Here is a 60948-nt window from a genome sequence, read left to right as displayed (position 1 = left end):
TGTACAATCTAGGAAATATACTGATGTTTCCTTTTGTTGCTCATTTTAATTTGTTGGGTTTTGTTTTGTTTTTTGCTTCAGAATTGCCATCTTGCACATAATTTTGCTTGGGTTATATTTGTAAATGTACATATTTGAAAGTCAAGATCCGCTGGAATAAATGGGACTATTTACAAGCATTTTATTTCAGTCAAAGGAACTAATGTTTCTATATCGCTGTTTATTATGAGAGTAGGTATTTAACAAGGGCTATGTTCTAGACTCAAATTTGACATTGAATTATTTTAATTGCAAATTTGATTCAGTTTTGCAGTTGGTTAATTGGAGCTCTCTAACTTGGAACATTTCCTGCTCTTTTAGTGACCGTAAAATGGAAACCATGGAGAACAGAATCATTCTAGAAGAGCTGCTGATGAAGAAGTCTCAGCAAAAGAAAAAAATATCTCCAAATAATTACAAAGAACGACTTTTTGTTCTTACGAAAACAAGCCTTTCCTACTATGAATATGACAAAGAGGTGAGAAATAGATTTCTTAGAATGCAGTGTAAACGGATAAGAGATCCTTGAGTATTTGACCTCTGGCTAACGCCTTTTCATGTTATGTATTCCTTCTTATGGGGGTTGGAAACTTTTCCCCTACTTTCTTTTATGATCTTAGAAAAAAGGAACCAGAAAAGGATCAATTGACATTAAGAAAATTCGATGTGCGGAGGAAGTGAATCTAGATGAACCAGCCCCGCCAGAGAGGCAGTATCCCTTCCAGGTAAAACTGTACACAATAAAATATTTTCGGTAGCAAATTCATATTTTGCTGGATTGTGCCTGCAGGTATAGTTTGAATGCCCCTTCAAAAAGAGAAAGCCCTGCCTCAGCATGTTGATGAATATGTACTGGTGGCCCAAGACGTTTCAGCCAAAAGACCTCCTTCAGTGGCTTGGTATACTGTACTTGTTCAGATATCTTGGGGAAAAGGTCTCCTCCAATAACTCAAATGCAGCAGCGCTGAAAGGAGGCCTTTACCATATCTTTTTGCAAGGGTATTGTTATGAGTTTAGGGAGGGTAGACTGTATGCCTGAGCCCCCTTTAATTCCTGGATCCAGCACGGATTCAATTCCTGGAATAGTCAGGCTAGCTTCCTAGTGAAGTAATGGCCCCCTAAGTATGTTCCAATGAGGTAACAAAAGAGGTGGCTCTGTGCCGGATGACAATTAGGTGGGCCATCCTCCGTCAACTCACTGGTAGGCAAAGGTCAGTGTTGGGAGCTGGAAAAGAGAGAGCTAGAAAGGAGAAGCGGCACGCAGGCAGCAGGCTGGGCAGTTGGGAGAGACAGAGTCATGCCTGATTCCTGTTTGAATCCGAGGAAGAAGAAAGACCTTCTTGGGGTGTTAATGCTGTTAGCCCTTCCATCGTAGGCTCAGGTTGTATATATGTGTAAATAAACCATAGATCCTAAAAACACCACAGTCTCCGTTTTCCCTCAGTCCAGGAAAACTGAACCGAAGGCAAGCACCTGGAACCTTGCACTGCTTGGAAATTGGGATGGCATGCAACAATATAAAGCCACTGCAGAAAGATCTCTCTTTTTTTGAGATTTGCTTGGTGGATGCTTCCTAGTGTGTTTTACGGTTTGAATGCCACCAAATGACTTGTGATTTGGAGGAAATGACCAAAAACATCAGCTAGGAGATACTTGGTTTCCACATGACTTCTATATTTGGAACTCCCTTTCTAGGGCGGTGGCCTGTCTTGTTCCTACCCAGATAACACTTTGCTGCAAAGTATGCTTTGAAAGAGCTTTTGAGGCATAGGGAGCTGTTTTAAACTCACTTCTGCTGCTTTTTGATGACATGTTTTTTGTTTTATTTGAATTTTTGGGCTAATAATATTTTTAATATTGTGTCTTATCTTTTTTATGTTGTTGTTGCTGCTGCTGCTGATATTGATTCTGGATTCAGATCTAAACCCAGCTCAGACTGATTTCCCAAATATACACATTCAAATCTGTTGTATGCACAGCTTGAATTAATTCATTTACCTCCCCCACCATGCACTGTAATTTATAACTCTCTGCACATGGCAGTGTCTAAAATTATACTGCTTTCACCCATATCACACATGAAATACACCAGCATCTGGCAGGCCAGCAGTGCATTATTTATTTTAGTGCTCGGTAACTACAAAACCTTTTCTTCCTATGCATAGATTGTGTACAAAGGTGGCCTCCTGTATGTTTTCTCTGCAAACGAAGAGAGCCGGAGCCGATGGCTGGAAGCTTTGCATAAAGGTAACAAGCTGTTTCATCAGACTCTGAGGACCCTTTACAGGGGTCAGCAAACTTTTTCAGCAGAGGGCCAGTCCACTGTCCCTCAGACCTCGTGGGGGGCCAGACTACATTTTGAAAAAAATTAATGAACGAATTCCTATGCCCCACAAATCACCCAGAGATGCATTTTAAATAAAAGCACACATTCTACTCCCGGACTGTCTGCAGGCTGGATTTAGAAGGTGATTGGGCCAGATCCGGGCCCCGGGCCTTAGTTTGCCTACCCATGCTTTAACAGCTAACCTGAAAGGATTTCCATTCCAAATAGCATAATGAAACTTGGCTGACATAGGGAAATTGAAAGCGCCTTGGTGAGAAAGCTCTTTTCAGAACAGCTTGATGAAGAAAACAGGACAGGAGGCTTTCAGAGTTCAGTCAACCAATTGAACTATTTTTTTTAGCAGATTAGCTGCTTTGAAATTGAAAACTAATTTTTGCAACGATCTAAATGGCATGTGTGTTTTATGGTGGCTGCCTAGTAGTTAGTGGGTGGTGAGGTGGGCCCCTGCCGAGACCCTCCAGCCTGCCTACTCTGGAGTCACTTCTCTCTCTCTCTCTCTCCTCTCGCACACACTCCTTCAAGGTGAAGGTATTCATTACAAGGTGAAGTACGTGAGAAATTGAATGGGGGGGGGCAGGGGACGCGGGTGGTGCTGTGGTCTAAACCACTGATCCTAGGGCTTTGAAATATACCCGGAGTCAAGTGTGAAACAGCCTACGTAATACCCGGATGGCTGCGGTCGTAGAAGTGGATGGTACCAGTGCGACCTCCAGCCATTTGGTGTAGGAGTCCACCACTATGAAGAATGTTTTTCCCTGGAAGGGGCCAGCAAAGTCCACGTGCAGGCATGACCGTGGTGCTCTGGTGGACTCCCAGGACTGGACTGGGGCCCTTGGGGGATTCAGGCAGGATTCTTGGCAGGTCAGTCCCCGGCCACCACACATAACTCCTTGCGAGGGCCTTCATTCTCACTCATGTATCTCGTGTAGGGCTGTAAAGACCCTTTTGCGGAGGGGCTGGGGAACGACGACCCTGCTTCCCCATAACAGGCATCCCTTGTGGGCCGACAGTTCATGTTTGCGGGTTGTGTAGCCAGCAAATTCTGGCCCAGGGTTGCTGCTGGGCCATCCCCTCCATACCCAGTGGAATGGTGCGCAACTTCTTGTGTCTGAATGGGGCGGTCAGGAAGCAGCTCCAGGCTCATAACCTGGACGGTTCTGCCAGGGGCGCAAGATCACCTAGCTACGGCTCTGGTCTTTAGCACAACGTCAGTACTTCTTTGAAATTTTGGGGGCTGATGGACGCACACAGAGCTCCCCTGTTCATTCCAGTGGAAGCAGAAAGCTTCATAAGGAAGGGCCGGAGCATCTGCTTTGCATTCAGACAGCCCCAGGATTTTCTGGTAGGGCTGGGGGGGGGGGTCCCCTGCCTAAGCCCTTGCAGAGCTACTTTGAGTGTAGGTAGCACTAAGCCTGATGGATCAATGCTCTGACTTGGGATTTATTCCTTTAATTTATACCCTGCTCTTCCTCCTAAAGGGGCACCTGGGGGGCACCAACAACAAATGATGAACTGTCTTTACAAATACCTTTGAAACAATTCAAATACAGATGCAGGCTGGGAAAGATCTCGATTTAAAAGGCTTGTTGGAAGGCGCACGCACGCGCGCACACACACGTAAATAAGGCATCTCCCTATGTGTGCAAAACTGCCCCCTCCATAAAAGAGAATGAGGAAAGCCAGCTCAGGTTGAAGTTCAGTATGAGCAATTAAAAAAAAAAAGTCGGATTTTATCTGTTGCTTTTGCATTTGCTTTAGTGTCTTATTTTATGTTTATGCTGTACATTACCTTGAAATTTAAGGTGATGTAAAGTGGTATATAAATGCTTTAAAGTAACAGAGGACTTGAGAGCTCTGAACCAGAGGCTAAAGCTACAATCCTGTATCTGCTGACCTGGGAATAAGTCCAACTGAGGCTTACTTTTGAGCAGAGCGTGTATAGAAGCTCAGCGTCAACCATTTCTAAAATGTTAGTAGGCCAACAGTTATCACTTGCACTGATATACTCAGGGCTGGTCCACAATATTGTGCAGCTTGAACTGAAAACCAAAATGGAGTCCCTCCTGTTCCATGAGTAAAACTTGACCGGACCCCCGGATGAATCTTACTTCAAGACTTGCAGCAGGACAACATCTTCCACTGTTTCTGACTGTAGCAACCTAGGAGGTGCAGGCTAGGCCCTGGGGCAACCACAGCCCTATCCACCATGACCTCACCACTGGTTTCCATCCCTGAACATTTGCTTGCTGGGGCTGTTGCCTCATCTGCCTAATGGTAGGGCCAGCCCTGACCTCAGTCCATATTCTCAGCATTCGCACCTTGTCCGTGTGAATTGGCCCTACATCTGAGCTATTAGTCTGTATGAGGTTATTGTTTTATAGCAGAAAACATTTTCAGTCTCTTCCTCTCTCTCCCCTGCCACCCCCACCTCCTCTGTTTTCTATGCTTTCCAGAGATTCTGGGCAATGCAGATTTACTAAACAAGTACCACAGCAGATTCTATTCCAACGGGAAGTTCCTGTGCTGCAATCAAACCTGCAAAGCGGCTCCCGGATGCATAATCTGGGGAAAGTGTAATGTGTTGTTTCATCTCTGTCTATTGTTCGTACAATGGAAATTCGAGGCTTTTGTGTCTTTTCCAATATTATTTATTTTATTTTTATTTCCTTGGGCATTTGCATTTCTTTCTTTCTGTTTACAAACTGCCCTTTCATATAAAATATCACAAGGCAGTATACAGACCAAAACCACATTCAGCTCAGTTTTACTCATAGCTGACCCACTGAAATTATTATTATCTATTATTTATTCAATTTATATACCGCCTTTTATCCAGAGATCCCAGGGTGGTGTACAATGTTAAAAACATAATTGACATAACATAATAATAAGAAACAATAAAACAATCACAGGGGGAAAAATTGTAACAGTCTCAGTGGTGCCAAGGAGCCACCACAGGAAAGATCCTTTCTCATGTTGCCACTCTCTGAACCTCTCAGGGATGACAAGTGTAGGGTCTAGGTCAGTTTGTGTGGGGAGAGGTGGTCTTTAAGGTATTGAGGTCCTGAGCCTTTCAGCATTACTAAGTTAGCGCCATTAATTTCAGTAGGTCTGTTCTGAATATAACTTGCTTCAATACTGCACATCATTTATCTGGGATAGATATATCATTTCAGATTGCAGGTGGGGGTTTATTTGATTGGATGCCCCTACTCCATACATACATACATACATACAATCAATCAAATCCTTCCATATAAAAAGCTGGCATATCAGAGGAAAGCGTTGCAGCCTAGCTTTTCCCCTACCATATGTGCTTATTTGAAGAAGAGCAACCCACTTACAGATGGAAGTAGTACTGCTTAGACTGAGTCTTCCCCAACAGTGAGGGGGAACCACAGCAAATTTGCTGGAAGAGAAATAACCAATGCCCTGTTGTTTTTACAAAGCTGCAAATGTCAGTGAGCTGAAGTATTTCCAAAACAAACTATCTACATGCAAATATTGCTCTCCATCCGAGTTCTTGGCACAAAACATCACTGTTTTGTTTGCCAGTTAATTTGTACAGTTAGATGAGGAGGAAGAAACTCTCTTCCCAACCACCCTTTAGACTCTGATGTTTTCAGCACAATGCAGTTAAGTACTGCCTTTTTCAAACAGTTTAGGCTTTTAAAGAAGTGTTTTTATACCATGCTTGCTTAGAATGTAGGAATATAAATGGATTAGACCAAGGTCCACATTGTAACTCCACAGTCTATTTTCATCCAGATTCTCTCTAGACGCTTTCAAAAGGTAATGAGGGACCAATGCAGCTCACTTTGGGTAGTTCAGTATTCCTATGGTAATAAACAAGGGTTTTCCAAAGTTTGCTTGTCAGTGGAGAGTCAGGGCATTAATTTCACCCATCTCCCCCACCCCTTAATTCTTTATATAGATTACAGTCTTCACAGTGCAAGCAGTGCAGTGAAACCGCTTCCTCCGGTACCAGGAGCACAGGTGAATAAGAAGCTTTACCACAGTGAATACGGATTGTTTATACTGTACTCTACATATGCTTTGAGGGACCCAGGTGGCGCTGTGGGTTAAACCACAGTGTCTAGGGCTTGCTGATCAGAAGGTCGGCGGTTCGAATCCCTGCCACGGGGTGAGCTCCCGTTGCTCGGTCCCAGCTCCTGCCCACCTAGCAGTTCGAAAGCACATCAAAGTGCAAATAGATAAATAGGGACCGCTCCAGCGGGAAGGCAAACGGCGTTTCCGTGTGCTGCTCTGGTTCGCCAGAAGCGGCTTTGTCATGCTGGCCACATGACCCGGAAGCTGTCTGCGGACAAACGCCGGCTCCCTTGGCCTATAAAGCGAGATGAGCGCCGCAACCCCAGAGTCGGACACGACTGGACCTGATGGTCAGGGGTCCCTTTACCTTACTACATATGCTACTTCCATTAGGAGGAACAATTTGGGACTGTTTGAAAGAAGAGGGGCCCTTGCCTCATCTTTCTCTTAGAACGAGTAGGCTTTTTTAATCACGTAAACAATGAAAGATATTAATGTAGGGTCGTCTTCTCAAAACTTGTAAGAGATTGGACCAAGCTATTCAGACACCAGAACACACCAGGAATAGGTACTAGAGAATTTTATTCCAGAATTATTACAGTAAAGAAGATTGAAGGTTATAGCAGAAAGTTAACATGCTTACGCATACAAAGACATTTCCCAAAAGGGGACTCCTCACAAGAATCAGATTATTAAGAGATGGCCATGAACACGTGATTTTATAACCCCGCAGCTATCTATGCCAAGCCCCACAAAGGGTCATTTGTGATATCAAGCTATTTAGCATCTCTATTGTCCAAGCACAGATGAGACCACCAGACCCACCCCCATTAAGTGAGTTTAGCTGGCATACACACTGACTCTGCTAATAATCTTGAAACTGAGTCAATTTACTCAGTTTTCATGAGCCAGCATCCTAGTTTAAATGTCTGCTGAGACCCCACTTCTACTCTGGGCATCTAAAATAGTTCCCCCGCCCCCATGCCCAGACCAAAACATACAATCTTAGATTATATCTGTGCCAACTCTATACATAGACAAGATTTTCACTGGGTTTGACCAATTCAAGGCTAATTCTGTACTTTGAGGATTTAATATCAGCTCAGTAGTTTTCCACTGAAAATACCCACGTCCTTTCAATTTCACACACATTGTCAAGCATTCCAACTTTCACTAGCACTAGACCTAAGGGCTTTTCGGGAAACATCTGGTAGCACTTCCCTTTTTCCAGCTTTCACCAGCACTTGATCTTAGGGCTTTTCAGGACCTTTCCTCTTTCAGTTCCCCAACCTCCTCCTGGTCATTTGATCCAACTCTCATGTTATCTCATTGGCAGCTTGTGATTTAGCACTTTTTGCAAGGAGATTTTTAAGCAGCTAAAAGCAATTCTCTGATCTATGGTATATAATGTATAGCCTTTTTATATTCAATCAGTAGCCTCACAACAACCATAGGTTTGTTGTTTCTGATGGGATTTCCATAAAGAATGCAGTGAACTCTCAATAACCTACACGGAAGGGTGTACCTTTCGCACTGGATCCCCCTTTTCGTACGGACAATGGTAGTCATTCATAGGTCATCTCTTCTGCAAACCCAAGTGGTAGCTTGTTTGCTTAGGGTTGGTTGAGCAAGCACAGGATGATTCACTTCTGCTGTAGACTGTACAGGCAAATCAGCAAACAGGATGACCCACGATACAATTTTTAATAGTTGTTTGTGACTCTCGACCCCTAGCACTCTCTTTGCATATACATGGAACGTTCATGATAACTTTGTCCCAATTTGTTCAGAAGTGGGCAACATTTTTACTCCCAATGGCCACATGCAGCTGTGGGCAGTCACAGGAGTGGGGTGTGTGTGTGCTGTAGGTCAATGATTAGTTCATAGTTCGTTGGCATCTTATAATTGTACAAATTACAGATACTGATTTTTCTGTTCATGTGGATGAAGGACCTTAACCACAGTTGTTTTAAGAATTAATGAGGTTACGCTTGTAAAGTACACTGGACACTTGAAAAGTGCTGTGTAATTAGTTGTTGTTGTTGAAACGGCAATGATTTCTTTCTCTAAATTCTCTGTGTGGCATATCTTATGTTACCGGCTTTCAGAACAACGAGTACGACCATCAACCTCCAGGTCGAACACTTAACAAGTCATTTCTGAAAGAAGCAGTAGCTATTTATAATTATGAGCCAAAAGGAAACTCTGATGTTCCTCTTGTGAGAAACAATAAATATTATGTTATGAACGATGAGGCTCCTGATTGGTGGCTAGTGAAGGATTTGGACGGGTAAGTTTCCTCTGCGTTGTTTAGAGAGATTTCCTTATTCCTGAGGTATAGTCTTCATATTCTGTTAGCCAATGTACTCAGAAGAATTCTAATGAAGAATTATGCCAGTTTAACAAACAAACCCACTGTGTTATTTTCTTTAAAGGTTGTCTAATGATCAATTCAGATGGTGCATGAACTGAGTATGTTTACATGGATGGTTGGTGGTCTTCGATTAGGTTCAAATCTCAGCCTAGAAGCTCCATGAGACTTTGGTCCATTCAAAGTCCTTCTCAGCTAATCCACCTCACAGGGTTTCTGTGAGGATAAAATGGGGGAGAAACCATATGTATGCTGTCATACAAACAGCAAAGGTGGGACGTAAATGTTATTTATGAATAACCGTTATGATTACTTGTGCATATGATCTACCCACATTTACAACATGGGAAGTGCTTGTATGCTTGTATAAGAATTGGAGTTCTCTGAGATTAGAAAAATTGCAAGAGCCAGGGAGGTTAGCTGGCTGTATACCACAGTCCTATCAGCTAGAAGAGTAATATGCTGTTATGCCAGAGTTTACATTGATGTTGTCCTAGCAGCAATGTGAAAAGCCCAATCATAATAAAGAGGTAATAAACCAATTATGATACCCACTTCCACAGAGACACTAGCAACACCATGACTATCCACCAACCAAATTGCTGCTCCTGATTCCACATGGATGGAAGGCACCAGTTATCATGCAGTACCATCAGAAACACCATTGGCAACTTCGTGTCACCTGGTCCCTATTTGTTTCATTTTATTGCGCATTGTCTTCCTTCCAAGTGCTTCATGTAGGTTTTAAAAAATAACTTTTTTGTATTTTTCATTTGCAGAAATGAAGGCTTTGCACCCCGCGCCTATTTGAAGGAGGTATCCCAGGCCACTGAAAAACCAGGGTAAATCACAATCCATCCATTTTGACTTCTGTATTCTATACTGAATATACCAAAGAGAGAATCCATATATTTATTCTGCGAAATAAGGAGTGGCTAGGCTGTGCTCCTGCAGGTGTTGTTCAACTCCTTCAGTTTCAGTGAGGAACATAGAAAACAGCCTTATTCTGAGTCAGATCATGGTCTTTCTAGGTCACTGTTGCCTAGGTGTAGATTAATATCAGTGTTGCAGTTCCCCTGATGACCGGGGGAGTAAATGGAGAACTCATTGTGCCTTTTTTGCATTTGCAGAAGAAGCGTCGAAACAGCTAAAGCGTCATCAACTGAAGAGGAGGAAGGCATTGCTAATAATGAGTGAGGCGGATATTGGGTGTGGTTGATCACTGGGATGGCGGTGCACAATGCATTAGTTTAAGTCAGGCTTCCTCAAACTCGGCCCTCCAGATGTTTTTTTGGCCTACAACTCCCATGATCCCTAGCTAGCAGGACCAGTGGTCAGGGATGATGGGAATTGTAGTCTCAAAACATCTGGAGGGCCGAGGTTGAGGAAGCCTGGTTTAAGTATTCAGTGCAGGAAGACCTTTACTACAGGATAGGCAAGCAGAGATATAAATTCCCTGTCCTGCCGGCATTGATATACACAGCACTACTACTACTGCCAGCTTCCCCATGCTTCTGTCTGCAGAGGCTACAACGTGGGTGGCACTGTGGTCTAAACCACTGAGCCTCTTGGGCTTGCCGGTCGGAAGGTTGGCGGTTTGAATCCCCGCAGTGGAGTGAGCTCCCGTTGCTCTGCCCCAGCTCCTGCCAACCTAGCAGATCGAAAGCACACCAGTGCAAGTAGATAAATAGGTACCACTATGGCAGGAAGGTAAACGGTGTTTCCATGTGCTCTGGTTTCCGTCACGGTGTTCCATTGCACCAGAAGCAGTTTAGTCATGCTGGCCACATGACCCGGAAAGCTGTCTGTGGACAAACGTCAGCTCCCTCGGCCTGAAAGCGAGATGAGCACTGCACCCCATAGTCACCTTTGACTGGACTTAACTGTCCAGGGTTCCTTTACCTTTACCTTTACCTTTACATAACACAGCACTACTGCTACTGCCAGCTTCCCAAGCTTCTCTCTGTGCAGAGACTATAACACACTGTCATTATTACTGTTTGTTGTATTTGCATCCCACTCTTCCTCCTCCATCTAAAGGGTGTTCCAAATCTCCCTTTACACACACACACACACACACACACACCATGATCTTTTTGGGTGGTGCTAGACAAGCTGTCATTTTTCCATCTCATCTGAACATTTGCAACATGTAGATAGCATGACTCATATGCCTTATATTCTGTTGTAAGGACTGCTGAGGCACTTTTCAGCAATTAGGAAAAAGTCTATTGTAAGGATTGATGAGATAATGTTCTTGAAGCATTTGGGGTGGGAGGAAGTGATGCATACATACATTCTCTGGGTTGTGTGTGTGTTGTGCTACCAACATTAAATACTGCAAACGTGGCAGCAATCATCCATTGCTATAGTGGTAAATGAAAATTCCCTTTCAGGTGAGTTCAAGCCTTTAAAGGTTTTGCAGAAATATTTACTTAGAAACTGCATGTGGCAGCCACTGCTTAGTAAATATGTGAGGGTTTTAAAAGTGAGTTTCAGAACTTTTTAACATGTCTCATGGGATGCTTAGCAACATGAACATATTCTTTAAGTGATTTATCAGATAACCTTATACCAAAATCATGGCATGCTCTTTGCACGGGAGAGATTCTTCAATACTCGTTCAAATAATGAAAGTGTTATTCCATAATAATGCAATTCCATAATAATGCTGTGAATGTAATATGTTAGCAATTTCTTTTGTTGCAGTTGGTATGCTGGTAGACTCTCAAGGGCCCAGGCAGAACAACTGCTGCAGCAGAAGGTAGTGTTTAAAAATTCATACACATTTATTAGGTTTATGCATTGCCTTTAGCTGCAAGCATTCGTTTCCTTCCTTTGTAATAGTGCAGGCTAGGAGTGTCAGAGAATTCCATCAGAAACAGAAGCAGAAATTGCCTTTCTTCACGTTTTCATCCAAAATGTGGAATGAAAATCAATCCAGTGAATATGATTGGTATTCACTCACAACACACACACACACACACACACACGTATGTATGTATGTATTAATGACTTTCTTTATACAGGGTTTCAACATTTCCTTTACATCAAAGTGAATGGTATGGAAACAATTATGTCATTGTTTACATTAAATCCATACCATATGAAAAAAATGATTTATATTATGTTAAATGGCATACAGTGAGATGGATAATGTGGTATTTGGCAGAAACAGAACTTCAGCAGAACAGAAACATCACTGATTGTGCCAAAGTTGAGATTGGAACTGAAATTGCTGCCTTCTTATGTTGTTGTTGCTGCTGCTGCTATATATTTCATAATCCACCTTTCCCCCAATGATACTCAAGGCAGCTAGCGAGGGCCAAACTATACACGCCATTTGTTGTGCAGCTTCACACTGTATAGCTAATTCTTCTAACGGCAGATGCAGAGAGGCCAAGCTAGATCAGGCTGTGCTCCCAATCAGAACCCCCATCACTGCCACACACACCTGCCTGTTCACAATGAGAGTAAAACAAGTCTACTTAATGGCCCTGACACTCCTGGAATTAGCAAACTGCAGTGGAAGAGATGCCAACTCAAAATATCCAGTTAGCGTTAACTTTAAAATTTGAGGGCATCAAGATGGAGTTGGGCACTCATGAGACAAGCAGCTGACTCCCCTCCTGCCTCTCCATTAATGGACCCCTGCAAATACCTGAAGAAAACGTACTGTTCCACATGAACATTATAATTAGATCACAAACTGAATTCAGAGGAAATGTGCTTAGGATGGGTGGCTATGCTATTATTGCTCTTTCAGAGGGCTAAGATCTTTCCAGCCCTCCTCCCAATTAACATCTTCCATTCTGTGCCTACCCCCCTCAATATATATATTTTTCTGATGCAAATTAAGGAGTCATGGGACTCAGCTGTACAGCTGCAAAGAAAACGTTTTACCGTAAGTGTGTTTTAAGTGCAAAATACAATGTGACACTAGATGGCAATGGTGAGCGTTATGGAAAATTCAACGTATTTTTTAAAATGCTTTTTAAAAAAGCATTTTCAGAACTTTTTTTATATGTCTGTAGGGTGAACAATGTACATAAGCATGTCAGCTGCCTCTCAGTGTGTTGGTGATGTCCGTCCTTGCATATGGTTTGCTTGCACTGACCCTTGGTGATTGGCAAGGAGCTATACGAAAGCATAGTTTGATGCACTTTTAGAACATCTCTAATACTGTCGTACCTTGGTTCTCGAACGTAATCCGTTCCGGAAGTCTGTTCGACTTCTGAAACGTTCGGAAACCAAGGCGCGGCTTCCGGTTGGCTGCAGGAGCTTTCCACACTCAAGCGGAACATACGTTTGGCTTCCGAAAAATGTTCAAAACTTACTTTCGGATTTTTGGCATTCGGGAGCCAAAACGTATGAGTACCAAGGTGTTTGAGAACCAAGGTATGAGTGTATATCATTGAAACAGGCCTCACGTTTTATGAAACCAACAGAGCATCCACCCTCTCAACTACAACAAAGGTTCTCTTCTGGTTTTTATTAAAAGGGGAAGGACGGGGCCTTCATGGTTCGTAATTCCAGCCACGCGGGGAAATACACTGTATCTGTACTCAGCATGACTTGCAGGTAAGTAAGCAAGGTATATATAATATACCCCTCCAATATAATGTATACCTGATTTAACGTATTAGTCTTCCCTCAAATGTGAACCAAGCTGTACAGTTCCTTTTGCTGGATTCACATTGCATCTGTGTTCACATATAATTCAAATTAAAGTGTCCCTATTCTGAAGGCTTGTTTCAGTGCTACGTGCTTGTCTGTATTAAAGCTCATGGGGGAAACGGGCAGAGAGAGTGGGGGGTGGAGAGAGAAATTAGGAGGTATGATAGGAACTCACAGTTTGTGGCAAATAAGTTAAAAGTTACACACTTGAAAGGAGAAGAAATTACGGGAGATGAGCAAAAATACTTGGAGCCACAGAAGGAAGGGGAAAATATAAAACAGATTGACTTAACTTGAGGAAAGCTAAACTATTGTATAGAACTCTGCCACAAGGGAATTGCTGTAGCAAATAATGTAGCTGTTACCCAAGGGATTAGTTATCAAGAGTGAATGATGTCTGTAATAGCCAGGTGATTATGTCTAGCTCCATCTCTGTCTACCATCACTTTGTGAATGGTGGGCCTCAATAATGTGTAGCCCTCCCAAGTGGGCTTTGAAAAACCCCTCCACTAAGAGATTCCTCCCTTTTCCTTATGCTAGCTGGAATGGTTTGTCTTCATTTTTTCCAGAGATAAAAAAGGAATCGTTAAACACTACCATGTCAATGTAAACAACAAAAAACAGTTTTACCTGGCTGAGAATTACTGTTTTGATTCAGTTCCTGAGCTTATTCATTATCATCAGCACAATTCAGCAGGTAAATCGCTTTATCATTTCGTGATTTGCATTGTGTTCATGAATGTCAATTTCCCTATTGTGTGTGTTTGCTTTTGGTACGATCCTACACATGTCTACTCTGTAGTAAGTTCCATTGTGTTCAATGGGTCATACTCCCTGCTAGGTGTATTTGTGATTGTAGTCTAAGAGTGTGAACTGAGAATTCCCAATCTTCATCTTACTTCATTCTCTGACCAGCTAGGTAGTTGTTGTTGTTGTTCAGTCGTTCAGTCGTGTCCGACTCTTCGTGACCCCATGGACCAGAGCACGCCAGGCACGCCTATCCTTCACTGCCTCTCGCAGTTTGGCCAAACTCATGTTAGTAGCTTCGAGAACACTGTCCAACCATCTCATCCTCTGTCGTCCGCTTCTCCTTGTGCCCTCCATCTTTCCCAACATCAGGGTCTTTTCCAGGGAGTCTTCTCTTCTCATTAGGTGGCCAAAGTACTGGAGCCTCAACTTCAGGATCTGTCCTTCTAGTGAGCACTCAGGGCTGATTTCTTTGAGAATGGATAGGTTTGATCTTCTTGCAGTCCATGGGACTCTCAAGAGTCTCCTCCAGCACCATAATTCAAAAGCATCAATTCTTCGGCGATCAGCCTTCTTTATGGTCCAGTGAGAGCTAGGTAGACTTATGCACAAACCGTTCTCTCTTAGCTTCAGTTTCCTAATGGCAATACTGGCAGTGCCTAAACATGTTTACTCAGAAGTAAATCACATTGTGCTCAGTGAGGCTCACTGCAAGGCAAACTGGGCATAGAATTGCAGCCTGAGAAGATTCTACTAAGGCTTACCATTGCTGGTCCTATCATTGGGCAGTGCAGTTGTTGCCTCTTGGCAGCTGATGTTGAATTTCAAGAAAGGACAGCAAATTGTTAATTATTTATTGGTTTTCTTTTATTATGGAAAGATCCAACACCTTCAAGTGCTGTGTAAATGATAAGGGGAGTGGGTGGCACTGTGGTCTAAACCACTGAGGCTCTTGGGTTGCTGATCAGAAGGTTGGCGGTTCGAATCCTTGCGGTTCGAATCCTTGCTCTGTCCCAGCTCCTGCCAATCTAGCAGTTCGAAAGCATACCAGTGTGAGTAGATAAATAGGTACTGCTGTGGCAGAAAGGTAAATGGCATTTCCGTGCGCTCTGGCTTCTATTATGGTGTTCCGTTGCACCAGAAGCGGTTTAGTCATGCTGGCCACATGACCCAGAAAGCCGTCTGTGGACAAACACCGGCTCCCTTGGTCTGAAAAGCGAGATGAGCACCACACCCCATAGTCGCCTTTGACTGGACTTAGCCGTCCAGGGGTCCTTTACCTTTATATCTATAAATGATAATAACTATTACAGATTCAGGCAAAAGTAGACAAAGAACATTAACTATATTTGACAACAGCTTTTGATTTCTCCAATTATCTGCATATTTTAGTCACAGTAAATATTTTTTTTCCCCTTGGAAGTAGGTCGTGCTTATTCCCATAAATCAGGGATCAGGAATCTGTGGCCTACTAGAGATTACTGGACCTCAACTCCAACTAGTCTCAGTCCAGCCCTACCTAGAAATGCCAGGAGTTGAACCTACATTCAAAGCAGATGCTCTCTACCACTGAGCTACAAAATGGATACCTCTTTAAGAGAAGTTGAGAGGACATCAACACAGGGGACAAACGTATTTCCATATCCAAGGTCTCATAACTGAGAAATTATGAGTTGCCATGGAGTGTGCCATGATTATAGATAGAACATTCAGCAGAGCCTCCCCTGCAGATCTTAAGACATGGGTTCCCTTTCTCAGCAAACTTACCGTATTTGGTGAACTTAATTTCTAGGTATAGTTACAAGACTTCGACATGCAGTGTCTAGGAAGGCAAACAAAGTTCCATCCACAGCACCTTTGGGAAAAGGTAGGGGAAAGCTTTTTTTGACTGTGGTAGAAAATTAGTAAGAGTTTTTCCAGGAAACCCTTCTCCAACAGCAAAGACCCCCATATGTGTGTGTGTGTGTGTGTGTGTGTGTATGTAATATTATATATATATATATATATATATATATATATATATATATATATATATACACTAATATAACAACTCTTTCTATCAAACTTAGGCCCCTGGGAGCTAAAGCGTGAAGATATTGTCTTGGTGAAGGAAATAGGGAGTGGTCAGTTTGGAGTGGTGCAGGTGGGAAAATGGAAAAGAAAATACAACGTTGCTGTTAAAATGATCAAGGAAGGATCAATGTCTGAAGATGAATTCTTGGAAGAAGCTGAAACCATGATGTAAGCAAGGGTTTTCCCTAAGTGACACTAAGTCCATATGTGCCTACCCATACATTAGGAACTGCAGTAGAAATCCTTCTGACAGTCAGTACCTACCACCCGTCTGACGCAAGGCAAGAGGCAGCCACAGTGAGGGCCTTCTCAGTGGTGGCTCCTGTTCTCTCCATAGAATTCTACCTATTTTGTTGTCATTTTGGCACTAGGCAAAGAGCGCCCTGTTCTTCCAAGCATTTCAGGCTTAATGTGAGCCCTGCTTATTGTAGTGATCTGGCTTTTGAGATCTTGAAGCCTTTTAGTTTTTGTCTTCTGTATTTTAAGATTTTTCCTCCGCTTCCTTTTATGTAAACTGCCCTGGGAACCTTTGTTGAACGGTGATATAAAAACATTCGCAATAAATAAATAAACGAAAGGGACAGGCAATATGCAGCTCTCGGGGCAGAGTGAAGTGTTTAAGCACCCTTTCCCTAATTTTTTATTGCCTCTGTTCAATATTTCAAAGGGGATTGTTTAAACTTTTTGGCAACTGTAGACAGCATCCATATCATTAATGCAACAATTTCAGCTTCAGCTCAGTTGGCAGAGGATGAGACTCTTAATCTCAGGGTTGTGGGTTTGAGACCCAAGTTAGCAAAAGATTGCATTGCAGGGTATTAGACTAGATCACAATTTTGGCCCTTCCAGCTCTACAATTATATTATTCTACGTAACTAAGATAACCACAATCAGGTTTTGGCTTCCCTATCAATGCCTTTAGTATGTACATTAGCATGAAGAAGCATTTTCGTCAACTATTTACAATATTGTTTGATTAGTGTTTCTTTAGATGAGAAACATTTGTGATGCATAAGAATGGATGTTCTGGCCAATATGCATTTTATATTTGCACTGCAATCCCTATTGAAGCACTAGCCATGTTAAGCCTTCCTTGACTATATTTTTGATCCAACTTGTATTGCTCAGTCATTACACTGTGTTATTAATTATTATGTCTTTATGTACATCTTCTGGCGGGGTGGGGGGTGGGGAGACTGAGAACAGACAATAATTGCATGGGTTTCTGGAGGTGCATGCAAGTGCCCCATGTATATTTATATAAGTGTTAAAATCCAGTACTTCGTTTTAGGAAACTGAATCACCCCAAACTTGTTAAATTGTATGGTGTTTGCACAAAGACCTATCCCATCTACATAGTGGCTGAATACATGGCTAATGGCTGCTTGCTTAGTTACTTAAAAGCCCACGGCAAAGAGCTTCATCGCTTTCAACTGGTGGAGATGTGCTACCATGTTTGTGAAGCAATGGCTTTCCTTGAGGAACATCAGTTCATACACCGAGATTTGGTAAGTTCTTGGAAAGCAGAACTTGGAATGGGTGTGGATTTTTTTGTTTTGTTTTGTTTTTTGTTTTTTAACAACCTGTGGTGGTTTTCGGGGCGGGGGGGGGCGTGATTTAGGAGATTCACAGCACTGATCAGCATCACATCTGTTTCTAAGCTGATTTTGTTTCTTGTGCTCTCTGCAAAGGCTGCTAGAAATTGCCTGGTTGATACTGATCTTACAGTGAAGGTGTCTGACTTTGGAATGACAAGGTAAGCTTTAGTCTCAATCTTTAGTGTCAATGGAGAAAAATCTTATAATGCTGATTAAACACACACACACACACACACACACACACACACACTAATAACAGGTAGGTAGCCTTGTTGGTCTGCCATAGTCAAAACAAAATAAAATAAAAAATTCCTTCCAGTAGCACCTTAGAGACCAACTAAGTTTGTTCTTGGTACAGTATGAGCTTTCGTGTGCATGCACACTTCTTCAGATACACACTAATGAGACATTCAAAAATGGCAGCTCTCATGAGAACTTAAGAGGCACATTTTCCTTCGCAAATAATCTGGAACAAAACTGCAGTCAAGTCATTCTGGGTTAAGAAACTCATGGCCAGGCTGCTAAAATCAGAGTTGCGTTACTACTACCAGCATCACAGACAGCAGCTAAATAAAGGTTTTGAGGTTGTTTGTTTGTTTTAAAAGAAGCTGCTTTGTCCACTGCTTCTTGAAGTAAGGGAGCCCCCTGCAGTGTTTAGAGCACAACCCCATCAGGGGCAGAGGGTTTTTTTTTTTTTTTTGGTCAGTCTCCATAGAGAGATTGCCTGAACAGAGTTTTGGCAATCCTCATCCTACTCCTGGTTTATGTATCAAATATGGATTGAATCTTCTTAAAATATTAATACATTTTAAATACTATTTTGAGATGGATTTTTTTAAAAAAAATAGAAACATCTCTGCTTCGTGGTGAGCTGTAAATTATTGGGGGGCAAGAGGGAAGAAATTTGTCCATCCCTAAACTAGCCTCAAGCTAGTGGTTATGCAAGGATCGTGGGAAGTTTTCATATTGATATTGTTTATAAGAAACATACTTTACATTTGCCAGAAGGCTGTTGTGAATTTTCAGTGCACATTCCATGTCCAAACCAGCTTCTAAAAAAATGGATAGATGAGTGATTTGATAACCAGTATTTTGATATTTGCATTACTGGGTTGTAGCCAGCTCACTTTTACTCAGAGTGAACCTATTGACATGAATGGATCTAAGTTAGTTATGGGTTAGTTACAGGCCTGTCATTGGGTACAACCATCTGGTTGTTTTTGGCAGACTTCTCAGCAGAGTAGGTTCAATTGACAGGGGTCAGCAAACTTTTTCAGCAGGCCACCATTCCACTGTCCCTCAGACCTTGTGGAGGGCAGGACTATATTTTTTTTTGGGGGGGGGGAATGAATGAATTCCTATGCCCCACCCAGAGATGCATTTTAAATAAAAGGACACATTCTACTCATGTAAAAACACGCTGATTCCTGGACCATCCACGGGCCAGATTTAGAAGGCGATTGGGCCGGATCCGGCCCCCTGGCCTTAGTTTGCTTACCCATGTTCAATTGAGGTATCTCTCGGATACATCCTTCATTTTGTTCCGTGAAGCCTAAACAGGGAATGTTGCCTTATAGATATGTGCTTGATGACCAGTATGTGAGTTCTTTCGGAACTAAATTTCCCGTGAAGTGGTCAGCACCAGAGGTTTTTCATTATACCAAGTTCAGCAGCAAATCAGACGTGTGGGCCTTTGGTGAGTATGTAATGCAACTATTGAAAATACTACATGAAGTGAAGAAAAGCCCTTAGATGTTGCTTATCTAAATAAATGGATGGACCTGCGACTGATCAGGCACAGAGTGATGATATAATGCACCCTAAAGAATTCTTCTAGTGAAACCAATAGGACTTGTGCAGGACACATTCCTCTTGGATTATGCCCCGATTGTGAAGGTCTATATAAGCGGACACGGGTGGCACTGTGTTCTAAGCCACTGAGCCTTGGTCTTGCCAATCAGAAGGTTGGCGGTTCAAATCCCCGCAACAGGGTGAGCTCCCGTTGCTCAGTCCCAGCTTCTGCCAACCTAGCAGTTCAAAAGCATGTCAAAGTGCAAGTAGATAAATAGGTACCACTCCAGCGGGAAGGTAAACGGCGTTTCCGTGCACTGCTCTGGTTCACCAGAAGCGGGTTTGTCATGCTGGCCACATGACCTGGAAGCTGTCTGCGGACAAACGCCAGCTCCCTCGGCCTATAGAGCGAGATGGGTGCCACAACTCCAGAATCGTCCGCGACTGGACCTAATGGCCAGGGGTACCTTTACCTTTTATCTATATTGCATGGGCTTTCTTTGCCATATAGGAAATATATTTCCAAATGCATGGACAGCTCTTTGTTCTCTTTCTTTTTCTCTCCAGCTCGGTGTTATTTCCTAATGAAATAGCTCAGTGTCCCAAAGCAATTAAAATGTGGACTTTAACGCACTTTCGGAAATACAGCAGTCTTTAAAAAATATGCAGTCAGATGGATGATCAAATCTAGATACTGCTTCTGCAGAGCCATAGCAGCACTAACAAAAAGCAGAGGAAAGGATACCTCTCAGAAGTGGTAGCAACTAGCACATGGGTGCTGTTTATCAGTTGCCATTTTTTTACTGTGCCTCACCTTTACACATTCTGACGATTTGGACTAGCTGCCAGCAGTTCGCGCAGAGACTGACATGCTACTTTTGTGGCTTGTGGATATTTCAAGTGTACTTTTTAAAAAAAGGTAGCTGTGAAGTCAAAGAGAAGTAGCTTGGTGGCAAAAAAAAAATGCATGACAGGATGAGAACAAGTTAGAAACAGTTACATTAGTGAGAGAGGCGGTGGGTTTTTAAACAGCAGGGGCAATTCAGTATACAGCTGGTCTTTCATCATGTTTTTACTGTGAAATAGCTTTGGGATATTTTGTGAGAAACGATTCATTAATGGAATTAAATAAATAATGGACATCTTATACAGAATATGATGCTCCTATATCCAGAAATAACTGTCACACAAATAAGGATGCTTCCAGGCTGTTGTTATTTTGGGGTGGGATTCATTTCCACACCTGCAAATTCAGGTTGCACAATTAAAGTCGATTGAATGGTCTTGCGTAACCAAAACACGACATTCCACAATAAGGAAAGTGATGGGGGGAAACGCAGTGAAAAGTGAGAGATGGTGATTGCCTGATGCATCATCATCTAACATCCCTGCAAACAAATCGGAATGGAACCTCAACAAATAGCAGACATCCTCTAACCTCCCTGCAAACTTAGTGCCAACAAATCCACATGAATGCTCAATAAACAGATTGCCCGGAAGCAACTTTTTATATATTTTGTAATGTCCTTTTGGGTTTTATGTACCATTATAATACCTTGGTTTTTCCCCCACTCTGTGGACATGTCTACAGGGATTTTAATGTGGGAGGTGTTCAGTCTGGGGAAGCAACCCTATGAGCAGTATGACAATATGCAAGTGATCGAAAAGATTTGCCTTGGCTATCGGCTTTATCGCCCTCAGTTGGCTTCCCAGGCAATCTATCAAATAATGTACAGCTGCTGGAATGAGGTATGTGTCCTAGTTCACTTGAGGCTGAAAAAGAAAAGTGATTTTACTCCCCACTCCCTTCTCTGCTATTGCTTTCTTTTGCAGCTGTAGGCCTCTGGTTGCGCCTGGACCTTCTCTTGTCAGTAAAGGCTCACTTATTATTTTAATTTGAGAGGACAAACTCCACACAAGCACAGAACTTGTCACTCCATTGTAGTGAGAAGACTGAGTGTGTAGGAGTCCCACGTGTGCGCAGTGGTTTGGACTAAGGTGTCTGACTTTAAATGATAATACATCAGAATTGAACGGAATCTTGAATGGTTATGGTTTTCATAAAGCATTATTTTGTCAAAGGATTTGCTTAAATTAATAAGAGAAGCATTACCTTCCCTGGAAAGTACACACACACACAACAAGCTTCTTTGACTTTTTAAACAGGAAGGCTGTGATGTAGAAAAATAAAGCTGTAGTCCTGTTTTTGTAGCCTAGCACGCCTACAAAAAAGTAAATGTGTTGGTGTACCTCTTTTGATTTAGTCAATCTTATTCTTAAGTGCATCAGTAGTTATGCACCCTTCATTTCACACCTGACCCCATTTCTTTTTTAAAAAAGCTTTAACACCACTTCAAAAGTTTATGAGTGTGTGGTACTGCCATAGGCACTATTTATAGGTACTGATCCAAAAATACACTCCATGTTTTATTATTATGGCACCTGTATTTAGGTACTGTTCAGGCTGGTCACATTTGTGGTGGGCATTGGAGATGGTTCAGGTTCAGAAGGCATGTAAAACACCCCATGTTTAATCCCCGATACCCTCTTAGACGAAGGCTCCCAAGCTTTTGGATTGGGAGACACCTCTGCTTGAGACCTTGGAGACCCATTCTCAGTCAGAGTACACAATACTGGGCTAGATAGACCAATGCTATGAGGATGAGCAAGGAACATCACATGCTCAAAGAGGAGCTTGTTTGACAAAAGTTTCCAAAGACGAAACAATAAATGAAATGTAGATGATCTTCCAAAGTTTTTCATGCTATGGCATGGAATGTTCCCCACATATTAAGGTTCCTACTAGCCAAGGCCTTGCGATGGGTGGAGGTGACTCATGGGGTGGTGACATAAGGCAAGGCCTTCTCGGTGATGGTGGTGCCCCAGTTCTGTCCATGACTTTGTTACATAGCTAGAGGATATCTTTTAATCCAATTTCTTCTGCTTGCTGTACTGTGTTTTATTGTATGTTGGTTTTAATTATTGTTACATGTTGATTTTGTGTGTTTTCTATTTGTTAATCACGTTAATAATTATAAGAGAGCCAGTGTGGTGTAGTGGTTAAGAGCAGTGGACTCGTAATCTGGTGAACCGGGTTCGATTCCCCGCTCCTCCACATGCAGCTGCTGGGTGACCTTTGGCTAGTCACACTTCTTTGAAGTCTCTCAGCCCCACTCACCTCACAGAGTACTTGTTGTGGGGAAGGAGGGGAAAGGAGATTGTTAGCCGCTTTGAGACTCCTTAGGGTAGTGATAAAGCGGGATATCAAATCCAAACTCTTCTTCTTCTTCTTCTTAATAATAATAATAATAATAATAATAATAATAATAGCCACCAATCAATGGCAAGTGCTGAGTTGGTTGGTTTCTCCTTTTCATACAGCTGCCTGAAAAACGTCCCACATTTTGCCACCTGCTTTCTCTCATTGAACCACACAGAGAAGATGACAAGCACTGAAGGATTGTCCAGCCTTTTGTTTTGTGAGCTCTTGCGCTAATGCCATCTCTAAATTCTGGTTTGGAAACTCTTACCCCAATGATTTATTAAACCAGTGAAACAGCTAAAAATTGAATAAATGAAATGACATGAGAAACACATATTGAATTTTTATTTAAATATTCATGGGTTGTTTTTCTTCTTCAGATTACAGCTTTGTTATCAGTTCCAAAGGCTGCTGAGGATCAGGTAGTAGAATGCAGTCTGTATATAGCAGTAGAGATGGGAAGGCCTGGGGAAAAAAACCCGGAAAATGGGGGGGGGAACAGTCCCGTCCCCCGTCCCCGTTTTTCCCCAAAGCCATTTTTCCAGGAAAAAATGGGTGGAAACCTGGGTTTTTCCTGGGTTTTTTTTTCCAGGCCTTCCCATCTCTAAATAGCAGTAACATTTAGTTAGAAATATCCGCTTGTGCACAGCAATCAGATTATTGTATCACAAATGTATTACTCCTCATCTATACAGTTTTGCAATTGTTACCCAAGATGTGAGATAATCTTAGAAAAAATCTTTACTGGTGTTCTTTTGGACTTTTTCATACCCATGTCTCTAGTTAAGCTAAAACCAAATCTCTGCAGTTGTGGATATTAGAATAAAAGGAAAACAATTCTTACAATTGGATTTTTTAAAAAAAACACACCAAAAAAACACAAGTGCTTCAAGATTAACACATAACTGGCTCCAATGACTTTTATAAAAACAAAAGCCGTTTCTAGTTTGCTACCTGGTTGACTGTCTTATACCGACATCCACTACATCAGTATTTAGTTTGGGTAAAAACTCGGGGAAGACTGTTGAAAACAAGAGTTTAGAATGGAGACATAAATGCACCTAAATGAATGGCAGGTTGTCCGCAATATTTCAAGATGTTTCCCACTGTTTGCAACCATGCCCATAAGGGTTCCTTACTGGGGCAAATAGCCACACCCAGTGAGGGACAGGTAGATTATCATCAGGGGAAAGGGCATGTGCTGTTATTTTTGCAAACGTTTGAAGAGACAAGACATCTAATTACAGATTGATTGTCTCCCACAGCTGGGCCCTGATAACTTCGGCTTAAGTTTTGCCTTGATCAAGAATCCTACCCTTCTGGGTTTCTAGGACTGGATTTCAGGTTGTAGCACTCAGATACCCTGGAGCAAGAGCCACATATGCCATGCTGAAGAGATGGTTGGTATAATAAGCATTGAGAGTGCCTATTACTTTGTTGGAGGGGCTGAGTAGCTCATTTGTCCATTGAGCCTAGAAGCGTAGGTCTCTAGTTCATGCCTTCTCTGCTGAAAACAGGTGGTTGGTCTGCCTAAATGTGAGCACCAGCAATCAGTTCTGCACTAGGTACTCAGATGCGCTCTCTCCATCTGCTCCTGCATACACAGAGCCTTTATATTTTTAAAACACAATCCGAAGCAATACAGTTCCGTGTGTTGTATTGCTGGCATTGACACACAGTGATAAATAAGACACATATTAGCTTTTCTGGTTTCATTCTTAGAATGCTGTTTCAGATTGAAATGCGTGATTGTCTTTTCCAACTTCCTCATACGGATTGACTGCTGCAGTTTGGACTAACTGGTTTTCTGCTGCTCTTCTCCTGCACATTAAGAGAAATTATTTTTGAGTTTCAACTATAAAAGCCATGAACATGTGCACACGTAACAAAGGGGAAACTTTTACTGGAGGAAAAAGCAATGTTATACTTAATATGAGCTGTATATATATTCTGACAAACACCTACGTTCAATAGGCTGGTTCAATTCACTAACAGGGACTGAAAACAATGACCGTTCCCACACATTAAATGGGGAGCGACTTTTGCGTGGTCACGCACAGCCCCCTTGGACCCCAGCGCAGCTCCTGCCAGTTCGGGCTGGCGTCACCTTCCCTAGGCTGGATACCTGTCGTCCCCACCTACCTCAGCCAGCGTCCATTCCTGCCTGGGGGAGGTGTTGCCAGTGGGATTGGCCAGGTAAGGGGAGGGACCATCCAGCCCACACATTAGAAGGCATAGCTTACCTGGGGAAACGACAGTGGGCTCCAGAGCTTCTCTAACCCTCCACACCCTCAATTAACTCTTAATTTTGCAGGTTAACCTCTTCTCCACAGGTACGCAGGCACTGCTATGTCAAGGCTGCTGTTGAAGGGCTGGAAAGGAATTTCCCTGCATTGGCAGGTTTTACCTTTTCCGTAGCAAAATGTCACAACTTTGGCGGTTTCAGGCCTTGGGCAGAATCCTTTAGTCATCTTCCTAAATGGGGGTGTGTGGGGTGGTGACCCCACACCCCCAGTGCGGCTGCGATACCAGGGTTCCCATTAAAGGGGTATGGGGGGAGGCATTGACCATATGCCGAGAGGTTGTCATTGCCCTCCCCCTCCAGTGACGGTGAATGGGGGGGCGGGCTCTCTGCTTGAACATATGTTCTCCAGAGCCAGCCCAATCCCCACACATTCTGGATAACCCTGAAGTTTCCCAGATCCCCGACTGGGGGCTAGGAAGGATAAACGCCCAACGCCTGAGCCAAGGTCTCCCTACATCTGAAACTTAATAAAGTTGTGGCCAATTTTAATCCCATAGCACGTTGTCTTGTGTCATTATTCCAACTAGGGGTCGCCTGGGGTTTGGGGGACTCCGCCTGTCATGCAATAGAATTTTCAATTTGCAGATTCAGGTCAAAACTTGGTTCCCCTATATTTTCCCATCAGGGATGGCCAATGTGGTACGCTGTAAATACTGTGGACCCAATTCCCATTCGCCTTTGCCAGTGTAGCCAGTTATCATGAATGATGGGAGTTGTGGTAAAGAACATCCAAAGGGCACACAACAGAGAGGTGCTGAACAGAGTTATTTTGTATGGTGTAAGAGAGATGCACAGCCTATAAAACATCACTTACTTTCTTCGGTTCCTCTGCCCTGTGATGATCAAGGTGATAATTCCAACCACTACAGCACCCATGACAACTCCAAAAATTATAAGCCATATGGTGACTGGGGGTTCGTAAGGTGTCGCCAATGTTGGAGGAATACCAACAAATTCCAGAGTTTGGTCATCCAGTTGGAAAGCTTCATTGATGCGGCCTCGAGACAATCTGCCAAAAAAGGGGGTGGGTGGGAATCTAATTACAATGTAAACAAGGATTCACCTTAAAAATATTTCCTGTCTACTAAAATGTGAAGCTGGTCTGATGTGAGAAAGCATGCAACATGTTGTTGTTTTTTTAAAAAAGGAAAGGTGAAAAAATGGCTTAAATGTTTACATATTTATAGTGTCATTCTTATTCTCTTCACTATTGTCTCTTGGTTTTCTGCAATTGACTGCAAAGTTGACTGCAATTTCCCCACTTTCAACTGGTTTATTTAGTTAAATCGTGGTCTGACATTATGTTTGAATCCAAGGGTGCCTGCCAATCCGGGTATTTGAAAATTGCAGTTGGAAGCTGATTTAAAAGCTGAATTTGTATTAACTATGGTTTGTCATTTCCACTGAATTCATGGGACATTGACAAACCATGTTTGCTTACACCGTATTTCTACTGGGTTTATTTAACAATATAGAAGTAAGCCTTACTGAGTTCAGTGGGACTTATTCCCAGATAAGTGAGTGTAGGATTGAAGCCAGGCATATATTGCCACCCCCACCCCAAATATCCCCAACATTCCAGCTTCTACACTCTCGCTTCTTCCATTTCACTTGCAAGCTAATTCCTTGCAATGCAAAAACGTCACCTGATTGCATCTTCCACTTGAGATTTGGGAACAAAGTCTGTGACATTAGTGCCATTATTGGGCATGCTGACAGTAAAAACGAAGGAGATTCGTGGCGTCACGTCACCTACATGGACATTTGCTGATCTGATGGGGAGAAAAATGTCTTTACTACAAGAATTACAAGATTTAAAAAAACAACCATGCAGATATTTCTGGATATGCTGTCCTAGAGATCTCCATATTTGTCATTGGAATATATTGATTGTACACATGGATTACCTAATGATTTCATATACACAGGTAACTTAGGCAAATTATTCAATTAGCTATCAACCCAAACATACATATTCCACCTGAGAAGTGTCCTACTTGAGTCACATTTTAAACAGCTACGAGTTCTTAGCAAGACCAAAGTCACTGTTTTAAAACTCTCATTGCATGTGGCAAAACATTTTATAAAATCTATGCAGTTCAATTGGTGTGGTTTTTTCTTCTTAATGTGCACGTTGTATTGATATGCCATTTTAAGGGTCTTCCCCCAGCAAAAATCAATGTATGGTTAAGTGTGATGGTGGTCTCCTAGGCTCACAGGAAGTTGCCTTATACCAAGTCATTGTTTCATCTGGCTCAGGGGTGGCTAACCTTTTCCAGCCTGAGGGCCACATTCATCTCTTCCCAGCCCTCTGGGGGCCACAGCCCAGTGGTGCCTGTTGTCACTCCACATTCTCACACAGGCACATAGCTTCCCCCCACTTCTGCAGATCCCTGAAAATCAGCATAGAAGAGGGGGTTATTACCCCTCATCAAATGATTTATCTAATGACTGGAAAGAGAGTCTCATTTGGGCTGTATCTACTTTATTGCCCCCCCTTTTGCTGACATCAAAATCAGTGACTTTGACATTCCAATATTTCAAACAGAAATCTTTGCCTGCTCTACCTGGAGACGTCAGAGCCTTTTTACATACAAAGCATGTGTTCTACCACTATCCTATGGGGCCTTCCATTTTCCACTAGCACAAGAGCACCAAAAAGTTCGCAGAATTTGCTTCCTCTTGGCTTCTGTAAAGAGTATAATGCAGTGCCAGAGGGGCAGCTATGCCGTCAAGAATAGACGTGTGACGAAGGAGTGCCTGCCTCGATGGGCTTCCTTTTACGAAAATTCTGAATGTTCCCAGGGCACTGAAGTATGTGCATTTTCCTATTTTGAAAACCAGTTAGATATCATTGTTGTATATGTAGCTCTGGAGGCAACTGACGCTTCACAGGTAAGATTCACCTATTGTGTGGGCAGGGCGGTCACTCCCCCTACCTGGCCGATCCCCTGGCAATGCCTCCCCAGGTGGGATTGGGCGATTGGCTGAGGTAGGCGGAGACCTCCAGGTATCCAGCCTGGGGAGAGCGAAGCCACCCCGTACTACTGGGAGCTGCACTGGGATCTGGGTGGCTGCACGCAACCATGCAACAGGCGCCCCCCCCCCCCATTTGATGTGGGGAGTGGTCATTGTTGTAGAGAAAAAAAATCTGGACCTCTCTCAGATGCTGCATAGCAATTTCCCACAGCAAAGCCAAAATGGGGGAAAAGTAACTTACTGAAATGCTATGGTCTCATTTTGGTGGTCCAAAAAGTACTTCCTCATGGCATAGGCAATTGTTGCCTTGAATAAATACATTTCGTTGTCATTCCATGGGTACTGCAAATTCAAAACAATAGTCCAATTAACTCTTTTGAAACAGATGGACTCTGCAAGGAGTAACACTCTACCTTATTATGATTTATGTATAGCATGTTTTTGACTTATAAATCAAACATATGATTAACTTCTTATGCTATATATGGAAATGGATAAATGGTGAAATTAAGAACTAGAAGCTTAAATCACATTTCTGTTCACAGTGAGAATAGTGTATAAATATCCATTATAATAGAGGGGGTAACTTGCAAAAATGCACATTGTTAGGCAAAATAGCATACAGAAAGGTGAATATAAGCAGAAATGCATATAGAAATGGGTCTGAATTTTCATGATAACTTTTTTTTTTTTTAAAATCAAGCTAATACAGAAGTCAGGCGAACTGAAAATGAGACAGGACAAAGGAAGAACTTATGAGGGAACCATCCACCTCTAGGGATCGTTGCCTCTGCTATCCTAAACTAATCTAGTCTGCATCACACTTGGAGTACGCTAGTATCCTGCTAGTTGCTTCATCTCCATTCCTGACCTTCAGAGTTCACCCCTGTGGTTATAAAGTGTATACCGGTATCTGTTTCTGGAGATGGAAACAAACATTAAATACAGAAATAAGATAGCAGAGATGTATAGACAAAATACATTTGAAGAGTTGTTATTAGGGTCGTGCTGGGCATGTGGAAAAGGAGACTGAACCATGATTGTTCTCCCCACTATAGTTGGTTCTGTTCATTCATCACTGTTCATTTTTGAAAACGTCCTCACCGCTCCCATCCTGAACTACCTTTCTTTTAACATTTCAATAACAGAGCTTGAAATCATATTTGCACTTGGTGTGGCTTTTGAATGTTTTACATTGTTGCCAGGATATCGATTCTATGGCCATTTAAAATTGGTTCCCCCCCCCAAAAAAACTTGGGGCTCCACTGAGAAATTTCACATAGCCTGAGGTCCTTCAAATGTGGTTGGACTCCCATGAGCCTCAGCCAGCATGCTTTTCCGGGCAGTGCTGGGCCTGCAGGGTCCAGGGGCATGGCAAGGGGGGCGTAGGGGGCAATCTGCCCCAGGTTCCATAATGGAGGGGGTGACAAATTATCAAGGAAAAATTACTGCCCTACTAAGGCGGTTCATAAAAAACTTTTTTTTAAATGCCTGCTCCAAAGGTCTTATCTTACTATACTAGGGATTATATAGCTATATATGAAATTTCATGCATATTGGGTAATATCCTGACCCTCCTCCACCAAAATAGCTGTTTACTGGGCTGTTTTCCTATGTCGTGAAGGCTGAAAATTCAATTCAGTGGAGCACTTACTGTTCCCAACCCTAACCCTGTGGAAAACCATCTAATTAGACTTTAAATTGATTTTGAGATGTTTTTAACAGGTAATTTAATTATTGTTTGATTTTATACCAATGTTATGTATCTGATGCTAGCCACCCTGAGCCTGACTTCGGCTGGGGAGGGTGGGATATAAATAAAAGCTTATTACTTGTTATTATTCCTTTGTAAGTAAATATGAAATAACGTCAAACCATTTTTGCAGGGAGGGTGGAATCAATGGGGGGTGACAAGAAATTTTCCGCACCGGGTACCACCTGACCTTCCTACACCTCTGGCAGGGTGTCCAAGCCACTGCATCCCTCCCAGCTGGAAGGCACCCAAGAGGAATGCGGCAGGCCCACTGCTACCCAGGAACAATCCACCCTTCCCGCCCTCCCCTAGCTCCACCACTGTGTTCATGTTATTTCATAACATATCATCATAAGATCATCTTCCTGTGAATTTACTCACTGCATTGCTTCCCAGTGCTGTTTTCAGACTAATCCTCACTTTGATTGCATAATCAGAATCTGGATTAAAATGAAGTAAAACAAACAAGTCTTGACACAGAATTCCAAACTCATTTCCATAACATACACATAGCTAATGCCAAAAAAAGCACTGTTGGTGTTTCGATAGCTTGTGTACAACCACAACATATATCATTATACGGAGATGGTTGTGCGTGTTTGGTTCTGGTCATAGATGCCCGATGCACATCTTGCCACTAGTTTATGCTGCATCCACCAGCAGAGACCACATGCTGGGGTACAACGATATTGTAGAGTTTTATCAATGCTAGACACTTTGTGTGTCCTGACCTACAAATTCTCATTACTTCTGAGCACATGTCTGACTTGATTTTTGAGAGTGGTTCTGTTAACGCTTCACTTTAATCTCCAGTCACTGATCTCCTCTGAAATGGACCTCTATGGTGCTGAAGTTTGGTTGGCCTGTACCAGGAGTGCCCTGTGGAACTCCTTGCCAATAGATGTCCAGCAGTGGGAATCCTACCTGCCATCTTTTAGATGCCTTTCAAAAAATGACATTCAGATGAGCCTTTGAAACATGAATTTGTTTTTACCACCCAGTAATTTATGGTGTTTTCATGGATGTTTTTTACTGATTTTTTATATTGATCTTACTGTAACATTGTGTTGCATTCTGCCTTGCTGCATTTTTAATGGATCTCCCCCCACCCCTTTTCTTTTTTTGTATACCACAATCTCCCAGCCTTTGAGGCAATGGGATCAATCTAGCCTTGAAAATTGCTGGTGGAGTTGTTGCTTTTCTCAGTGCTCTCCATGGGATGATCGAACAGTGGGGAAAGGTGGTGAAGGCAAGAACTAGTTGTGCACATACAACTCACACCACCGATTCAACATGAACCTACATGGAGTCCAGGCTGTATCCCAGCCAATCCGTCTGCCAGCATTCTCTTTCTCCAGCCACAACCGCAGAGGCTGAAAGTAGTGGAGCAATGGTGCTGCATTCATTGTCTTCTCTCCTGTCACGGATTCTAATGCCTCGGTCCAAGGCCGTGATCTTCCTAAGGCAAGCATGGCCCTGTGGTTTATAAAGAAGTAAGCATGAAACACCATCCACAGGCATGCTATTATTTGACTGCCAAGACCGCAAGGTGGCACCATATAGAGAGGATGGACCGAAATGGAATTTTCAACTAAAAATGAAGCCTGTGCTTTCTCTTAACTCTATATCCTGGATTCCCCCTGCTCTGCCGGGTCCTGCCCACCTTTCAATCCACTAGTGCAGGCATGTCCAACAGGTAGATCGTGATCTACCAGTAGATCACTGGACATCTCTGGTAGATCACTGGTAGATCAGTGGCTTCCCCAAAGAAGCTAAAAAACTTTGGCTCCCCTAAAAAAATCTCAACATCTTTGCCCTGCACCCCGAAAATGACCTGAACCACCAAAAACAGGGCTTTCCTTCCTAAAAATAGCTCAATGTCACTTTCCTCCTCCCTAAAGAAGCCCAACAAGTTTTATAGATGAACCCCAAAAAACAGGGCTTTCCTTCCTAAAAAAAAGTTCAACAACTTTGACCTGAACCCCCAAAGGGGGGGGGGGTAGATTACTGCCAGTTTTTAACTCTGTGAGTAGATCGCAGTCTCTTGGAAGTTGGCCACCCCTGCACTAGTGTTACTGTGACACCTGGTGGTCAATTTCTTTTTTGGTAGTGTCGCAAAATATTATCCAAGCCAAGTGAGACTTGAAGTGACCACCCATCAGCTGAAAGGCAGTCCACCAGATAGGCTGCATGACTGAGTTCCCCTGCAGAAAGCAGGCTTTACGTTACCATCTATCAACTATATATGCTTCTGACTTCCAGCTATTTAACAATAGGAACAATAAAAAGTCTCTCTCTTGCATGTCTGGCTGCTGAAATGAAGGAAGCTTGTGGGGTGGGGAAGCCAAAAGTGGATCTCAGTTATTCTGGTGACAAAAACAAACTCTTGGACAAAACGTGTACTCAGGGGTAGCTTTACTTTAAAATAAAAAATAAAAATCTAAGGATACATCTGCCCCACTGGGCCAGTAGGCTATACAAACATGTGGCTCCAGTTAGTGATCTCAAGAGATCTAGTAAAAAAACAAAAACAAAGAGTATATCCCACAAGCCTGCAAGTCTGCCCATTCCTACCATAAGGCATCTGGGCAAGAGGAGGAAATTGCAGATGAGAGAAGGTTGAATTACTCTCTTATCATCTGCTGATTTCTCTGCTGGAAGCTAAATCCTCCCAGCTCTGCTTTGCAAAGCAGCCCAGATTTTCAAGTAGAAGCAGACTGGGGTTCTGTCCATCCCAGAGTTTCCACTAAGGAGAAATTAAAATATAGGGCATGTTTTCTTTCCAAGTTTTATGCAGTATTTTGTTACCCCAATTTGTCACCAGCTGCTGTGGAATTAGTAATGTCACATTTGTAAAGTTCATCTGTGTGGCCTGCAGCTTTGCAAAGTGCTTCTTGAAACTGGAACTGGTAAATTGTCCTTGTGTAATATCTAGAGAGAGAGAGAGAAGGGGAAAGGGGGGACAAATCATTTGTCATGGTTTAAGTCAGGCGAAGGTCAGCAACAACAACAAAAACAATAAATCACCCGAAATAATCTTTATTCAAGGAAACAAACCACAGATGAGGGTTAGTGGTCTCAGCACCTGAAGATTGGTGAATTACACATCCCTGTCAACATCTGGGGTTTTAAACTGGGCAATGGAGAATAATGAAGAGATGGGGATGCAAATGGAATGAGCAGAAGTCTAAAGGCAGCTGTATTATCCTTCATTTAGGAACATAGGAAGCAGCTGTATACCAAGTCAGTTCATTTGTCCATCTGTCTCAGTACCATTTGCTCTGACTGGTGGCAGGTCTTCAGGAAGGTGTTTTTCCTAGCTCTATTTGGAGCCCCCAGAAACTGAGCCTGGGACCTTCTGTATGCAGGTGCTTGAAGTGAGAACAGAAATTGCTAAGAAAGAGCTCTGGTGGTTGAGTGCCAACTGAACTGGAGACAAAACAGACCGACCAAGAAACCGGGGCGTGGGGGTGTATCAGCATGCTCAGGGAGACTTCAATGTTGCAGAAGTACAAAAAAAAAAAAGCCTTATGGTGGAACCACCTCCAGAAATGGTCCAATGAGGACTGGGCATGTGTAGTAGCTACGGAATGCTGCGTGTCAGTTAGAAAACAAAAATGCTTAAAAGGGAGAGGGCAGCAGAAGGTTTGCTGGACCCCTGAACAGGAGCCTATTCAGAGGATACACTGCCACATTTTGTTGCCAGACCCACTGTTTGTATTCTAAAAAGCAATCTATACAATAGCAGGGGTTGTTGTTTTTTGTTTAATAATGAGTAAAATGTAAGAGTAAGGTCAAGTAACAGGAGTAAGGGGCTCATTTGACATACCTTATGAAAGAGTAGTCATTGGCTACATGGAAGAGAGCTGCAGGGTCACAATATTCCTCATCGTGGGGCACTGGTTCCACTACACCTACTATCTCTCGCCTGCAGAGAAGAGGAATGTCAGGAGTTTCCATCAGTATTTGAGATGGAAGGGAGGTTTAAAGGCATGCGCATCTCTGATAGATTGAAGTGTAAATTACTAAAGTGGGTGGTAGTCAACTGAGATCCGTAGACCAGAGTTCTCATGTTCATTAATTTCAATGGGTCTACTCTGGATTAATCTTAGGTGAATACTACCCAGTATATTTTAGCAGCATTTGTTGTGGTTATCCACACAGGTTGAGTTGCTTTTATAAAGGGAAGTGATTTGTGCTTTTGACTGGCCTGCCTACCTAGTACGGTATATGGAATGGTTTATAAGAGAGATCATACAATGTACAGAACTAGAGGACTGGTTGGCAGAGACTCTCTTGGCCTAAAACTAGGGGTGGTTGATCACCCTTCCACTACACTTGACACCAAGTCAAACACTCAAAATGGGCCCTGTTCCTTCCAAGAGCCCCTAGAAATAGCTGCTATGAACAGTGATTGCCTCCTACCCCTTTGCCAAAGCCAGCTAGCTTCCCCATCATTTTCTTCTTCTGAGTAGGAGGAAGCCCCATCCGTTGAGTCTCTCTCTGCTTGCCTGGAGAAGTGGATTGCAAAATTTGGAGAAGAGCACATTTCAGGGGAGAGCTGGGTTTCGGTTTGCATATGGTGCAAATTTGGTAAGTTCGCCTTTATATGCAAACTGAATCACATTTCTCCCTCATTTTTGGGGATGACACACAGGGCAGCCATCCTTCCACTGGAGCTTCTGAGAACTGTAGCCAAGTCCCCAATCCCCCCTCCTGGGGGTGGCGGTGGGAGACACACCACACATCTCTCCCCTACTCCGTCACTGCCTCCCCTATCTCCTTATCCCCCCCCCACAAGGTAAGGGTTATGTTTAGTTTTGCAGGGGTAGGGTCAAACATTGGTAGGGGCTTGCAGGGGTGAGAGTAGAATTGAGGCAAGCATAGTCTGTGTGCCAACAGACTATGCCCACCTCAGTTCTGCTTGCAAGAATTGAAGCAGAGCCATGGGTGTAGAGGGGCAGGGAGGCGCAGCTGCCCCCCAAAATCAATAAAAAAGCAATAAAAATACATAGCAAACTGAGCTTCCGCCTCCCTAACAAAAGCCCCCCCCCCCAACAAAAATCCTGGCTACGCCCATGAGCAGAGCAGCTTGAAAATGCACAAATGATCACAGCACCCTGATAAGAAACACAGGACACATGTACATGGAATGGCATAAACAAGCACCCTACCTGGAGAGCATCTTCTAGCAAATGGCCACAAAGTACTGTGGAGAAAAGGTAGCGCTGATGACTATAGAAGCAGCCCTCCTTTACAGCAGTACTTTTGCCAGTACTCTGAGATACATTGACTGTTAAGGTGTTTTTGTGGGAACTCCAACTCTCCTGTTTGCGTTTGACCTAACTGTGCTGCTTTTGACTGAAATTGTGTGTGTGTGTGATAAATTATTTTACTTTGTATTGTTGTGGCCCACCCTTCTCTTGTAGGTCAGGTATGAAACAAACAAACAAACAAACAAGAATAAAGATCAGGGAGCCATAAGGCCTGCCTGATAAACTTCCTTTACTTACTAGTTGCAAAGCACTATAAAAATCCATAAGCAACCTTTACAGAACAAGGGGTATTGGCTTGAATTGTCCCCCACCCAATCAATGTGTATGATATCCATTATTTGATTTGGGAATCTGACTAATCAGCAGATTATTAATAAACTTGTACTTGCTTCATCTGCCACCACTTCTTCATCCATTGTTCTTTTGGAATTTCACCGGAAAATACCATCCACCTCCATTTCTCTAGCATGTAAGTGAAGGGCAACGTTCCAACAATAGTGAGCGCTTGCTTCAGCAGGAAATTTATATCCGTCTCTGGAAAAGAGCACAGCCAACTGACAGGATGAAGAGAGAATTTAACTTCTGAGAGCTGCCGATTCAAACTTTCATTGCAGTTCTAACCCTGCAAAGCAAAGGCTGGTAAAAAAAATCACCCCAAATCCCCTCAACGAAGCTTCCATGCTTGGAATGAAGAAGTAGCAGCACCTTGGTTGGCTTTTTGCTTCTCCATTCCTCCCAATTTCTTTTCTTTTTTAGCTTCTTAGCCCGAAGGCTGGATTTGGCTTCTTAACTATCATTGTAAGGCACTCTGAGAAAAACATTTGTGGTTGAAGAGTGCAGTAAAAATACTTTAAATAAAAATGGCCCTTGTGGTTGTTATTGCTTATCATTTGATTCAAAAAGGCTAAAGGGGAACAATTCACAAATACTTAAAATGTATGTTTTAAACAGATATATATGTATATAGTTTTAATTCTATCAATGTTTAATTGCATTTAAATGATTGCCTTTTCTATGTTTTTAGCAGTTCTTGTTTTTAATCTTTAAGCCATGAAGGAAAAAGGTGGAGTATGTATAAACAAACAAACAAACAAACGATGATGGTGATGATGATGATGATGATACACAGGGAAATGTTTAAAAAGCAACAGAAAAGGGTGACTGATTAATAATTTGCCAAAGAACAAATAATTAATTTTAAAACACAAACTAAACCATATTGTTATAGTACTGAAAATGTTTTGAAATCTACACTTTATTGAAGTATTGCAAATTTTTACTACAATCACACTGCTTTGTCGTGAACATTTTGTACCAAAATGGCTGACATCAACATCGTCCTGACATAACCGACTCACCACTGTCTTCTTGAAAGGTGGGCTCCAGAAGGCCGAGAGATTTCAAATGTTTGGGGGTGGCTGCAGAAAGGGACATGATCTCTCCTACAGCTTCATGGAAGCCTTCGTTGGCACCGCTTCTTAGCAGATAAGAAAGGTTGGCATAGGCCATATCGTATTCAATGTGCCCCATTTCATGGTGTGCTGTGAGGAAGTCATCCATTGTCACTTTGGTGCACATCTTGATCCTGCAGACAAATGCAGTTCAGGCAAAAGTGCATCAATTTTGGGGGGTAATGCTTTGATTGGTTGTCCAGAAGAATCAGGTGCCCTCACAATCAATCTACTCTTTTATGGGCAAGCTCTAAATTGGGCTCCTAATGGATTTTAGACCTAGAAATTGCCGTTCCTAGTGGGTGTGTGAGAAAGTTCCTAAAGTGCACTCAGGGCAGATTTAAAAATACTTTCTGTGGTGACATGTAGTGATTTTACTGGTCAGGCTGCAGGTGGCACTGTGGGTTAAACCACAGAGCCTAGGGCTTGTTGATCAGAAGGTTGGCAGTTCAAATCCCCGCGACGGGATAAACTCCCATTACTTGGTCCCAGCTCCTGCCAACCTAGCAGTTCGAAAGCACGTCAAAGTGCAAGCAGATAAATAGGTACCGCTCCAGCGGGAAGGTTAACGGCATTTCCGTGCGCTGCTCTGGTTTGCCAGAAGCGGCTTAGTCATGCTGGCCACATGACCCGGAAGCTGTCTGTGGACAAACGCCGGCTCCCTCGACCTATAGAGCGAGATGAGCGCCGCAACCCCAGAGTCGTCTGCGACTGGACCTAATGGTCAGGGGTCCCTTTACCTTTACCCTAAGCATAGATAGGTTTGAATCTGGGTTTCCCACATCCAAATGCAAACCTCTTATCTCCTTATCATACCATTTCTTTATCTTTTATATAAATTGAAGGACAACTGTCATATCAGGACTTATCAACATGTAGGGGAGCTTCTAGTCCTATGAGCACCCGTGTTTTCATTTTCCTGTGGTCTGTATGCAAATGCTCCATGGGAATAAGTAGGGGAAAAAATCTTAGGGCCTTCCAGTACCTGTAGTCTCCTTTCCCCATATCCCAAGCTGTGGGGTGACAGACAACTTTCCTGCCATCCCCGGGTTCCACAAGCATGGAATTGTTCCAGAAACCTTCAGTCATTTCAAAGAGTCCAACTGAGACAAAGAAACTTTCTGCAGCTTTAAATATGGTTGTTACATTCCAGTTCTGAAAAAAGGTCAGGGTTTAGGCATTAACTATTATTAATATCTTAAGTGCTAAGCGGTATCTTTTTCTATTTTGTTACCATTCTAGTTTAAAAGCCACATTGGCTCTAGCAACCTCCTGTCTTATGCAGTTTTCTGGCTCAGCTAATCTGGTGAGTTTATATCCCTTTATAATGATTATGATGATGGCGACTAATTTTTAATTATTTATATCCCGCCCATCTGGTATTTACATTAAGTAACATGGTCAGCGAATAGCCATGGCTTGCCTAGAAGTCATGACTCTTGAGTAAAATGTGTCAAAGAATTGAGGGGCAGAACTGATTAGTCCTAAGAAGAGGAAAAGGAAGACACCAGAGGCATAAGAATGTATTAGAAGACATCAACCATATACCACATTTTTCTGTGTATAAGACAAGCTTTTTTGACCCAAAAATGAGGTTCAAAATTTAGGCTCGTCTTATACACGGGTAGTGCTGAGGGGGGACGTGCAAATGGTTTTTTGGTGTGAGCCCAAGATTGTAAGTGGTGGTTGGCCGCTTGATTGTTGGTGCCGAAAATGCAGCACACAACCGCTTGCGTTGCAGAAACCACCTATCAGCTTCCCAATCGCCACCAGCAGCCACCAATCACACTCTCGCTTGCTGTGACAAGGGCAGCTGTCTATTGGTTGCTGCAGCGGCAAGCAGGAGGGTTAATGGAGGCGATCAGGCAGCTGTGACGTGAGAGGTTGTGTGCGGCGTTCTGGCAGGTGAGTGATTTTCGGGATTAGCCCCCCCCCCACAACAATCAAGCGGCCAATGCCGGAAATCGCTCACCCGCCGGAACGAAGCGCGAGCCTGAATTTTTAAGCGACAATTGTAAGCGATGCGAGCAGTTGTGTGCTGCATTCTGGCGGGTGAGCGAATAGGGGACATTTTATAGATGGGGGTGTCTTATAGACCAGTGTTTTTCAACCACTGTTCCGCGGCACACTAGTGTGCCGCGAGATGTTGCCTGGTGTGCCGTGGGAAAAATTGAAAAATTCAAGAGAATTAATTTATATATAGTCAATATAGGCACAGAGTTAATTTTTTTAACATTTTCTAATGGTGGTGTGCCTCGTGATTTTTTTCATGAAACAAGTGTGCCTTTGCCCAAAAAAGGTTGAAAAACACTGTTATAGACGGAAAAATGCGGTATGTCTGGCTTAGCCATAAAAGCAGCAGATGCCATGCACAGCTCTAGAGGAAAGTGTGACAGTTACACAAGATGTACATGCAACAAAAAGGTTGAAATTTTGGATACTCTGTTCTATTTCCTCTCCCAACTGTTTTTCTGTTTCCTCTCCTAACAGTCAACCAGCATTCTGTGGTCACTGAGCACGCTCAGGCTTTATTGGCTAGGTTGTTGTTGTTGTTGTTGTTGTTGTTGTTGTTGTTGTTTGTGGGGAGGGCGAATTCTTTTAGCAGGAATGAGAAACCTATGGCCCTCCAGGTGTTGCTGGACTACAAATCCTATCATCCCAGACCACTGGCCAAGCAATGAAATAATAATAATAATAATAATAATAATAATAATAATAATAATAATAATAATCAACATCTGAAGGGGCACAGGTTCTTCATCCCTGTCGATTCCTCTTGTGACTACATAAGCATCAGCAATCTGAGAACTGAGATATACTACTAAAGACTAACAAATGCTAATGGCATAGTCATAAGCTCATGAATTTGCCTTTCAGAGCTGACGTCCAGGGTGAAAATTCATGTTCCTGAACTCCAACCTATTAGTTTGAGCATAATCAGTTGACAATTTGTATATATCCTACCTTCTCCACCATGGCGGAAGATACATCAATGTTTGGTTTATTTGGATAAGGAACCATTAAGGGGTATAAATTTGTCCAAAACCTACCCCACATGTCACCTTCAACAGAAAAAGCAGAATTACAAAAATTAATACAAAATTTATAAGCTATAAGCTGCCAGTTGGGTCCTAGAGAGACCCATGGCTGGCTTTCAGTGCACCAGCCATGGCTACTAAAGCAACATTTCCATACCAAGTAAATGAGCAGGAAGACATCCATTTGGGTCAATGCGGTCTGAGGTATAGGTCCTCTGGAGATTATGCCTTACATAGGCATGCAGCTGCTCATACAAAGGTTTTATCTGAAAAAGAAAACCCCACAGAGAGGAGCTCTATTTAATTTTCCACATTGGGTGTTACTTCATTCATGTTTCCATTTTGGCGAGCTTGAAAAATAATAATCCCGTTTGTATCTTGCCTTTCCTCCCAACAACATTGGGGAGGAAAGAAGGTTAGGCTGGGGCATGGCTCAGTTGCACCCAGTGAGCTTCATAACTGCTGCCTTTCCTTGAGTGCGTTAATGATTTGTGTGATTCAGAGAAGCTTTCTGATAGCAAACTGACTAAACTCATATTTTGAATGAACCAGGCCTCTGTACAGAAAAAGAACATAACAAACCAAAAACGAAACCCACCCCACTCTCCGAAATGTAATCTTACTTCTTCAAATGTACGCTCCACATCAACAATCAGCTGGTCACTACTGTATTGATACTCTGCTGGAAATTTTATTTCATAATCTCCTCTCCAGTAAGCTCCATAGTCAGCGTAACCTGGAAAGCAGCCAAACAATCAGTCATCATAACCAGGTTTGCATAAAGCACATTTTGCAGTCTCTGATCCAATGCAACTCCAAATTAATACTGGTCGTGTTAAAATATGTGGAGACCTCTTTGTGCCTGTTAAGGATGGTATATTATACACAATTATCAAGTAAGTCCCCGTTTGAAATATCATGGCCCTGGGCAAGGATAATGAATTGTTAATTGTTGTTTGCACTGTGTTATGTCGCTCTGAACACATGATATCAAGGTTTAAGTCTCCACACTTTTAAGAACAATATGGAAAAACAGGAGATCAGACCATGACTGGTAAAGAAAGCATGTCACTGTATTAATTAAGATGAGGGTTGGACTAAATAACCTTCCAGATGGTTAATGGGCCTGAAAACTGCTGGAATATTTTTTGTTAGCTAAATAAGAGGTGATACATTGTCCTGGGAAATAAATACTATGCTAATGGCTTTTACTGCCCAGCAAATATCCAAATGGGACTCCCCTCTCCCCAATAAGGAATGGGGTTACCCAACTTAGTGCCTGTGTAAAAAGGTCAGCCTCGAGTTTTGAGCTTGGAAGTGAAATGAGACAGAGAAAGGGTAGAGTAACAGAACTGAACCTCTGCTTGTTCCCCTAGAAAGCTGTTCTGGAATCACTGGATTTGGGATTTGTCTGCTGAAGTGTTAAACAATGACCGTTTCCCACATTAAATGGGGAGCGAATTTTGCATGGTCGCACGCAGCCCCCTTGGACCCCCAGAGCGGCTCCTGCAAGTTCGGGCTGGCGTTGCCTTCCCCAGGCTTGATACCTGTGGTCCCCACCTACCTCAGCCAGCGTCCATTCCCACCTGGGGGAGGCGTTGCCAGGGGGAATGGCCAGGTACGGGGAGGGACAATCCAGCCCACACAACAGAAGGCGTAGCTTACCTGGGGAAACAGCAGGCAGGATCCAGAGCTTCTCCCACCCTCCACTCCCTCAATTAACTCTTAATTTTGCAGGCTGACCTCTTCTCCACAGGTACGCAGGCGCTGCTATGTCAAGGCCGCTGTTGAAGGGCTGGAAAGGAATTTTCCTGCATTGGCAGGTTTTGCCTTTCCCGTAGCAAAATGTCACAACTTTGGCGGTTTCAGGCCTTGGGCGGAATCCTTTAGTCATCTAAAGGGGGGACAGTTACCCCATGCCCCCAGTGCGGCTGTGATACCAGGGTTCCCATTAAAGGGGTCTAGGGGGAGGCATTGACCATACACCGAGAGGTTGTCAATGCCCTTCCCCTCCAGTGATGGCGAAAAGGAAGAATAACTGAGGTATTCAACAAACTTAAAAATTCTAGTGTGCAGCCTCATCATATGCCACTGTAAACATGGCTTCAAGTAAGAGAAATAATTTAATTTCCTGCTGGTGAACACATGTACGTGGGGAGCCGTTTTCGTGAAGTGCAACTTACCATTCCCTCTTGCAACCTCATTCTTCAGTTGGACATAACTTTCATATAAAGGCCTCATCTTCTTGCCAACATCCGCTCTCCAGCCTTGCCAAGCCCATAGCCTTTCTAAGTAATCGGTGCTGACAGCCATGGTTTCATCCAAACCTGTCACCATAAAAGCATACTACTGAAGCGGAAACAGTGTGGCAGATGGACAAACATTCTGCCCTGGTATGACGCAGCTTCCTATATGGAAGGATCACAAATTACATGGCAGCAAAGCTGGACGTGCCACTAAATGTCCTTTCCATAAGGAGCTGCAGCCAGCCAACCCTCAGTGATGGAGATACCTGCATGAGTAGGTCCAAAAACACATTCATCTCAATAAAAGGTTGCAGGTTTAAGAGTTCAGTGGATGAGAGAGGCAAAAAAGGGGAGAACAGAGAGCTGCATAACATTTGAATATGCCAATTTATATGTGTATGTGCAAATCTCAAAATAATAACTAAAATGGAAATAGAAATAAAATATAACTCAGCAAAGTGGATAGGACTTACCAAGTGTCCTGCATGCCTGCCCACTATACCATCCAGGTACGTACTGTTGACAGGCAATTTCACTTAGCCCCTCATTATTATTTAATTATTATTAATATTTATTGAGTTTATACACTGCCCTATACCCGTAGGTCTCGGGGCAGTTCACAGAACAATATCATGCCTAGATGCTGGCCTTTGACTAAGTTTTCCTCAGTGTAGACCAGGCATAGGCAAACTCGGCCCTCCAGATGTTTTGGGACTACAATTCCCATCATCCCTGACCACTAGTCCTGCTAGCTAGGGATCATGGGCGTTGTAGGCCAAAAACATCTGGAGAGCTGAGTTTGCCTATGCCTGGTGTAGACCCATTGAAATGAATGAACATGACCAAGTTATAGCCATTCATTGTAATAGGTCTACTCTGAGTACCACTCTGCGTCCCGCCAGCTCTATCCCCGTGGGGCTTGCCAAGTCACTTCCTCATAGCTTCCCCCTCTGTCTGTGTCCTCCTCTGGGTCACTGGATTCTCACCCTGTGTTCTGCCCCAGCTCTCCTACTTGGTTCCACTTACATTGATATACCAGATGGCCTTATGGAGAAGTGATGCTTATAATGAAACAGAATCCCTTTCTTGTCAGTTTTACTATTGTTTCATCAGTAAAAAGGTAAAAGGTAAAGGACCCCTGGACAGGTAAGTCCAGTCAAAGGTGACTACGGGTTTGCTGCAGGAGAAGCTTGTTGTTTATACCGTACCTGGTTCCAGGGGGAAACACTTAAAAGGATCATCTGGTTTGCACACAGTCCCAGTACTATAGATGGTACTCATTTTTCTTAAAACAGCATTGAGCTGCAATTTAAATAAGAAAACTGTTAAAAAGAGATCACAGCACTGCTTTATTTATCCAAAAGGTGGCAGTGGTGTAGGTGGGTCAAGGATTTGAATGAACAGATGTTGAAACACTAGCCATGCAAATAAATTCAGCAGGGCTTTAAGCTGACAATTTTTTTATTTTTTTACTAGGCAATTTGCCAACAAGCATGATGTGTAGCTTGAAACAAAAGAAGAACTCTCTTCCACTTTCCTTCCTGGATAGAGGTGGTTCGTTCTTACAACAAATAACCATGCAAGTGGCTTTCCACAGGTCTTTAAAAATACTAATGGGAAACATAACATGCGGTGACATGAAGGAGTGGGCCCAAAGAGTTATAGCCCCTTGCGCTTGCACGCTTCTCTGTCAACCGGATTGGCAGAACCGTTTTGCCAGCGTCACTCAGAAGCCTGTGCTTGGGGTCTTCCCACTCCATTCTTAGCTCTGGAATCACAGCTGGTGGGGAAGCTTGCCTCATTTTATTACTTCAGATACAGAATTAATCCCTCTGGCTCCTTACTCCTAGCTCTATGATAGACCATGACCAGCAGGATTACTTGAACCAACCAATGGGAAGAATAGCAGGGGAACTGCTGAAAGTCACAGTCCTTTTACGTGTGTGTGTGTGTGTGTGTGTGTGTGTGACAAAATAGCAGTGGTAATGTTGTTTTAAAAGGAATGGGTAACAATATATCCTCTGACAGGAAGCAATAAATGCCTCATTGACAACAGAATCCTACACGTTACTCTGAAATCCCACTGAGTTCAATGGGGCTTGCTTTCAGTTAAGTGTGTTTTGGATTGCAACCTGAGTGTTGTTGTTGTTTAGTCGTTTAGTCTGTCCGACTCTTGGTGACCCCATGGACCAGAGCACGCCAGGCACCTGAGTGTAAGCCTCATTAAATACTTTGATAAGGAATAGAGAATTATATATAATGTTGTATGGCATCGTGGCTTATAGGTGATTGCAAAAGAGCCCTAAGAATCAGTTTTGGTTTCTCTCAGTTTCCCATTCTTAAGCAGGGACTGCACTTTTTTTTTTTTAATTTAAAAATTTTAAAAAGGAAATTATGGACTGAAATAGTCATTTTGCAAACTGAAAAGTACTTGTTTGCAGTTTTTCAGCATGGTTTGTCATGAATGTGTGTAAGTTCCCGTAACAGCACATAGTTTATATTACCGGAATGAATTAACAACAAAAATTGTTTTGTAACCACCACGTAATGGATTGCTTTCAACAGGGACATTTAGCAACATACTTGGTCTTGTTTTTCTTCAGGCAATACAGATGACCCTTTGCTCTGCAGAGACTGAAGCTGGAGTTTGAGAGCATAATCAGAAAAGTCATCCACATTGAAACGGCTGGCATTTTGGGAGACTTCTTCGTAGAACTTTGACCATCTGGAGCCTGCTGCATTCTGGAAAAGATCCATTTGAATTCTGGATTATACATTTGCAGGAAAGTGTGACATGCCTAAAATGTTGGAACAGATGAAGGGCCATAGCCTCAGGGATAGAAAACCTCTTTGCCTGCAGGAAGCCACAGGTTTAATCCCTGATATCTCCAGGTAGGACTGGGGGCGAGGGGGGGACACTTCCCCTGAAACCCTGAGGAGCATCTGCCATTCAGCATAGACAGAACTGAGCTAGATAGACGGCCTCAAAACTTTTGTAGGCGCAAACAGTATTGAAACTGAGATTGTGTATGAATGCCCCAATAGCATTGTGAGCACAAATCATCATGGATGTGCAATAAAAAGGAGGGGCCCTGGAGCACAAGTAAGGTCTGAATCTCTGTGTTTGTTAAAGCTGATGTGTCACTTCTTTTAAGCGATAAAAGAGTTACTGTTAATCTACTGCAGTCTCTGGCATTCATTAAGCAGGGTCAAAAGAGTGTTCTTTCTGGGCTAAACTGTCCTTTGTTCCTGGCGAAGTGTAAAATTATTCTCTGCCTTTCTCTTGGAACTCACTCTGCACCTTCCCCTACTACCCTCCAACATCTCTCCAATGAAAATCGGGACATGTTATTCCATTATTATTATTATTCCCTGCCCATCTGACTGGGTTGCCCCAGCCACTCTGGATATGTTTCCAACACATATAAAAATACAATAAAACATTTTAATATTTTTTTTTTTAAAAAAAACTTCCCTATACAGGGCTGCCTTCAGAGGTTACATATCTCCTTGGCTCGAGGGTCACATAATGCAATACCCTCCAACATTTCTCTGATGAAATCAGGGATGTCCTAAGGGAAAAACAGGACATTCCAGGATCGAATCAAAACCGGGACGGGCTTCTCTAAATCCGCAAGTGTCCCTGGAAAATAGGGACGTTTGGAAGATCTGCCTTCCTCTCAGTCCCATCTAGGACTGCTCATTATGCCAGTATTTTTATACTATAAAATTATTGGTGTTGACAGAAAGGGAGCCAAAATATTGCAACTGAATAACAAGGGAGGTCTGTACATGCTCAGGAGACTCCTTTTAGTTCTACAGGAGTGCATCGATTTTGCCGTAGAAAGCATAAAAAAACCCTAAAGGGCTGGCTGCCACTAACCAAGATAGTTCAATGGTGACTGAGCAAGCTCAGTAGCCATGGATTGCTACTTATGTCGTAGGGTTGCCATATTTTGAAGAACAAAAAAGAGAGGACACATTTGCCAACTTCTGCTTTGAACTATGGATTGCTATGATGACTACCTACCCATGAAAAAGAGGGTGTGTCCTGGAAAAAGAGGGTACCGTATATACCCAAGTATAAGCCGACCCGAATATAAACCGAGGCACCTAATTTTCCTACAAAAACCCGGGAAAGCTTATTGACTCAAGTATAAGCCGGTTCACCTTTGCCGCTGTGGAGGAGGAGGAGGAACGAGCAGCCCGAAAGCAGCCCTTTGGGCTGCTCCTTCCTCTTCCTCCTTTGCCAAGTTTGCATTTATGCGAGCAGTTCAGGAATGGAACAAGCTGCCTGGGGAGAGTAAAGAACCGCCGTTCTTGTACGCTTCTTAAGGAATGGTTGACTGGGGTGAGCGGGTGGAGGCATGAGCGGAGAGAAAGGGCTTCTTTCTCGCCGCCCCCACCGCCCGCCTCACTTGAGTATAAGCCGAGGGCAGCTTTTTCAGCACAAAAAATGTGCTGAAAAACTAGGCTTATACTCAAGTATATACAGTATATGGCAGCTCTAGATGTACGTATCAAGTGTTCCAGATGTGTGTTGGAGATAATTTCCAAAACCAATAAAGATGGGAAGGGAGAGAGAGAGATTTCAACCTCTGGGTCAACAGCTGATGCATGAGGATATTCATATTCATTTATTTATTTATTAAATTTGTATACCACCCTTCATCCAAAGATCACAGGGCAGTTAACAACACAAAAATACAAAATGAGAACACAGAGTGCATAATAACAACAAGAACAAGAACAAACCAATAACCCCCTCTCCTACAGACACATTATTCTATTTCTTTATAAAATTTGTATGCGTGTATATATGATTCACTGAGATGAACAGCATAAAGTCAGTGGCTACTAGACACAATGACTATGTCTTACCTCCGCTGTTGGAGGCAATAGGTCTCTGAATACTAGTGGCTGGGAATCACAGGTGGAAAGAGCACTGATGCTACCTTCAGGTTCTCATGGGAATCTGGTTGGTCACTGTGAGAACACAGAGTCCGGGCTAGATGGGCCTTTGGCCTGACTCAGCACGCTTCTGTTAGGTTTTTATATTAAAATGGAAATTTGTGTTGCTAAACATGTAGGTCATTTCATTAGCAATCAAAATAGGGGGGGGGGGATGTGCCAGACTAAAACTGCCACATGTCAAATGCAGTCAGAAATTCCAAACTGGAAATTAAATTGGGAGATCCAAAGCTGAAAGCAGAAGGACTGTGTTCATAAATAGCGGCACAGATCTAGTGAAATGAATGTCAGAAAACATTATTCCCAGAATAATTTATAAAAGAATGATGGGGACTCGGCTCGATTTAAGAGAGAAGGCAGCTATCGTGGTCCCTATTCACTGATGGCATTTAAACCATTTTACCACATGGCCCTTAAGATGGCTTCTGGTTTTAGATGGGTATATAATGGAACCTGTACAGAGATATAGCCAGCCACCACTGTTTGCTGTAAACAGATACTGGAAAGGAATCTTCAAACCATTCTTAACAAATTTCCAAGGGTAAGAGATGTTTGACACACAACTTAGCAAGTTATTAAAAACTCATTCATATTGGAAGCAGTGGAATGAGACTCATTTAACAGCCAATGGCTCACAACTAACTTGAATCATATTTTAGTGAATTTGCTCCCCTCCCCTCCCCTCCCCCGCCCATGACTAACATTTGCTGGATTGTGCTTGATTGCAGCTGAGGTGGCAACTTAAGTTTTATCATTAGAAGGCGAGAGGCACACATGGGGCAGGAAACTGTAGCTGAGATCCTTCTCAAAGTTTGAGTAATAAGTTTGTCTTCCATTATGGGGAATTCTAGAAATGGTAGAATTAATAATAATAATAATAATAATAATAATAATAATAATAATAATAATATATTATTTGTATCCCGCCCATCTGGCTGGGTTCCCCCAGCCACTCTGGGCGGCCTCCAACAGATATTAAAATACTTTAAAATATCACAGGTTAAAAACTTCCCTAAACAGGGCTGCCTTCAGGTATTTTCTCAATAAAGTTCTACCTAACGATTAATAATAAACAAATAATTTATTTCTGTTGCCCATCTGGAAATGGGTTTCAGTCTCAATTCATGCAAGCCACAAAACGGGCATATTGGCAAAGTACTCAGTCAGTATATAATGTTTAAACCCACCATTTAATAATAAATAAATAAATAAATAAATAAATAATTGTATTTCTACCCCACCTTTTTCTTCATGGAGCTCATGTGGTGTACAAGATTCTCCCCCTCTGAATTTAATCCCCACAAAAACCCTGTGAGGTAGGTTAGGCTGAGAGGCAGTAACCGTCCCAAGGTCACCCAGTGAGCTTCATGGCCAAGTGGGGATTTGAACCCCAGTCTCCCATGTCCTAGTCTGACTCTCTAATCTCTACACCACACTGGTATCCTGCCTAAATTGGCTTGGTACTTTATTTCATTCGACTTCCCAACCCATTTACAGTATATTGTTTTATATTTCCAGTGCTTATATTTATTTCCTAAACACAATAACAAACGCTAGTCAAAGGTACCCACCATCTTTCTGGCATTCTCATCCGTGATGTTGGTGTTATAATTCCATGAAGCAAGTGAATTTTCATAAGACAGGTCTTCTGCACGGGCATTAAATTGCATCAGGAAATCTGTAGCCTCTTGAACCACATCCCCTGCTACAGTCTGAAGAGCCAAGCTCCAGATAAGGCAGAGTTGGGCCAACATAATTCCTCTTGGGCCAAGAAATACCAAATGAACGAGGTTCCTTCAAGAAGGCTTCCTTATTAGCGCTTGTCTCATCAGCCTTTGTACGTAGGTTGGCTATGGGGAAAGAGGCAGAATCCTATCTACTGGGCATTTTATACCTTTAAACTAGCAAAAAGGCAGACCCTAGGATAGGTGTGTAGGTTTTTGTTTTTTAAAAAAACATAAGGAATTAAGTATGCAAAAGTGAATAATTAACTTTGGAGAGACATAATTACCTGTAGTGTTTTATGGCTTTCTTTTGAAAGGCTTTTACTTATAGTTAATATTTCCCCAACATCCTGTCAATGATAACAGCTAGTTATCATCTGTCCTGTCAGATTTTCGGAGCTTGGAAAACTTGCAAATTTTTACAGATATCTGAGAACGTGTTTCAGAACGAGAATAAGCCGTCTGCAGCGAAAGATTGGGCTTGCTCCAATATGCAGACTTCAGTGTCATCACAACAGACCATAGCTGTCAACCTTTCCCCTTTTTGCGGGAAATTCCCTTATTATAGCATTGGGAAACAGCAGGGAGGGTTGACAGCTATGTATATAGCAGTGGGGAACAGCAGGGCAGGTTGACAGCTATGCAACAGACCTCGTCCAGCTTGCCCTCTAGTCTTTCTCACCATTTCCTCTTTCCTCTACACCGGGGGGGGGGGGGTTCCTCTACACGGGGGGGGGGGGAATCCTCTGGCCTAAGGGGGAGAGTAAGCCTCTCTATTCAGCCCTCAGGCCACAACTTCTCCCCAGGTCACGCTCCTACTCTCTCTCTCTCTCTCTCTCTCTCTCTCTCTCTCTCTCTCTCTCTAAAACCCTTTGACTTTTCCACAACTGAAATATGGCCTACAGCTCAAAGATAGAAGTTACATCTAATGATGTTGCCCCCTTTTTGCCTCTTCACACACACCCCACCACCACTGGTACGTAGCCCCCAGTAGGCTTCCTGTGAGGGAATGCGGCCCTTGTACTGGAAAAGCTCCCCAGCCCCTACTGTAGACCACTCCCTTGCTTCTTCCTTTGGCCTGCTGAGACCCCTGATTCCTCTTTCAGACCTTTTTGCCAGCCCTACCGAGTGGTGGCACCAGAGCCGTACACTACCTGTGCTTTATCATCACTTCCAGTGCAGGGCAGGGGCATAGGAAGGGGGGCACCCTCCATGCCACGCTTCCCTCGGGAGTACGCCATGCCCCCTTGGGAACGTGCCCACCCTAGGCAGCGCGGGCATGTGCTCCGCCACTGGTGCAGGGATGGGGAACCTTTGGCCCTCCAGATATTGCTAGATTATAACCTCCATCATCCTCGAGGGCCTCCCTTCTGTGGAATGCTTTCCTCAGGAAAGCCTGCTGTTCACAGGCATTGCCATATTTCTGGTGCCAGCTTAAAAAGTAATTACTGTCAGACATTTGGTAGAATGTGATGGAGCAATTTTTAACTATCAACCACATTGGTTATTCTCCCCCAAAACGTAATACCTTAGTTCTCAAACATGTTAGCAAGCATTCTCAGTTGACCCATTTTGCATATGTTCTAGGAGTCTTGTGAATTAGGACCTATATAAAGTGGCAATAGTGCATTTTGGCAGATTTACCCAGTAACTTACACTCACAGAAATCTTTAAACTGGGAATATTGTTTATTGCACACCCAGCCACCCAGAATCATAATACTGTATACACATTTAACATTTCAATATCTATAACGGTACATAATAGTACTGTACTATTATTGTGCTGTACTACAGTACATATAACATCGCTGAAGATATCTCAGTAACAATAAACATATATTTCTAAGGTTTGAATGGTTTTTGGCTAAAATTAATTTGCAAAAATCTTACTACAAAGCTACTCAGCTGGCAATTTAAAAATGTAAATTACCGATTAACTTCTGGATCTGAAAGGGGGTATTCTGTGTATTAAAATTTGTTAACCTCTTTCCTTTAAAACTGCAAAGAATTAGGCTTGTATCAAGCATCTCAGCTCTTCTTTGTTCCCGAATATGTGCTAACAACCTTATCTCTTTTCAGCCTGGTGTCTCTGTGATGCATCAATTGTCTGTCTGCCTCCTGGACAGAAAATCAGGAAAGCTCTATTTGGTCATTGCAGTGCTGCAACCTGTTCCCTGGAAATGTATGAAATATAAATGTTGAGACGATTTTTTGGTGAGTGGTTGTAGCATCACTGTGACCTTTAAAAGAAGTTGTCTCTTAATAAGACAAGGGTCCTGCCTGACTCAAGGGTTTTGGTGTGCTTCATTTGCTTGTATCAATTTTTGCCAAGTAAGGCAGAACAGTCATTTTGCTTACAATAATACCATCAGTAGAGCATGAGACAATATCAAGGTTGTCTGTTCAAGCCCCGCACTGGGCAAAATGTGGATTCCTGCATTGCAGGGGGTTGGACTAGATGACCCTCATGGTCCCTTCCATCTCTACAATTCTATGAGTCTATGATTCTTATTTTAGGCTGCAGCTCACTAATGGCCCACTCACATGTTAGAGACCAATGGATGAAGACCAAATGGATTCTCTGGTTTTAAATCTGTAATCTAAGAGTCAATCAATGTGGTGTCCTCCAGATGGTGTTGGACTACAACTCCTATCAACCAACACAAATGGTCAGAAAAGACAAGGAGCTGTAGTCCACCACTAAATGGAGGGAACCACCCATGCTGTAGTTCTATGGAAGCCCCATTGAAGTCAATGGTCCTCTGAGTAGACATACATAGAATTGTGCTGTAAGGCTAGGCCTACTGTTGTAAGCAAATCAACTTGGAGGTCCCACTGAAATCCATAGGATTTACTATCATGTTTATATCTGGAGGACAGGTATGGCACCTTGACCTAGGGTCATATGATTTTCCCCAAGTCCAAGTCTTGCTTGACTGTCAAGAAGGCCTACATCCTATTACAAAGAATGAGAGGAGGGGTAAGGAAGGGGATGTGCATTTGCAGAGTTAGACCCAGAACTCTTCAACCAACAGGTTAAAGAACAGTTTTTATCCGTGGGCTGTTGGGCTGCTGAATGGGAAAAAAATAGCAATTGGCTTCCGACAAGCACACAGAGCGTGAACAAGACTGAGTGTGTGGGGGGGGGGAAGGGGGGCTCGTTTAATTTCCCTGCACACAGGTGGTGTAGTGACAATAAAGGTTTATTTATTTATTTATTTATTGTTATTATTATTATTATTATTATTATTATTATTATTATTAATCAAGTGACAATCTAAATATTTCTGCCCTGCAAGACTTGGACCAGAAGTCATCCTAGAGTTCATGAGAGTTCTGCAATGGCAGGTGGGTATCATTCACACCTCCTGTGGAAGATGAGAAAGGCACTGGGCAGATTCTGATTCTGAGCCCAGTCAGGACAAGAAAGCAACTTTTCTTTGACCCCAGCATGTGCCCCAGGCAGGTCTATTTCCACATGCTGAATAGCTTAGTCCAAGAAAAACGGCACTGTATTTGTGTTCAGTGGGTACTTATGTGCCTTTCACTAGTTAATGCTGCCTTTCTAATAAGAGTGAACCAAGTGTTTTTGATTTCAGAACTACTTAAAGGCTTGGATGAGCTCTTACAAGTTTAGAGTAATATCTCCACTGCCTTAACTCCTGAATACGCCCAGGCCTAATTTAACATGTTACCTTTAGTATGGTGGCCGTTTCTCCATGTATGTAGAAAGGAAAGTGCAGAGACATCCAAATATTAGCGAACTCCCGTTTGTGGATACCCAGTACCCATTCTCTGCTTGAGTAGTGTTGGCAGCTACTAGAATTAGACAGCCAGAGCAATGTCTCATCCTGCCTACCTGAGAAAGACATCCCATAACAGTTCTGAGTGTAAGACGCGTGCAAGGTCACTGGTTCATGACAGAACCCACCCAATGAAACTCTCGTGTAGTGAGATCCATACCTGCTTTATAGTTCTTGAACTCAAAAGACTGAGATGCTTTCAGTAATAGTGTATTTTATTGTCTAAAAAAAGTACACCACAGCATGTATGGAAAAGACATACATCCCCTTGCTCAATGGGGTTCACAGCTGGAAAAGATAGTAAGCACAGTTTGTATGAAGTTGTTTGAAGAGTTGTTTGAGAAGGACACATGTACGGGCCTGCTATGGAGCATGCTTCTTCCCTCTGAACATCAGTACATGCACTATTGTTGCTTCCTCTTGTTCCCTGCGGTTCAACCTATGAGCGCCTCTTAATCTCCTTCCCTCTGTTCAACCTCTGAGTGTTAGCCCAGAGGTGGTCATAACAGTTACACCAAACTATGCACATCTATTGGCAGCAGCGATGGAGCAGGAAGCTAGTGCCCACCCACCTTTAGTTCTTAAAGCCCTGCAGAAATCTTCAAAAGCCATTCCAGAAGAGATCATGAACATGCTTCAAAGGCACAGTGACAGTGACAAGAGCACAACATGTCTCTGAAAAGTGATCATCCGTAAACCCCTAAGGGCAGCAAATGTTCCTTTCTCAACCATTTCCCCCCCATCCTCTGTTCTCATGGGTCTCAATGAAATGCATGTGTTGGTTAGTATATTGGATCAAAGCAATTCACTCTTTCCCCTCACTCGGAAAGTAAAAGGCAAAGGGCAACTAAACATTTAAATACTAGTAACAAGTCAGGATGCTTGAAGAATTTGTTTTTGGTGATCTGAACCTCCCTCATTAATATATAGAGATCCTTATGCAGTTATTCTTCAGCTTTCACACTTCTCTCGATCTTGTGATGTTGCTTTTGGCTCAAAAGATACAAAATTGCATTTTTAAATGCTACACAGGGGTCCTGTGAGAAATGCAAATGGTTGTTCCTGGATCCCAGAAATACTTATTTTGAAATGTGTATTTTGGAAGAATAATTTTGCGGAAATATGTTCAAAATACTTAATTTTTTTAAAAGAGCAGGCATTTGGGTTTGTTTTTTTCCTTTTAATTGAATGCGGGACGGAACAAGTTTATGAATTAAATATGCAAAAGTTATAGGGAGCAGGAACGGAGTGATCCATCTGTCCCTACTAATACTGTTCCTGCTGCGAAATGGCCTTTGTCCTCAAATCTCTGATAGGTCCAAAGAACGCTAAGCATGGGGAGTTAGATTTGCTCTTTCCATGAACCTTTCGAAGAGAACTGAATTTGGGTGTGTATGTATGAACACGCTTATAAAAGGAATCGCAGAATGAAAACAAGGCAAAGTACACAATTTTTGTTCTCTTCTTGTTCTTCGATAATCATCCTTAACTGCTAGATAAAATGAGGTCAGAGTCCCAAGGAAGGGCACGAGAGAAACCGAGACAGTTCATAAGGGTGTGAAGCGCTCGTCATCTGCTGCTGCATAGACTCCATTAATACGGCCAGCTTTTAAATCCAAGCTATCGCACGGAATTCCATTTTCTATTGTTACGGTTGCTTCACATTTATCTTCCAAACCTTCTATTTCTTCAGGTGCCTTATTACGTCTGAAAAGAGTAGAGGAGAAAGTTATTGTCCTCGAGAAGCATGACTTGGGAAACATGATTTCAACGTACCTAAATCCATTTTAGTACAGTGGATTGGTAGCATCTGGGCTGCAGTGCAGCCAGATGGCAGGCGAGCCTAGAGTGTTACTGGCTGTGTAAGTAAGCCCTCTTCCCACCCCACCCCAAAAGATGCAAAGCCCACCCTGTAATAAATGTGGATCTTCAGTCTGCCCTGTGAGGGCTGCACAGGAGAAAAAAACATATTCCTTGTGCTTTTTCTTTACTAATGCAACTTGACGTAGCTCTTGGCTAAAGGCACTCTTAGGAGATCTTTGAGTATGTGTGGTGTAATCCAGCAGCAAGACATTGTCTATGTTTAAGATAGCCTTCGCCAACCCAATCCAGCATGCTGGAAGGCACCAGGTTGGCAAATACTGTTTTAACAACTGAGATTCTAGCACATTCATCAACCTCTCATCATCCAACAAAAATGAACTTCATTTACAGTTAGACATTTCCCTGCAGCTTCTGTCACAACCAAGTTTTTCACCTGTTTATTCTGCCTTTCACACAACTTATTTTCTAGATTACCCCACCTATGATACAATTGCGATAAAAACAATGACTATCCTACCAAAATTTCCCTGTTTTTTCCATCTTGACTAGAAGGAGCATTTTAGCAATCTCTTCTTGGGTTATTTCCAGATTGATTTCTGACCTTGCCAACCACTGATTCACAGGGAAAGACCCTCCCCTGCCATATATGATGAAGCATCAGCTGCTTAGGGGAGATAACAAACTCAAAGGTCAGCCATAGCATTTCTTCAGCTCCATAATACATGCGGGAACAAGCTCAGTCAGGACTTGTATATCAGTAATACTGACTGCCATAAAAGTATATAGTTCCTTGGGTGGTGAGCTTTGCTAAAAATAAATGGAAAGTGCCTTCCTTGATTGCAACATGACTGCCTTCACTTGACTGCCTTCACTTTCATGTCTCCCTCAATTGGCCAAAAGCTATTCATACTCATTGATGCCACATCCACATTCCCTGCAGTCTCCGGTGAGGTGTCTCGTGCAATGTCAGGTGGGCCTATATGGAATAAGGTGGACCCACAAGTAAACTGGTTCCAAGCTATTACGGGTTTTTGTAGTAACACCTTGGCGGTAACAGATTGGCAGCCAGTGCAGATCTCTGTGCAGAGATGTTGCATGTTGACAGGGTTGCACACCTGTCAGCAGCTGTGCTGCGGCATCCTTCACTAACTGTAGGCTTTGGGTCAGGCACAAGGGAAGCCCCACACAAGAGAGCAGAGACTTAAATCCAACCCTGAAGTCGCCAATGCCTGAGCTACTGAGGTCAAGCTCTCCCTGTCTAGGAACAGCCATAGTTGTCATACCATTAGCTGCTGGTAAAAGATGCTTCTAGCCACGCAGGCTGCCTGGGCTTCCCGTGACAAAGCTGGATCCAGAAGCGCTACCAGACTGCATACCTGCTCCTTCAGGGGAGGTGTAACCCCATTCAGGGCAGGCAGTGGACCAACTGATCAGACACTGGAACCACTCGCCTACACTGCCGCCTCCTTGCCAGGATTCATGCTCAGCTTATTTCCTCTCATCCACCCCACCACTGCATCCAGGCACTGATCCAGCATGGCCTCTCTCGAATCTCTGCACTCACACCTTGCTCCAAATCTCCCAGCAACTTCATATGGATATTAAATAGCACTGGGGAGAAAATAACACCCTGTGGAACCCTATAACTTAACTGCCAGGGGTCAGGTATTGAAAAATGCAGAGATCAAGAAGCAGGAGCAAGGCCACACACTCTGTAAATGTTCCCCAAATAGAAACTGGTAGTTAAATATGACTTTTCCTTTTTTGTTATGAATTTGACCAACAAATTTGACCAGCCTCCTCCCATATATCTTGCTCTCCAGCTCAGGTCGGTGATCCAATTCTGTGTCCCACCACCTTCAAAGGAATAGCTGGTTCGTATACGGGAGAGCTCTTCTCCATTCTGGTACCTAGGCTATGGAACCCACTGCTTCAGTAGATCTGGCTTGACCCCCCTCCTCACAGCATTCAGGCGCTAAGTGCTAAATGAAACTGTTTTCTCTTGGCGTGTTTATGATGTGGCTAGTTCGTGGGTCTATTATTCTCCTTTGACTATGGGGGGAAATCCATAAATTTGGAAGTTCTGTTTTTGAACTTTTAAAAATTGACCTCTTTGTTTCTGAATTATTGCTGTTAGGTCCCTTGAAGTCTCAGTGAAGGGATGGACAGTCATTTTAAGCAACCGCTCCCTCCCAAAACCTACAGTTCCTTTAAAAGCCAACACAAAAACATAAAAGCATGCAGTGTTCACCTTTTGCGTTGATGGATTCCGGATATTATAAGGTAAGCAATTCCAACCATAATGATACAAAGGACAACACCAAACACAATCAGCCACGTCGGCATAGAGCCTTCAACTGGTGGTGCTAAAGTGGACGAGATTTCCAGAAACTGCAGCGCATCATCATTCAGTAAAAAGGCACTGTTGATTCGGTTTTTGTTCTTCCTTAAAAAGAGATACGAAGTAGGACGTCTTGTTCATTTCCCCCTTTCATTAATTGTTTTGTTTTCACATTATAAATGTTGGTGATTGCGCAAATAGCTATGCATTTTATTGCAACCGTTATACACGTAAACGTTTGGGGCAAGATCCAACATCATGCCACTGGATGGGATGGGATTTCCCCTTCCTCTCCTCTTCACTGCAGCCCTTCAGTCTGCTTTGGGCTGCTGTGGTGCCCTATAAAAGGAGCAGTGCTTGAATTACAGTACAAGGACCTTGTCCTTCTTACCAAACCACACATTGAATTCTTACTGGTTTTACAATGTTCTGGGAGACCATGGCTTGGTTAAAATTGGGGTGTGGGGCTTGTGGATTTCATTAAAACCCTATTCCCCTCCTCCCCCCTTAATTCAGCACTGAGCAGCATTTTTATTAGTTCTTAACTGTCCTTTAGCAATAGGGGCTGGTGGTACCATAACAAACATTTCAAGATCTCCTATCAAGATGGCCAACATTTTTAAGTCCAAGGTGTTGGAACTGCATGCCACAGATGAAGAAAGAGACTTATGGTAAATCTGCTTATGCAGAGTGTAAATGCTTCGAAGAGCAGCCAAAACAAAGTGCATTCCACTATTCTTACCATGGTCCAACAAATCAGTAATCTCCTCCCCGCCCCAGACACACACAATTGCAGTGAAGTTGGTTTTGAGTTTCTCTGTAGAAAACAGTTTAATCTGCTCATAAGCTTAAAAGTTAATCTTTCTTGAAGAATGCAGTCTCATTCATTGCCACATTCGCATTTATTCAAACCAGAGGCATTACACTTCTAAAAGATAACATGATTAAAAAGCAACAACCTAAGTTCAACAGCAAGTTAAAAACACCCATAACAACTATTTTCCAACGAAACCTTCCTGGATTCCCCACTTATAGGCACTATCATTAAGAAATTCCTAACATACAATAGACCATGGAGGTCCCAAAATGGACTATTCTTCTCCCCTCAAATAAGCTCCCCTCTTCCCAGTTTAAATGTGATTAAAAAAATAAATGAGGAAGTGAGAGAAGAGTACATTTCCACTGTGCTTTATAAAAGCAGAAAGCAATTCTTACAATGATACAAATGAAAGGGATATATATATAGCTCAAAGTGATTAAAAGCATTGATAACAGGAAATTTATGTGAAAAAATGATTTTTGGGCATGGAGTCAGAGAACACAGGTTTAAAACCCTTTTCTAGTATGAAGGCCACTGTGTAGATTTGAACACGCCACTCTCTTGGAATCTAGCCTACAAGATTGAATTACTGGAGAGCTATAAATGCAACTCTAAGCAATTCTGACCAGCAATGCAATGCAAATGCTTAATAACAGATAATATGCTTGGTGAGAACAATAATTGTGAGAAGATATGAATGGCTGATGCAGTACCTTATGGCAGCTTCCACATCACTCCTAGGAATAGTTGTTGCATTTGTGGATGAATCTGTGACCACAAACCAAAATGATACCCGATCTGTTACGTTGCAGAGCAATACGTTGGAAATTCTGTGAATTGTTTAGGATGACGAAGAAGAAGACAAAGGGGATTATCAACAAACAGGGAATAATGACAACCAAGTCCTAAGTAGTCAAAAGACAGGGGGCAGGTTCAAGATTATCTGGAAATCAAGCCCCTTCATTAAGGAGGTGTTGTTCTTTATTATTACGTCCCCAATTCAAGATGTGGTATGGAAAACAGAATACAGTATGGAGCATTGAGAGAAGACCAGTCGCACAGTGGACTCTGGAAGGCAATGATTGCCCATTGAGCCAAATCTTTTAGGTTGCTCTTTCATTGTTCTTCCTTACAGCTTAGGCCTGTTTATCGAGCATTCACCCCAATTTGCTTGTGAGGTATTTATACATCTTCCCATTAATCATTTGTTCACCCCACACTTTTCAGAGCATTTCCCCATTACTTTCCTAACTGCAAAAAGCCCATTGCAAAAATGCTTGTGTTAGAGTGTCAAAGCACTTTAATTGAGCAAACCTGCATTTCTGGTATGCACTTCATTGCCTCACAGAAATTAGTCCAAGTCTGTAAGCAAATGGAATAGGCCGCTGGTGGCCTGAAGGCTCAATATCCGAGAGCTTCCCATCTGTCTCTCATGATAGCTGATCCCATACTTCTTTTCCCCTCTCGCAACAAAAGCACTTTCGTTGCTTTTGCCCATCCATGTGGTCAAAGCTGGAAAATGGAAGCCAGCAGCTTAGGTTCTGCCACCATCTCTGCTGCTCATACTGGAAAGGAGGGGCTTTAAAAAGTCCAACCCACTTCTTGGCTAGTGCAGGAGATGATCAGTGTGCAGAGCCAATGTTGGTGGCCCTTCTGACCTTGATCCATTTGTAACATGGCTCTTAAAAAAAAAAAGTATCCTGAGGTAAAAAAAAAACAGGCACAGGATTTTACCTCTGTTCAACGGTGACATCTTCTGGCTGCTTAACAGCACTGTAACACTATTTCTGTTACTTATTACTGATGTTTTATTTTATATATTACATGTTAAGTTACAGATTTAATAACATGTTGTGGTATTTTGGTTGCATCTGCCGCTAATTTTATCAATGGAATTAGTCTGGAGTCATCCATCATGATATATACAAAAATTAAGGCATATTTACCACCACCACTACTTATTGGTATACTATAAAATACAGCATTAAAACAACTTAAAACGAATTAAAATCACAACTGGAGGAGGTTTCTCTCTCTCTCTCTCTCTCTCTCTCACACACACAGTGTAGGAAATAAAGACCTTCCTTGGTGGTGGCAGTGGTGGGAGGCTGACAAACAGAAGAAACAGGACCAGCCTGACAATGAGGCAAAGTGAAGCAGCTGCCTCAGGCGGCAGATGCTGAGGTGCAGGGAGGGGACAGAACTATGAATGCCATGTGACCTGCCCTGTCCTCCTTATGCTAGCCTGATACCCTCAAGTGCAGTGGAAGATACTGTCCTTTCACTGGTATTCGAGTAAGATTCAACTACCAGTCAAACTGGCTTCTTGGGAGAAGGTGCCATCTTGTCCTTCGCCTCAGGCAGCAAAATGTCTTGAGCCACCCGTCATTGGTGGGTGCCGACTCCAACCTCTATGGAGGAAGAGAATGAAGGCTTCCTTGTCATGTTAGCAGGGGCACACAAACCTGCAGTGAGAGGGGGCAACAGGGCAGACTTTTGTCCCCTATGGAAAATTATGTAGTTCCAGCACTGGTCTGGACTCAACCCAGTTGCACTCAAGGATTTAACATAATTCATCTGAATGAAAGTGAGTGTTCTTACTTATTGGCTGTTCTAAAGTATAACTTCCCCGTCACACTAAGCATCTGTTCAGCATTTTAAACAAGTCACAGATTACGGAAACTGAAGTAACAAACCCCTCACAAAGGCTACAGTGAGTTAGTTTTAACACAGAATGATCAACGCCTCGTGTGTTGTCCTTTAGGAATTGCACAAATAATTTGACAGATCTGTTAAGTAAGACACAAAGTATGGTTAAATCACCACTGGGGGGAAAGCTGTTGTCAAAATGTTATTATTTCTTAATATGGATGTGCAAAATTTGCATTTACATTGGGACTGTTTCTGCTTGCTCCAGCAAAAAGCAAATATGCTTATAAACAAATGTAAACCTGTTCAGAATAGCTGATGCAGGAGAGCCTCCATCAAGCTAGATAGTGATGACAAAGAGATAATACAAAAGGAGCTGCTGCTATTCTTCCATTTTCCAGGAAACAAGCTTTCCCCTTCTGGGCTGGGATCCAACAGTAAGGCATGTTCCATTGAATGTTTAGTTGACTGGACCACTTGGTATTGCTGGCTCCTTTTTTGGAACAGCAAGGCCTTGGGCTTTATCCCAAATTACTTTAGCAAGTCCTCTGTGTTTCAAGTCTTTTGCTCTGCATCATTCTGGAGTGTGCATGCTCTGAATTACATCTGGCTGGGCCTGGTGGGAGTTTTAATCCAAAGCATCTCGAGGGCACCAGGTTGGGGAAGGCTGACTGACAGGAAAATTAGGCATACTCACTGGGTGGTTTCTTGGCTGAAATATCTTCTCATGGCAAACGCCACCATTGCTTTAAATAGGTATTCTTCATTAGCATCCCAAGTGTACTGTAAAAACACACACATACACTGTTAT

At 42.8% G+C, this 60948-nt stretch overlaps 4 protein-coding genes across 5 annotated transcripts in view; 1 reads left to right on the top strand and 3 right to left on the bottom strand.

The window, feature by feature from the left end:
• The first annotated feature begins 361 nt into the window (after nucleotides 1-361).
• Nucleotides 362-23289, top strand: BMX (BMX non-receptor tyrosine kinase). The gene is made up of 18 exons (XM_033147367.1): nucleotides 362-517; nucleotides 660-764; nucleotides 2205-2286; nucleotides 4840-4959; nucleotides 6321-6382; nucleotides 8545-8726; nucleotides 9587-9649; nucleotides 9938-10000; nucleotides 11517-11571; nucleotides 13309-13388; nucleotides 14054-14181; nucleotides 16024-16098; nucleotides 16301-16472; nucleotides 17596-17812; nucleotides 17996-18060; nucleotides 19480-19598; nucleotides 21285-21442; nucleotides 23075-23289. Exons 1-18 carry the CDS (start codon nucleotides 371-373, stop codon nucleotides 23147-23149), a joined length of 1968 nt encoding a protein of 655 aa, XP_033003258.1. The 5' UTR covers nucleotides 362-370; the 3' UTR covers nucleotides 23150-23289.
• A 957-nt stretch (nucleotides 23290-24246) lies between these two features.
• On the bottom strand, nucleotides 24247-43402 carry LOC117045866 (angiotensin-converting enzyme 2-like). Of its 2 annotated transcripts, none has more exons than XM_033147364.1 (16): nucleotides 43212-43402; nucleotides 41941-42084; nucleotides 40381-40493; nucleotides 39915-40023; nucleotides 39684-39781; nucleotides 37705-37874; nucleotides 36627-36853; nucleotides 35658-35802; nucleotides 33822-33920; nucleotides 32801-32923; nucleotides 31296-31468; nucleotides 30374-30432; nucleotides 28481-28581; nucleotides 26907-27032; nucleotides 26075-26269; nucleotides 24247-24776 (listed from the first exon to the last, which is right to left on the bottom strand). In XM_033147364.1, exons 1-16 carry the CDS (start codon nucleotides 43282-43284, stop codon nucleotides 24674-24676), a joined length of 2058 nt encoding a protein of 685 aa, XP_033003255.1. In that variant the 5' UTR covers nucleotides 43285-43402; the 3' UTR covers nucleotides 24247-24673. The 2 variants fall into 2 exon arrangements, with proteins under 2 accessions (XP_033003255.1, XP_033003256.1); XM_033147365.1 differs by having other exon boundaries at nucleotides 24247-24773.
• Nucleotides 43403-44387: 985 nt separating this feature from the next.
• LOC117045867 (angiotensin-converting enzyme 2-like) lies at nucleotides 44388-48900 on the bottom strand. Its single transcript, XM_033147366.1, has 2 exons — nucleotides 48546-48900; nucleotides 44388-44745 (listed from the first exon to the last, which is right to left on the bottom strand). The coding sequence occupies exons 1-2, from the start codon at nucleotides 48726-48728 to the stop codon at nucleotides 44575-44577; spliced, it is 354 nt and encodes a 117-aa protein (XP_033003257.1). The 5' UTR covers nucleotides 48729-48900; the 3' UTR covers nucleotides 44388-44574.
• A 4749-nt stretch (nucleotides 48901-53649) lies between these two features.
• Nucleotides 53650-60948, bottom strand: part of CLTRN (collectrin, amino acid transport regulator) — an 11893-nt gene continuing 4594 nt past the window's right edge. Inside the window, exons 4-7 of the mRNA XM_033147362.1 lie at nucleotides 60835-60920; nucleotides 58202-58318; nucleotides 56579-56773; nucleotides 53650-54210 (exon numbers count right to left, since the gene is read on the bottom strand). Of these exons, the coding sequence (XP_033003253.1) occupies nucleotides 54051-54210; nucleotides 56579-56773; nucleotides 58202-58318; nucleotides 60835-60920 (558 nt within the window). The 3' untranslated portion in view covers nucleotides 53650-54050. The remainder of the gene's footprint in view (nucleotides 54211-56578; nucleotides 56774-58201; nucleotides 58319-60834; nucleotides 60921-60948) is intronic.

The sequence above is a fragment of the Lacerta agilis genome, chromosome 4 (assembly GCF_009819535.1).
Source record: "Lacerta agilis isolate rLacAgi1 chromosome 4, rLacAgi1.pri, whole genome shotgun sequence".
NCBI classification, from domain to species: Eukaryota; Metazoa; Chordata; class Lepidosauria; order Squamata; family Lacertidae; genus Lacerta; species Lacerta agilis.
This window is presented reverse-complemented; position numbering and strand designations above follow the sequence as displayed.

Excerpts from the sequence above, each read along its gene's own strand:
- BMX (XM_033147367.1), top strand. The coding sequence starts at position 371 with ATGGAAACCATGGAGAACAGAATCATTCTAGAAGAGCTGCTGATGAAG. Across the intron at positions 2,287-4,839 it reads GCTGGAAGCTTTGCATAAAG|AGATTCTGGGCAATGCAGAT; the intron begins GTAACAAGCTGT and ends TATGCTTTCCAG. Across the intron at positions 17,813-17,995 it reads AGTTCATACACCGAGATTTG|GCTGCTAGAAATTGCCTGGT; the intron begins GTAAGTTCTTGG and ends CTCTCTGCAAAG.
- LOC117045866 (XM_033147364.1), bottom strand. The coding sequence starts at position 43,284 with ATGAGTACCATCTATAGTACTGGGACTGTGTGCAAACCAGATGATCCT. Across the intron at positions 30,433-31,295 it reads GGATACAGCCTGGACTCCAT|ATTCTGATTATGCAATCAAA; the intron begins GTAGGTTCATGT and ends ATTTTAATCCAG. Across the intron at positions 27,033-28,480 it reads AATGAGACCATAGCATTTCA|ATCAGCAAATGTCCATGTAG; the intron begins GTAAGTTACTTT and ends TCTCCCCATCAG.
- LOC117045867 (XM_033147366.1), bottom strand. The coding sequence starts at position 48,728 with ATGTTGGCCCAACTCTGCCTTATCTGGAGCTTGGCTCTTCAGACTGTA. Across the intron at positions 44,746-48,545 it reads ATGAGAATGCCAGAAAGATG|AATGCAGCAGGCTCCAGATG; the intron begins GTGGGTACCTTT and ends GATCTTTTCCAG.